At 38.6% G+C, this 59,118-nt stretch overlaps 3 protein-coding genes and 1 pseudogene across 7 annotated transcripts in view; all 4 read right to left on the minus strand.

Moving 5' to 3' along the window:
- The window catches only part of LOC112165133 (receptor-like protein 43), a 9,741-nt gene extending 9,444 nt beyond the window's left edge, over window positions 1-297 (minus strand). The window contains exon 1 of the mRNA XM_024301572.2: window positions 1-297. This exon is cut by the window's left edge and continues 492 nt beyond it. Coding sequence (XP_024157340.2) covers window positions 1-297 — 297 coding nt within the window.
- Window positions 298-16,861: 16,564 nt separating this feature from the next.
- LOC112193736 lies at window positions 16,862-46,254 on the minus strand (annotated as a pseudogene).
- LOC112193667 (receptor-like protein 6) lies at window positions 31,889-46,079 on the minus strand. Of its 5 annotated transcripts, XM_024333925.2 has the most exons (4): window positions 46,016-46,079; window positions 34,791-35,254; window positions 34,653-34,705; window positions 31,889-32,612 (listed from the first exon to the last, which is right to left on the minus strand). In XM_024333925.2, the coding sequence occupies exons 2-4, from the start codon at window positions 34,822-34,824 to the stop codon at window positions 32,373-32,375; spliced, it is 327 nt and encodes a 108-aa protein (XP_024189693.1). In that variant the 5' UTR covers window positions 34,825-35,254; window positions 46,016-46,079; the 3' UTR covers window positions 31,889-32,372. The 5 variants fall into 5 exon arrangements, with proteins under 5 accessions (XP_024189693.1, XP_024189665.2, XP_024189687.1 ...); XM_024333897.2 differs by lacking the exon at window positions 46,016-46,079 and having other exon boundaries at window positions 34,791-35,410; XM_024333919.2 differs by lacking the exons at window positions 34,653-34,705; window positions 34,791-35,254; window positions 46,016-46,079 and adding an exon at window positions 37,973-38,625 and having other exon boundaries at window positions 31,932-32,612.
- Window positions 46,255-46,326: 72 nt separating the features above from the next.
- On the minus strand, window positions 46,327-46,881 carry LOC112193775 (pentatricopeptide repeat-containing protein At5g16420, mitochondrial). The gene has a single exon (XM_024334005.2). The coding sequence runs from the start codon at window positions 46,832-46,834 to the stop codon at window positions 46,457-46,459; it is 378 nt and encodes a 125-aa protein (XP_024189773.1). The 5' UTR covers window positions 46,835-46,881; the 3' UTR covers window positions 46,327-46,456.
- Between the last annotated feature and the right edge of the window lie 12,237 nt (window positions 46,882-59,118).

Raw genomic sequence — 59,118 nt, forward strand, 5'->3', positions numbered from 1 at the left:
ACTAAGATCAAGCCCAATCACGTGACCCGTCTTCTCATCACACTCTACGCCATCCCATGAGCAACAACTGTTGCTTGATTTCCATGAAGAAATCTTTAGATAAGCACCCTCATAATCTGAAGCAAACTTTCTACTGACAAAGCTTTGCTTGAATTGAAGCAAGGCAGAGATCTCATCATCATGGCAAGTAGGAGTATTATATGACTGCAAAGAGTTGGCCACCACAAGATGGAACAACACAATTGTTGAAAGGATATAGATGGACACAGATATTAAGCATAGAGATGATAACCCCATGATTTATGTTTAATTTGATAAAATCCAGATTAAATGGAATGAGGTATTTATAGACTGAACCAATCGTCCTTGATCAAACAAGACAACAGTGTAAGAAACGCGTTCGTGCGCTTTTCTTTTGTGGGTGGACACATCAATGGATGACTTATAATTTACCTTTTGCCTTTTGTTGTATGAATCAAAAGGTTCAATTAATATTTGTACTCATTTGTCTTTTTGACGAAGGAAAAATAAACCAATTGCCTTTTGTCTTTCCCCTTACTACTTTTTGAGGGAAGACTTCAGACTTCAGACTTCAGAGTAGTGGGAAACTTGTGGTTGGTGGCCTGGTGGGAAACCACATATAATTCAGCTTGATTTTTTGTGCACGTTTATTTATTTATATTTCTAATTAGACTACGCAATGCAAAAAAGGAACAGTAAAGTATCCCCAAACCAACAGGCCATTTAGGAAACAGATCGCGATATATAATTATCATTTTTTTTTTTTGTAAAAGTAAAATTGGGATTGAAATTGGTCTCCTCATTTCATTTCATAGCCCCTTTATATAGGGAGAGAATTACAACGGAAATATCAATTACAATGATGACATTAACTACTGATTGGTCCTTGATCCATGCTGATTGATGGTGATTGTTAATTACTTGATTCCCTCTCCGTCAATCACTTTGACGAAGGCACATAATGTGTTTTTCCTTTAACACTCCCCCTTGTGCCAAGTCAAAGATGAAATGGTGCATGAGTTGTTGCCTCACTAAAAACCTTGCCAAGTAATAATAAAAACCCTGTGGGACAAAAAATACACCTTGGTCGAAGGAAAAGAGCACAACGCACCTTTTACATTTGAGAATGACATGTGCGTGTTAGACTCCCCTAACGTCTACACCTCCCCCTGATCCTTACATTAATCAAGGGAGCTTGGAAAGTCTTCACATTCTTATGCTTTTCACATGTTTCGGAAATATGGCCTTAGGCAATGATTTGGTGAACAAATCTGCCACAGTTTCCTCAGACCTTACTTGATTCACTTGAATCTTGAGGAGGGCCTGTTGTTGCTGATTGTAGAAAAACTTATATGTGTTTGTATTATCACCCTCGACATGCCCTAGCTTCATCTGTTCGATGCAAGCTGCATTATCTTTATTAATGCAAGTAGTCTCTTCAGTGGTAGAACTCAAACCACTAGTCCCTTGAATATGTGTGATGATAGCTCTTAACCATACACACTCACGAATCGCCTCATGTAGAGTAATGATCTCTGAGTGGTTCGAGGAGGTAGCCACAAGGGTTTGCTTGGTTGATCTCCAAGATATCGTCATGTTCCCACTGGTAAATACATAACCAGTTTGGGAACGACCTTTATGTGGGTCAAAGAGATACCCAGTATCAGCAAAACCAACCAAAACGTCTTTTGGCGTTTCTGTGTAGTGAGTGGCGCTTTCGCCATCAACATTTCCTTTAAGGATTGCAGTTCCATATGCAGTCCCTCTTGTCTCTCTGTAGGGAAAGAACAGTCCCAAGTCAATGGTTCCTTTTAGGTATCGAAAATGTTCTTGATACCATTCCAGTGACGCTGCGTTGGCGCTGAGCTAAATCTAGCTAACAAGTTCACTGAGAATGCAATGTCTGGTCGAGTACATTGGGCTAAGTACAATACTGTGCCTATTGCACTTAGATAGGGAATTTCAGCTCCCAACACCTCTTCATCATCTTCCTTTGGACGAAATGGATCTTTCCTTGCATCCAAGCTTCGACCGATCATGGGAGTGCTAGCAGGATGCGCTTTGTCTATGTTATATCACCTGACTTTTGGACATATGCAGACTGGTGGATTAGTATTACACAAACTCGGTGTTCTAGTTCAAAGCCTAGATAGAATCGAGTTTTCCCAAGATCCTTCATCTCAAATTCGGATTTCAAGTAGCTCGCGGTTTCTCTTATGTTCATATCATTGACATATCATCGATTATGTTCATATCATCGACATATACAGCTACAATTGCAAATCCGGAACTTGTTTTCTTTATAAATACGCAGGGGCATACTTCATCGTTCTTATATCCTTTCCCAATCAAGTAGTCACTTAGACGGGTCTACCACATCCGCCCGGATTGGTTCATTCAGTAAAGTGAGTGTTTCAACTTAATTGCAAACGCACTCCATGGTTTAGAGTCACTTGACTTCGGTAATGTAAGGCCATCAGGCACTTTTATATATATATATATATATATATATATCTGAATCTAGATCCTCATAGAGATATGTAGTAATCATATCCATGAGCTGCATTTCCAGTCCTTCGGAAATTACTAAGCTAACTAAGTAGCGGAACGTTATAACGTCCATTACGGGAGAGTATGTCTCCTTGTAGTCAATTCCAGGGCGTTGTGAGAAACCTTGCGCCACAAGGCGAGCCTTGTACCTCAGGACTTCATTCTTCTCATTACGCTTTCTGACAAAGACCCATTTATGTCCTACAGGCTTTACACTTTGTGGGGTTAGTACAACCGGACCAAATAACTGTCTCTTTGTCAGAGAATCTAATTCTGCCTGGATTGTTTCTTTCCATTTAGGCCAATCTGCTCTTTGTTGACATTTTGCAACAGAGCGTGGTTCAATATCATCGTGCTCTATGATTCCTTGAGCAACATTATATATCATCAATGTGTATGGAAGATCTTTCTATCAACTCATACGCACTCTCATAATCCTTTGAGATTTCTTTGTTCTCTGGAATCATTTTAAACATCGAAGCGTCCTCCAGTATTGATTCATGGACATAACTATAATCAGAGACAATCTCATGAGAGGGATTCTATACATTGATGATTGGTTTGTGACTTACTCACCCTCTTCTTCCTTGGGTGAGTGTCAATTGAACCAAGTGGCCTCCCCTTCTTCCTTTGGGGAGCCACGGCCTCAACCACACCTCCACTAAGTGTGGTTGCAGTGCCTCTATCTGCAGCACTGTGCCCCTTGTTGGGGACTTCTAACCTTGCAGGCACATTTGCAGCTGATATATGTGATCTCGTCACTTTTGCGATATCAGTAAACGCATCAGGCATCGAATCTGCTACGTTCTGAAGATCGATTATTCTTTTCACTTCACTTTCACATTGTGAAGTGCGGGGATCAAAATGAGACAGAGTGGGGACAAACCACAACAATTCATGTTGTTCCCTTGGAAAATCCTTTTTCCTATCTCCCCCTAACGACGGGAAGACTGTCTCATCAAAGTGACAGTCCGCAAATCTAGCGGTAAAGAGATCGCCTGTCAAGGGTTCCAAATAGCGAATAGATGTTGGGGATTCGTATCCAACATAAATACTTAATCGTCTCTGAGGACCCATTTTGGTGCGCTGTGGGGGCGCAATAGACACATATACTGCTCAACCAAATATGCGTAAGTGTGAAATGTTAGGCTCATATCCAGTTACCAACTGGTACGCAGAAAATGGTTGGCTAGCTGTGGGTCTGAAACGAATAAGTAAAGCTACATGCAATATTGCATAACCCCTTGCAGATATAGGCAGGTTGGTGCTCATAACCAATGCCCTAGCCACCATTTGCAGCCTTTTGATGGTGGCTTCTGCGAGACCATTTTGTGTATGCACATGGGGTACAGGATGCTCTACATTGATCCCGATAGACATGCAATAATCATCAAATGCTTTTGATGTAAACTCTAGCGTTATCAAGCCTTATAGACTTGATAAGGTGATCAGGGTGGTGAGTCCTTAAACATATAATCTGTGCTAGGAGTTTTGCAGCATTTCTTGTGGACAATAAAGCGACATGTGACCAGTGTGTCGAAGCATCCACCAGAACCATAAAGTACTTGAATGGTCCGCATTCTGGATGGATAGGTCCACAGATATCTCTTTGTATCTTTTGTAAGAATGAAATGTTTTGTTTTGTATCTTTAGCATAGGAAGGTCTTGATCCTGTTTTTGCTAAAGAGCAGGCTTTACAAAATGAGTGATTTGCCTTTGAAATAGTCAATAAGGCATAATGGGAGGGAGGTAGTGCTTCTGGTACTTCAGAAGGCAATGACTGCATTTAAGCAGTACTAGGACCGACACCTTGCAGTGTGACGGATTTTTGTCTCATTCTATTTTTCACTCGAAAGAAGGGATGTCCATATGGGTTCTTTAAAATACGGATCATCATGTCAAGACCGGGGTGCCCTAAGCGGTCATGCCAAAGCCTGTATGAGTCAGTGTCCCACATTTCATTGTTGGTGACAGCATAGGATTAATGATCCGAATCGTAGTGAGGTATATTCCACTAGATCGACTCATAAGTTTCTCTAAAATGCTTTTCCTTCCACATTTATTAGAGGGAATATAAATGTATTCAAGTTCATTCTCACAGTATGTTTTTACATGATAACCGTTGACACAAATATCTTTGAAACTTTAACAAGGTTCGATTAGCTCTCGGTGCATATAGAGCGTCTGTGACTTTAAATATATCTCATATTCTTTAGAGTATTTCTATTTTAGTAGAATGATAATCTTTTCATTCTAGTAATTTTTCCTCTAGATGTATTGCTTTACATCTTTATAGTGCAATTTCGAACCATGTAAATATGTGTAATAAATAAATTTGAATAAATTCAGTGCTTCAGAATAAAATTCAAAATTTATTAATAAGCCAACGATAATCAAATCAAGGTCTTTGTTCAGAAATCTAATTCATCAAACCATTCTTTAAGACCAAATAATAGTCTAATTAAAAAGGGTTAAATACTGTTTACTCCCTGAACTTTTGCCCGAAAAACACTTTAGTCCCTGGCCTTCTAATTTCACACGTTTAGTCCCTGTACTCTCAAATTTTGAACCAATAGGTCCAATCCGTTACTTTCCGTCCAAAACCTCAGTTAAATTGCTGACATGGCATTTTTTCTACATCAAAATGTCGATTATACCCTCACTCTTTTTTTTAATTAATTTTTTCTTTTTCTTTTTTCCCTTTTCTTTTTCTGTTTTTCTCTTCTTCTCTCTCACCTCCAGAAATCTCAACTCAACCCCAACCCCAACCCCCTCCATCATCTCTGCAACCTTTCCCTTCTCCTTCAAACCAACAAAAACCCGATGTCAAATTTTTCAGGAAGAAAACCCATCTTTAATTGTTTGGAAAAATCCCATCTTTAATTCCAACAAATCGGAGGCAGATTCTTGCTTGGCTTAGCCGGACGATGAGCACTCCCTTTTGGTCTCCGTCTGCAAATCTCCAACTCCCCCCCCCCCCCCCCCCCCAAAAAAAATCCCCAAACCCCTCTCAGTCAATTCTGCAGGAGAGAGAGAGAGAGAGAGAGAGAGAGAGAGAGAGAGAGAGAAGAGTTCGATCTCAGAAAACCCTTCAACGACTCCCTACTCACCCTCCACTACTGCCGGGTCCGAATCCATGCCCCAATCCCCACCGCCATCACCAATGCCGCTGCTCTGCAGCCCAAAACCTTGTTCCCCAAAACAAGATCAAATCTTGTCCCCCTATCACCCTTCCCAGACCCTCCGTCGCGCACTCGCGCTTCCCAGATTCTTCAATTGAGTTCGAAGGAGGTAAAGCAAGTGGGCGGCGGTGGCGGGTCGAGGGGGATGAGGCCTTAGGTGCAGGAGGGGAGGGAGACGATGTAGTGTCTCAAGGCGGAGACCTTGGTGCTTGAAGCTTTGGATTGGAAAACCGAAACTACGTTTTGGGTAATTTTGGCTGCTGAGAACAGTGAGAGAGAGAGGGGACCTTGGTGAAGTGAGGAGTGGAGGAGACGCAGCTTGAAGAAGAAGAACAAGAGGAGGAGAAAAGCTTAGGGTTCGGCAAAGGGCGGGAAGAAGAGATGGCCAAATGAGGCTCTGCACTCAAAGAAGACGAAGTAGCTTCTGGTAATTCAGATTCCAAACCCAAATCCTCATTCTTTATCAAATTGTTCCTAATTGATTGAATTTATTGCTGCTGATGTTGAATTTGAGACGCCTCTGAAAATTGTGGAGTATCCGAACCCTATTATGAGAGCAAAGAATAAGAGAATTGAATCGTTTGATGAAAATTTGAAGAAATTAGTGGAGGAAAAGTTTGATATAGTGTACAAATAAGTTGTGATCATTTGGTGTTTGGTGATCGGGATTAGAAAGATTCGAGCTTTGAGAAATGGTTGTTGTTATTGACAGGAGTTGTTGTTGTTGGCTTGGTTTTTTTTATTTACATAGAACTGATGGCATTGGGCAAGTTGGAATCAATGTGCAGTTGATGGTGTTCAATCCAGTTGGCGAGCGCGGTGAAGGGGTTGGAGATGGAGGGGATTGTGTTGAGATTTCTGGAAGTGAGAGAGAAGAAGAGATAAACAGAAAAAGAAAGGGAAAAAAAAGAAAGGAGAGAAGAAGAGATAAACAGAAAAAGAAAGGGAAAAAAAAGAAAGGAGAGAAAAAATTAATTAAAAGAAAAAGAGTGAGGGTATAATAGACATTTGATGCAGAAAAAATGCCACATCAGCAATTTAACGGAGGTTTTGGACGGAGAGTAACGGATTGGACCTATTGGTTCAAAATTTAAGAGTACAAGGACTAAACGTGTGAAATTAGAAGGCCAGGGACTGAAGTGTTTTTTGGGCAAAAGTTCAGGGAGTAAACAGTATTTAACCTAATTAAAAATGACGCATTATGCCTTCACAACTGTCTTTGGAAAATAGATAAAGCAGGTTAGTCAAAAACTAGTGCATCCATTGATTGAGCAAGTTTCTTGTTGCCATTGAGGTCTACAATTGTGAGGTTGACATTTGGATCATGGCCTCCTTCTTCCATATAGTGAGTTTCTTGTTCTTGCCTCCTTCTTCCATATAGTGAGTTTTTTGTTCTTTAGACTCCCTATATCTCTTGCAAGTGGCTACAACTATACTACTTGCTTGGCAGTTCTTGTACCAATGCCCAATGACTCCACACCTATAGCATGGTTCATTGCCAACTCTATCCTGTTTGACTGAAGAGTTCTTAGGTGCCTTTTTGCACCTTGCAAGTGGCTACAACTATACTACTTGCTTGGCAGTTCTTGTACCAATGCCCAATGACTCCACACCTATAGCATGGTTCATTGCCAACTCTATCCTGTTTGACTGAAGAGTTCTTAGGTGCCTTTTTGCACCTTGTTTCCACCACCTCCACGTCCCTTTCCACATGGTGCATTGTTGCCACGTGGGTAGGGATCAGCACGTCCAAACCCCTTTGCATTGGAGTTCTTTCCACCTTTCATTTTTCCATAATTAGCCTCAGGAATTTTCTTTGTCCCAGTAGGCGTAGCATTGTTGTTCAAGTGAACCTCATTATGTCTCTCAGCCACTTGCAGTAGGCTTATCAATTTATTGAAGGTTGTGATTCTTTTGTTGTCATACTCCAACTTATACTGGTTCGCTAGTATAAACGCTGAAGTAGGAAAGGTGGTAAGAGTCTTGTAGATCATACCATCTTCTGTGATTTCCCTTCCACAGAAATTGAGACGTGCCTTTAAGAGCAACATGTCCTTGTTGAAGTCATTGACATTTTTATAGTCAAGCAAGCGGATTCCATTCCACTGAATAGCCAGTTATCGTGAATGTTCTCAAAACGTCCCTTAAGGGCATCCCACAGTTCTTTGGGTTTATTCAACTGAAGGTACTCCCAGCGTAGGCTAGGATCAATATGTCGCCTCAGAAACATTAAGGGATCTGCTTTCACCTTATTAGATAGTTCATCATCTTTTGGGTCAGTAATGGTGGCGGTGTAGTCTTTTGCCACAAAGGCAGTTTATACATCGGAAACCCAACGGTGGTACTCAAGTCCTTCTGAGTCCAAAATGTCAAATTCAGGTCGAGTTGGATCAGCCATCTACATAAAACAAGAGAGGAGATATAAGTTACGCAGTCATAAAGACATCCAAGTAAATTATTTTCCGAAAATGTGAATTAGATTTCAAGACCAAGATTCGAAATGATCACATTTTTTTTCTTTCGATGCTATGTGAAAATGCTTTATCATAGTAAGTTTGTGTGTGGATAATGCGCATGAATTTTCATTATCATGGCAAAACGGAATTGATATGTTGCATTAAAATTAATCATAGCACATTTAAATATAGCATATATAAAAATAAACTACATGGCATGCTCAAATTTCACAAATATACAACAAATTATATACTACACATAATAATAGCAAGAATATGTCATGCATAAAATAAAATGTAAACAATAGCATAATACAAAGCATGCGTCGGCATAATTTATATAAGCGTAAATAAAATAAAAACATGCTCAAAATTTCATAATAAACCATAAACAATAAAATATATAATCATGCTTAAAGTTAATTATATAAAACATAAATAACAAGGCATGCTTTAAATGAACAAAATTATCTAACTAAACATGCTCAATAACAAAATATAATAAAAGCATAAACAATAAAGAATAAAGCTTAAAAATAGAAAATATAAAATGCTCATGCTTTAGGTTCCATGGATATATATAACACATATAAGAAAATATATGAAAAATGGAATATAAACAAGGCAGCCAAAAATATATAAAAAAAAAAAATACTTGGTTTCGAGAACGTTTATTATCCTAGCGCACGCGCGTGTTGATGCAGGCGTGCGTAGCGATGTTTTTGTGCTTGAGAAAAAACTGAGCCGCTTCCTCTCTCTTTGCAGCAATGGGCCACGAGGGCCTGCTTTTTTTTTTTTTTTTCCTTTTTTTGTTGGGCCGGGTCCTTTTCTTTGGGACGGGTCACACCCCTTTTTTTTTCCTTCCTTTGCGTCTTCTTCTTCTTTCTTTTCTCTGTTCTTCCTCCTCCTAATTTGCAGGTGGGTGGCTGGATATCGATCAGGCTTTGTCAGACCGTGAGTGAGTGCTGCAGCGAGGTTGGGTGGGCTGCGCGGATGCTAGGTGGGCGGCGCAGGTGCGGGGCCGTGGGTGCAGGTGCAGTAGCGCTTGAGGGCGGGCTGAGGTCGGCTGGCCGGTGAGGATGGCAGGTGCTAAGCCAGGCGGGGAGGGCTGCTGCAGTGTGCTGGGATCTGCAAGGGTGTAGGGCTGGGTGAGCAAACACAGTTAGCAGATGTGTTGAGCAGAAGCGGGTGGGTAGATCAATTAGTTGGGTGCGGAGAGCAAATTGCTCTTGGCTGGGCGAGGAGGCCGCGCGAGGTAGTGGGGCTGATGGAGGCTGGGCGCGGTGGAGGAAGACAAGCTGGAGAGGGAGACGAAGGTGGGTCACGGTGGAGGCTACGGGGGAAATTTTTTTTTTTTTTTTTTTTTCTGTTGTTGGCGGCAAAAAAGGAGAAAAAGTTCCTTTTTTTTTTTCTAGGGTTTTAGTTTTTTTTTTCGACCGAAAGAAACTAGAAAACTAGAATTTGTTTTCTTGGCAATGCTCTGAGCGTGCTGATAACGTGTAAAAGTAAAATTGGGATTGGAATTGGTCTCCTCATTTCATTTCATAGCCCCTTTATATAGGGAGAGAATTACAACGGAAATATCAATTACAATGATGACATTAACTACTGATTGGTCCTTGATCCATGCTGATTGATGGTGATTGCTAATTACTTGATTCCCTCTCCGTCAATCACTTTGACGAAGGCACATAATGTGTTTTTTCTTTAACATTTTTTAATTTTTTGTACTCATTAGCGGTTTATTTTCAGATCGTGGTTGACTTCTTGTAATTTCTACTTTGATGGTCAATAAAAGTGTACTTTTTCTCCTTAAAAAAAAAAAAGGTAAAAAGAGTAGTGCTCTGTTACCCAACCAACCAAATTTTGGTCGATTGACCTTGTTGGTAAAATAAAGGAGAACGCGCCTAGGAAAAAAGAAAAAACCCGACGATGTGTGTTCTCTCCAGGCCGAACACGGCCGGCGTTCCCACCACTGCGTTCCGGCCCGGGAGAGGATTGATGTTTCGGAGATGTAGTGGGCTTTCAGGGCGGCGGTGTGGTTCAGGGAGAGTGGATGTTTCTTCGGTTTCGGGCGGCACAGATCTATCTCGATATGTCCTTCTCAAATCTGGGGCGGAGGCAGTGGTGCAGTAGCGACCACTTTGGCTTTCCGGCGCCGGTTTCTGGCTTCATCATTCTTGCATGGGTTGTGGCTGTGGCGATTCAGATCAGATCGAGGCAGTGTAGATCTCGAAAGGGATCTGTCTCCGCTTTGGTCTGGGATCGTGTGGCCGTCTGCCTAGTGTAGGGGCTGACTCTGTCGTGATAAGGCGGTGGAGCAGCGGAGATATTCTGCGTTACGGGATATTGTTGCGTGGCGGCGGCATTGATAATACCCGGCCCGAATTTCACCCTGAAATCCGAGGTGGCCCTGTGGGGCCCACCTTAGGGATAGCTCTACCAAAAATTCGGCAGAGTTACCCCTAAAATGGACTACCCAAAAACGTGTAAAACACACAAAAACACTTCAAGCAAACCAACCTTATACTCCTGGAGCCACCCTGATCCCAATTACCAACAACTCCACTTTCACAAAACACAAAACACAAAACTCAACAATACTAATCCCAAAGGTTATCAGAGCAATACTACTAATACACAGGGATATAAAAAGAAGAGTAAAGGATCAAGGGATCCTACACTGCGGAAGTAGTGACAAATATGCCTCAAATGCCATGTACGCCCGACCTCCACTAATTCGCCTGCAAGTTGGGCATTTGAAACCGAAGGGCCCAGGGGAAAGTAATGTAAAACATGTTAGAGTGAGTGCACAAAAATAAATAAGTAAGATAATTCAAACGAAAGAAAAAGCTTTAATACTTTCCCACATTTATTCCTTTAAAAACTCGATGCACGCAACGTGGATAAAACATATTTCTCGCAACACGAAAATTCGTGAAAACATTCCAGCCCCGCTGGTCAAAAGAAATCGAGCTAGCCCCGCTAGCTGAAGGTATCAATCAAATGTGGGGAAGAAGTTCTCACCATACAAATAAGGGAGCCTCCCAGGCTCGGGTCGGAGTGTCCCACACTCTGGAGCATCCCAGGCTCTGCTCTACTCACCCACGAACACATAGTAAGCAGGGAGGAGTACTAATAGGCTAGCTAGCAATAAAAATGACGACCCATGTATGGTGGTTTAAAACCACACGAAAACTCGAAAATCAGTAAGGCTTCCCCAACATCTCACGAGAAAGTACATAATCCAACGACGTGACCCCGCACGCCAAAATATTCTCGAAATCATAAACCATTAGGCGAGAAATAATCGATAAATATAATTCCATCGAAAATCCCATTTTCGAAAAATATTACAGAAATTTCAATATCGACGAATAGAAATGTATTATAAATTTCCGAAAATCACCTCGGAAAATAATCCGTCAAAAATTATGATTTCCAAAAATAAATCATAAATCCAAACCTGAGCATAATAGATTCGTAACTGAAATTCATATAGAAAAACAATGTCAAAATTATAATCCAAGGCAAAATATTATTCTCGATAATAAAATGATAAATAAATTATTATTTTAGGAAAAAAATAAATGCATGCATCATTCTTTAACAATAAAAGTCCACTCACAGTACTATTGGGCGACCACGCAAACGAGTTCCTTCATTTAACCGTAGCTCGCGACATCGTCCTGTGCACAATTATATTTCCGTAAACGTCAATCCGATAAAATAAATACGAACCTAAACCCGAAAATCCCTATCTCTATTACTTCTCAAATTCCACCCAAATCTCTCCCACAACACCAATTCCTCAATTAACATATTCCACAAAGAAAACGAGGGAAATCCGACGGTCGGATTTCCCACAATTCAATCTCAAAACTCCAAACTTCAGAAAATCACAAACAATTCCAAACTCCTCCAAAATTCACCAAACTTCACATACAAGCTCTACAACATTTCTACAATTTAATGGGCTAAAAACTGAAATTAGAACACTGCCCTACACGACTCCACGCGCCACCAACAGTGGCAGCGCGTGGGCCCCACGCGCCCGCGGCCACCAAATTTTGGCAGCACCACCTACTCAACAGTCCAAGCATTTTTCACAACTACAACAAGTTCCAATTTTCCTCTAAGTGATCCAAATTGGCCGGTGAAATTTTTCCAGAAAAACCCAAGAACCCTAGAATTTGAAATCGTCGATTCGACCTCCACACTGCAAATCGTGGCTCAAGGCTAGGGGGGAAATGATCCTTGGTAAAAACCACACCTTCGACGCCTGTTTGGTGGCCAGAGACGGTCGGAATCGCTGGAAATCGATGGAAATCTCGATCTACTACAGTGAACTTCACAGCTCAAAATCGAGCTCCTCCAGCCGAATTACTGCAAAACACCACCACATACATGACAAGGATGAAGAGGCGAGCCTGCTGGTGCCCGGATTCCATCATGGGTCTGCCGGAGAAGGAAGAAATCGGAGGAGGAAGAATCGGACTGAAAAGGAGAAAAGATCGGGGAAGAAGAGAGAGAAAACTGGGTAAGTTTCCCAACATGGCAACTTACCACAGTAACTTTCTATATTTATAGAAACTTACCATGAACAGTAACGTTTACATTTTCACTTATAACTTTCGCATACGAACTCTGATTTTTATGTATCACATATGCACGCTCTCGGTTTAACGTCCTCTACGATTTTCATGAAGGAAGTTTCCTCAAATTTTGACCCGAACGAAAAGTCAACTTTTTAGGGCCACTAAAAGTATCGAAACAGAGTAAAAAGTGAAAGTAATTGTCGTTTACCGTCCAAATGATTAGTAAACCGATAAATTTAGGTTCGGGACGTAACAGGCATAGTGGCGAAGGGGCTCGCTGGCGGCGGGAATGGTTGCCTGCTGCGCTTGCTTTTTGCTGGGGGAGGTGGTGTTTGGGCCGGGCCTTTGTTCTTGGGTCTATCTGGTGGTCTTTTGTTTTCGGTTGCTTAGTTTTCTTTGTTTGTTTTTAGTTGTTGTCGTGTTGAAAATAAGTCCCTCCTCTTATGAGTAAGGGTTTGGGTTTGGGTGTTTATGTGTAGTGTCGATGCCATTGTTATGGTGTCATGGTTGTTCTGTTGTGTCATGGTCTGGTCTTTTGTCGGTGTTTTATGGTTATCAACGTGATGGTGAATCACCCTTACACGTGGTCTGGCTGTTTTGGGACACGGTGTTCGAACGGGTGAAAACAGTTCATCTTAATGTTGGTGGTTGGGTTGTATTGGTACAGATTTGGTTGTTACTCATTGTAGCTCGAGGATATGGGCGTAAAATTTGGTTAGGGATTGGGCCTTTTTGGCTCATGAATGCCATTCATGTTGACGGTCCCGTAACTATGGATCCAATGCTCTGTAATCTGTTTGGTTATTAATAGAATTTTCATCTTCTCAAAAAAAACAAAAAAAAGACGACCTTGTTGGTAAAACACTTTTTTTTTTTGGCAACGGATTATCTAAGTGGTCTAATAATAAACCTACTAAAAGTGGTCTTATATGCTGGCCCAAATTTTTATTCTTATTCATCACCTTCAAAAACTATTTTTAGAAAAAGCTGGTGGATGAGTAAAAATCAAATTATCTCACGACATTGCCAGCAGCAGAATATACAGATAAATACTAAATATCGGTTTACCAAAAGACGATATATATATATATATATAAAATATATATATACAGATCCTATCCAAAGCGAGGCATCGCTTTGAAATTTCACAGCGAGGTTAGGGTTTAGGGTCACTTTTCGGTCGCATATCCACATCTCAACCGTTCAGTTTCTAGGTACTAATGCATAGATCATCTCTGCAAAATTTCAGCCAAATTGATGGTCGTTAAGGCATTGATAACTGCCTTAAAGCTAGTACGGTTCAGGTTGGACAGATTCAGTTCGTCCATTGGTTTAAGCGAGTTAGATACCTTAAAGACCTTCAATTTCGTTGAAATTTTGCAGAGATGATCTATACATTAGTACCTAAAAACTGAACGGTTGAGATGTGGATATGCGACCGAAAAGTGACCCTAAACCCTAACCTCGCTCTGAAATTTCAAAGCGATGCCTCGCTCTGGATAGGATCTGTATATATATATATATATATATATATATATATATATATATATATATATATATATATATATATATATAAGATCCTATCCAGAGCAGAGTTCCGCTTTGAAATTAAAGTGTGAATTTCGAGTTTTGGGTCGTTTTTCGGTCGCATATCCACATCTCGACCATTCAGTTGTTAGGCACTAGTGTATAGATCATCTTTGCAAATTTTTAGACAAATTGATAATCGTTAAGGTATCTAACTCGCTTAAACCAATCGATGGACTGAATCTATCAACCTGAACCGTATTAGCTTTAAGGCAGTAATCAATGCCTTAATGATCATCAATTTGGCTGAAAATTTGCAGAGATGATTTATACACTAGTACCTAAAAACTGAATGGTTGAGATATGGATATGCGATCGAAAAGAGACCAAAAACTCGAAGTTCACACTTTAATTTCAAAGGGGACCTCCGCTCTGGATAATATATATATATATATATATATATATATATATATATATAAATCTTGTCTTTTTGAAGATTAACAATAGCTTTACTCACGCATTGTCAGTTTTATAATTTATGAAAATTAGAAATATGATGGCTTTTTAATATTTTGGTCACCTTATGACACGATATAATTGGCTCCAAAAAAAAAAAAAAACTCATCATATCGAAAACACCATTCAGATTGCAATAAACCAGCTCCAGTTGAGAGTTCAACAGTGATGTGTTATACTAGTATGAAAATCTAGCATCTTGTGCGTGCATGCTTCAAAACGCCCTCTAAAGACGGAAAGCAATGTGAAGCATCCGAGCCGCACAACCTCAACCTAGAGGGGTTTTATGGGTTAACCCTTCACGTTACTTTTATAGGTCAACCGTCAACATCCTGGTGACACACAAAAACAACTCTATTAGCAAACATACACCTCCATAATTTCCTTTGTCCAAACGCGCTCTCAGTTCTTCTCTAATGCTATGATCACAGCCCACATGGATATGCGCCAATTTGCTTTCTTTTTAACACTTGGTAATACCTTTACGAGTCAACGTCCTTGATTGTTTGTTTTAAATATTGGTTTGTGTAGTTAAGTTGTTCAATGAAATGTGAAAAATAAATTTGAGTGTGGTGTGACAAAGAATTAGCTTGTATTGGTGCTTGGATTAGCCTGACTTATGGCAAGTTATTGGATGAGGAAAATCTGCTCAAGGTGATCGAATCTGGGTGAAGAGTAATTCTCTCAAGGCGAATTTGAGTGAGGAGAAATCTCCTCATGGTGAATCTAGGTAACGAGTAATTCCCTTAAGGAGAATTTGGGTGAAGAAAAATCTTCTCAAGGCAAATTTGGGTGAGGAGTAATCCACTGAAGAGAGATCTGGGTGAGGAAATCTATGTCTATCATGTTCATCACTACAATTTGTACTATATAGATTTGTCTTGATCTAATTATCGTATTTTCGTAGACCAGCAAATGTCTTTTCAACTATCTATAGTCTATTTTTAGATGTAGATGAAGTTGACATTTATATCTATTTATATGTAAATTCAATAAATTAATTATTTCAAAAAAAAAATTTCTTTTCCAGGATATCTCCAATGTGTTTCTCGATATTTTTGATATCTCCATTTTTCAAAGTCCTATAGATATGTATGACCGACATTTTAATCCTTAATGGTAACTTCTATCATTGTGATATAAAAGCCAATATATCACTGCCCAAGCATAGAGAACCAGTAGCTATTCATGAAACAAAGAATTTCCAAAAACTACTGAAATTAGTTCATGAAATCAGTCAATTACATCTTCAAAGTGGGTGTATACATTGCTTGCACAGAGTATACCGGGCAAATTATCAATGCATTTTCGCATTGTTGATGGACCACTATGACAAGGCCTCTAAAGAAGGGAAATGTAGAGGAGTTCCATAGCTGCCAACTTAAGAAATTGATTTAGAGTTATTTAGCAATAGGGTAAAGATTACAGCTCAAAGTACCATGCGCAGAGACAACTATAGTCGGCACCATACGGACCACTAACCTATATGACATGCTAAAATAAAAATAAAAATTATAAATAATTACAAGATCACCACTACTTCAAATGGTCTTAAAATACAGTGCAACCACACATCTTCTATCACACTAAACTTATATAGTAAGCGATTATTCAAACTAACCACTTAAACAAATTGGCCTATAAAAATTCAAAACTATATCCCCGTATTTTTGCCCACCAATAACAATCCACCAAAAGTATCCAACAATAATATTTGCATTTTTATTTCTATAAATACTTTTCAAACTACATTATAAATACTTTTGTCTTGTACCATGTAGCTGGTCAAATGGCCTTTAATGCTTTTTGAAAAGCAAGTAAATTGTTACATATCATTTACAAATCCAACTCAAAATAATCCAAATCTAAGGATCTTAAGCTTCTCAACAGCAACCCTTCATCACTGTAGATAAAACTTCTTTTGCAGCAAGAATCTACATATTACTAGTCTTCAATAATAAATAGTCAGACAATTTTTTTTCAAATCAATCTAAAGCGGAAAGGCCTGCAAAACAACATAATAAGGCAACTGTCAGTGACAACAAATATGAAAACAATGCTCTTGACACTGATTAGCAAACAAATGCTACTGAGGCTTAACAACAAATAATACTACTGAAGTTCAATAGCAAATAATGATATGTGAATCAATAGCAATTTACTTTCTCAAAACACAATAACTCAAAGCAAATACATCATTGTGTCTTTTTTTTATTTGAGGAGTGAAACTAACACTCCTTTTTTTTGCAAACCAGATCTCCCTCCCTCTTTGCTTTTGCAAACCACATCTCCCCTTCTCTTTTGCATGAGTGTTTTTACAATGTACATGTTCAAAATAAAAGAATCACGCTACTGGTGATAACAATACTGCAAAATTGCAAATAATGCTACTGAGCTTCAATAGCAAATCATGATGTGTGAGTAGATAAAAAATTTACTTTCTCAAAACACAGGAACTCAAAGCAAATACAAAATTGTCTTTTTTATTTATTTATTTATTTATTTATTATTATTATTATTATTTTTGGACAATCGATAAGAATCACACAACTATGCCTAATAGGATTACAACAAGTATGCTAGTGTTATAATTAGACAAATAATATATGATGCAATTGATAGTCAGTAGCAAATATTGCTATTGGTGATAGCTAGTGCTGCTGGTGATAGTAAAAATGGCTACTAACAGTCAGCAGCAAATAAATGTATTGCTACTATACCGCCAACAGTAAATAGAAATTTTGTCACTAACTGTCAATAGCAAAAAAGATTGTGTTACACTATCATCAATCTAAAATAGGACAGTGTTACTGAATGTCGATAACAATATGATAGTGCTTATGACACAATATCAATTAGGATAGCGTTACCGACAGTCAATAGCAAATGCATATATAATTATGAATAGCATACGCAATTCGACTATTGATGGTTAATAATAAATACAAATATTTCTAATGACAGAGATAACAAAGAAAATATAATTTTACAAACCCCAGAAATTGAGAACAAATAGCATTTGAAAACTTGATTTACTACATACAATAATGTATAACAATCAAGTTCTTAAAATAGAGAATGCATTAGACAAAAGCAACAAAGGTCTTGCTCACAGTACAACCACAACATCAATATGATACCTGTATTGCTTTAATTTTCTGCATAAGCATCTAAGTTGCTTGATGTACTCAATGAAACTTGGAATGATTGCAGTAATTCCCCTGCATATGAAAGCAAATAATATGGGAAAACTTCTCTCACCAAACCACAAAGTAGCTAGATAGGAGAGAAATTAAGAAACATAAGACAAATATATCTTTTCAATCTTCTAAATTTCACAAATGTCTCATCATCCCTAGACGCAAAACTGATAGGATGAGTTTGATAATACCATGGACAAAATCAAAGACTCAAAGCCAATTTAGATAAGAAAAAATGCAAAAATTAAAAAATAAGTCTACATACAGAATAATCATGATCAAAGGTGAATCAAATTAGACACCATGATCGAAGGTGAATCAAAGCCCTTTTGATCCATGCAACAATAATAGAATCCACATAAGTAATAAACAACATAAAACTAATGGATTGTATGGTACATGCAGACCAGGTGAGACTAAAACGACATATTTCTATTACAGAAAAGTCAAAAAGCTGCTCGGCTGCTCCCTACATCAACTCATCCCTTTCGTAGCCTTGCATGCAAAACCATGCAAAATCTTGTGGCCAGTTATCGGGCATTCAAAGCTTTCAAGATCTTTATACTCTATAGTCTAATCTACAACTTGTCTCGGTGCTCAAACATAAACAAAGGGACACTCTGATAACCTTTTACATTTCAATGTTATGGTAAATTACGTATCAGCTTCATTTACTGCATCCATGTTTGTGCGTGTGATCATTTCCTGCAACTAATATCGCAAAAATTCTTTGTTTATGGACGAATGTTCAAAACCACAAATTGAAACGATAACAGGAGTACAAGACTGGTATTCGTATTGAAAGCACAGAATTGTAGACTCAAATACTTGGATGAAGGATGACCACATGTTTAATTTTGAAACTTTTGATTTTTGTACACCCAAATACTTGGATGAAGGATGCAAGCGATTCAAATTCTTGAGCCAATCAATACATATCGCAAAGATTCTTTGTATCTGGAACTCTTCCATATACATGTATGAACAATAAGTTATTTTTTTTTTATTAACAATAAGTTAATAATTTTTTTTTTTTAGTTTTTTGATGAAAGAAACAAAATAAGAAAATAGACTACAGAGAGAAACCAATAGGCACTCCCCATAAGTTAATTTTGTTGGAATTCAAGTCCTCCAACAATATTGTTCAAAGTCGACTACTCCTTTCATTGAAGTCAATAAATAAGACTTTGATTTGGAAGCTGGAACCACTAATGACATGCAACCAAAATTGCAACCTCTAATCCTCTTATCTCATTGCAACTTCACAAGCCTCCGTCAGACTATCATTATAAGTTTACATCGTTTTACTTGGTCTTGGTCTGAATCATCTTTTCGCGTTGTGACTTCCTTTTCTTGTATTGCCTAGGAAATCGCCATCTCTAAACCAGTGGGTCTAGTTTTACAACTTTTTTCTATGCAAGTGAGTGCTTTTGAATTCAACTCAAGGACGAGTAGCTATTGTGTAATTTAATTTATAAAAAATATAATATTTAGTGACAACTTTTTTATTTTCTTTATGTTTTTTGAAGAAAATTTCACTAAAACTCGAACAAAATAGATCTACTACACAAGCAGCTGACCAGGAGTTCACACTGGAAGAAGAAAAAGTATAACAGATATCAAACATTACAAATCCAAACTCAGAACTAGAAGATCCCAAGTAATAGAAGCCTTCCAGTCTAAAATATATTAGACAGTTTACAATTATGTCGTAAACTACAGTTTCACAAACCTGGATGCTTCGAACTTAATTGTTCACAATGGACTCTACTAAAGGCTTTTGTACAACCCGTCTCGTATGACGCTTTCTCCTGAAGAATGTTCAGGGCACTGCATATAAACATAAACAAAGAATTTAAAAAATGGTGCTGCAGCCACAAGAGACAGAACATAAACAGAGTAGACTACAACAGACTAGCCTATAAAAGACTTCTAGTCCACAGCTTTTGTTTCTTGTTTATTGTTCCCTATTCCAATAGAAAGTTCAATTCTTATAGAAACAGATGGTGCTTCAGCCACTTTTTTTTTTTTCACAAGTTGAAGACAACCTCTTTGGACACTATATGAACCTGAAATTTTTTTCCCAGGATTAAAACAGCATTGATGATCCAGGGTAGGTAGAAACCAATTGATTAAAACAAGTTGTGGCATTTGTATACATGAAATATCTGCATGGAGTTAATATATTATATAAAGAGATAATCATTAATATGCAATAGGATTGAAGATCTAATTTGATCAAGAAACCTTACACATTACTAAGACCTAGCTCTTTAGCCCAGACATCAGCATGCTTGAACATCTACATCAGGAAAAGAAAAACATTACTATATTTAACAGATGTAATATTGAAACAAGGTATGAGGATCAATTGATTATACAATAACTTAATCAGAAGAACTTTCGAGTGTATCAAAATTAGCCCAAGAGTTTTTCTGTCATATTTCCAGTCCCAAATAATATCTCACAATTAATTGTATTGTAAGGTACTGCCCTCCCTCCCTCCCTCCCTCACACACACACAATGATGATAATAAACACCTTAAAACATGAAGGACAATTTGAAATACTGTCCCAATAAAATGAGCAATAGTTATGATAATACTAACGAATACTGACGCCTCTACCTTAGGAGGTAGTTTAGCCTTCCGCATTACAGAAGAGGAAGAGGAATTGTCCATTAAATGTAACACCAAAACACAAGCTGAGTGCGTGTGTGTGAGTAAGTAAGGTAAGCAGCCATCCCATTGCATAAATTAGTAGATATAGCAATTTTCTAAGATCGCTAAGAATAAAGTCAGATAGCTCAGTATACCCAAAGTGTTAAAAAGAGGCAATAGGGCTCCAACAGATCTGTTAATATCATTCATAATATGTTTAACAAAGAGCTGTGGATCAAGAAACCTTACACATTCTTTGAATCTGGAACTCTTCCATATACTTGTATGAACAATAAGTTAATTTTGTTGGAATTCAAGTCCTCCAACAATGTTGTTCAATGTTGACTACTCCTTTCATTGAAGTCAATAAATAAGACATTGATTTGGAAGTTGGAACCACTAATGACATGCAACTAAATTGCAACCTCTAAACCTCTTATCTCATTGCAACTTCACAAGCCTCCGTCAGACTGTCATCATAAGTTTACATCGTTTTACTTGGTCTTGGTCTGAATCATCGTTTCGTGCTGTGACTTCTTTTTCTTGTATTGCCTAGGAAATTGCCATCTCTAAACCAGTCGGTCTAGTTTTACAACTTTTTTCTATGCAAGTGGGTGCTCTTGAATTCAACTCAAGGACGAGTAGCTACTGTGTAATTTAATTTATTAAAAATATAATATTTAGTGCGTAAATTGTCTAAATTCCAGAAATTATTATACTGTTGTTTGTCCCCAATTCTATTAATAAATGCAATATTTTGTTTGTCTTCAGTAAATGTAATCAGTTCAATTATAGTTTTGAAGGATAGAGCGTCAAAATTAATTCCAATTTTAAGCACTTGGGGTTATCTCAATTCTCAAGTGGTGGGGGGGGTTTTTGGTACTAAGCTTTTAAGATCTTTATACTCTATAGTCTAATCTACAACTTGTCTCAGTGCTCAAACATAAACTAAGGGACATCCTAATAACCTTTTACCTGTCAATGTTATGGCCTTTCATGTTTTTATTTTCTTTATGTTTTTTGAAGAAAATTTCACTAAAACAAAATAGATCTACTACACAAGCAGCTGACCAGGAGTTCACACTAAAGAAGAAAAAGTATAACAGATATCGAACATTACAAATCCAAACTCAGAACTAGAAGATCCCAAGTAATAGAAGCCTTCCAGATTAAAATATACTAGACAGTTTACAATTATGTCGTAAACTACAGTTTCACAAACCTGGATGATTCGAACTTAATTTTTCACAATGGACTCTACTAAAGGTTTCTGTACAACCCGTCTCTTATGATGCTTTCTCTGAAGTATGGTCTGGGTACTGCATATAAACATAAAAAAAGAATTTAAAAAATGGTGCTGCAGCCACAAGAGACAAAACATAAACAGAGTAGACTACAACAGACTAGCCTATAAAAGACTTCTAGTCCACAGCTTTTGTTTCTTGTTTATTGTTCCCTATTCCAATAGAAAGTTCATTTCTTATAAAAACAGATGGTGCTTCAGCCACTTTTTTTTTTTCACAAGTTGAAGACAACCTCTTTGGACACTATATGAACCTGAAAATTTTTTAGTGTACCAGGATTAAAACAGCATCGATGATCCAGGGTAGGTAGAAACCAATTGATTAAAACAAGTTGTGGCATTTGTATACATGAAATATCTGCATGGAGTTAATATATTATATAAAGAGATAATCAATAATATGCAATAGGATTGAAGACCTAATTTGATCAAGAAACCTTACACATTACTAAGACCTAGCTCTTTAGCCCAGACATCAACATGCTTGACCATCTGCATCAGGAAAAGAAAAACAATACTATATTTAACAGACGTAAAATTGAAACGAGGAATGAGGATCAATTGATTACACAATAACTTAATCAGAAGAACTTTCGAGTGTATCAAAATTAGCCCAAGAGTTTTTCTGTTGTATTTCCAGTCCCAAATAATATCTCACAATTAATTGTATTGTATGGTACTGCCCTCCCTCCCTCCCTCCCTCACACACACACACACACACAACGATGATGATAAACACCTTAAAACATGAAGGACAATTTGAAATATTGTCCCAAAAAAATGAGCAATGGTTATGATAATACTAACGAATACTAACGCCTCTACCTTAGGAGGTAGTTTAACCTTCCGCATTACAGAAGAGGGAGACGAATTGTCCATTAAATGTAATACCAAAAAACAAGCTGAATGTGTGTGTGCGAGAGTAAGTAATAAGTAAGGTAAGCAGCCATCCCGTAGCATAAATGAGTAGATACAGCAATTTTCTAAGATCACTAAGAATAAAGTCAGATAGCTCAGTACACCCAAAGTGTTAAAAAGAGGCAATAGGGCTCCAACAGATCTGTTAATATCATTCATAATATGTTTAACAAAGAGCTGTGGATATGGGCATCCCTAGAGCAAGGGCTATGATAATATTCACAGAAGATGCAAAACTGATGCAGGACCTTTGCTTAGTTGCAAGTGCATGAGCCCCAAAAATCAATAACATTATGGAAAATTGTTAAATTTTGTAAAACTAATCATGCTACATGCTAACTTCACCATGTGAATATCTCTATTTTTGAGATAAGAGACCACACAGACCTATGGCCATATTTATCCTTTGGCAATATGCCCCTTGATATATAAGCATAGTACATGTATCAATATATAAGCTTTTCTTTATCTGTATGTGAATGAAGCATCTATTGTTAAGAAATAAGAACTACCTTGCATGTTGACATAATTAACTATTGTCCACAAAAACATTCTTACTCCATGATCATGATGTATTGATGTGCGTGCTAATTGCTAAATGGTTTGCCAGAGAGTTTTGTGCTACTTGTGATATATCACAGGATGGGAGAGAGTGAGCAGTGATGTCCTAGGACAAAAGGTTTATGGAAAAGTTTGGTCTAAAACTAACACTCCCTAAACAACTTCCTGTTTTGTATCTATGAGGTTGTACAGCTCTATGACTAAAGTCAAGTAGCTCGATAAACATTCCATAAATGCTAAATATTAAAAAGGAAGCGTGCAACAGATCTGTAGTTATAAATTCATAAGACGGGTTAATCAAGAGCTGTTGATCATGATAAGATTTCTATTAGAATCATCATCCATATTGAGTCATACATTAAACATAACAGATAAAAAGATTTAACCAAACCCCAACTTCTTCTTTACCTAAATTAAAATTATTGTTCTTGGCATCGAATTGAAGAACCGAAATCTGGAGTAAATGCTAATTGCTTATAATTGAGAATCACTCCGACTACAATTATCAATGGACATGAGAGAGAGTTCATTAGTAAAGGAATAAGAATGGTACCCCTTCCAATATCCACCACCAGTGCCCATCGATCTTGGGTCCCTGAAGACTTGATTCCAATAAGGTACTTCTACTGGCACCTACCCCATTGGAAAAAAGGAAAACAGATTATTAAGCATCAGGATGTAACAATTGTGATGACAACTTTTATCATGTGCAGCTAACAAACTCTATTGTAAATCTAAGAGTGAAAAAGAAGAACACCCTTAGAGTTCACATAAAGCTAAAGAGGTGCTAAGAGGGTTAACATATGCCTAATTTTGACATGATCCAGTATGAGCTTACATCAAACATACAAATTCTTTTTGAACAAAAAAATACAGAAACATAACTCCTTCAATAATATAATCTACTACAGTAAATTATTGGCAGAAATTTATTAATAAACAAACTGTAAACAACATTTATTTCTTCCCAAAATGAAAAAGAATGGATGGAATAACAAAATACCGACCTGAGAAACATTGTGGGTGAGATCAAGGTCAGCATATTCCAAGGCCACTAGATCTGGGGCTCTAATCAGCATTCTCCAGTAGTATTCTGTTTAGAACACTTTCCCCAGTATCCAAATCACCAACAACCTTAGTAAGGAAAAGATCCCAGGAATCACTGTCAATGTCTCCACTTGACATTGCCATAGATATTACTCTAGTGATTTCAGCTTCCTCTCCTGAGTCACAGAGCCCCTCGATCAACATAGCATAAGTAGACTTGTTTGGCAAACAGCCTTTTTCGAACATCTCGTCCAAAATCCTAATTCCCTCCTTTAGGGCAACGCATTCAAGGACCTCACGGATCGCTGGGCGCCGAATTTCGGTATGGTGATAAATGTCTTGAAGGCGAGTTTAGGGCGTGAAACGACGCCGTAATTGCGGATTAGGGAGATGAAGAGGTCTTCGCTGCATCGGAGATTGGAGGCGCGGAGGTCGGAGAGGAGGGGGTCGATGAGGTGAAAAGCGCGGGAGCGGAGGAGGCGGCGGATGATGGCGTGGTAGGTGTGGTAATTATGGTGAAATCCGGGGTGGTATTTGGAGGCGTGGTGGAAGATTTGGAGGGCGAGCTCGCGGGTGATGAGGGAGATGAGGCGCTTTGGGTGGAGGTGGTGGGGCCAGTCTTGGATTGGAGGGGTGACGGTGTAGGAGGGGAGGAAATCAACGGCGGCGGAGGTAGAGGTGGAGGTGGAGAAGGGGACGGCGGTGATTGAGTGGAGGAGAGAGAAGGGTTTGGGGGAGAGGTTCCGGCGAAGCAGCATGGTGTGTACTAGTGTTGAAGACGATGGGAAAGGCCTTAACGGTCAAGTGCGACAGAAATATGAATAGATAGAAAAGTGAAATTACTTGATTGCCCCAGTAACTTTCCAACTTTTATAACTTTCACCCTAGTTATTGTTCTTTAATTACACTAGTTCTTAAAAAAAAAAAAATTCAATTTCTTCAGATTTATAAGAAAATCGTCAAAATTGCTGGTTTTCTATTAAACTCAGCGCAGTAGATGTGTCATGGTATTGATGTGTTGTTTGGATAGATTGAATATCTGGAAATATAAAAATATCGTGTTGGAATGAAAGTTATAAACTTATCGAAATATTGTGAATGAGATTACTAAAAATTGATGAGAAAAGTTTTTTTTTTTTTTTAAAGGGGTTTGGAACCCAGCCTAACTGGGAGGCTCAGCCCCACGCCCGACAGACGTTATTATATTAATAAAATAGTTTTGCAACGGGTGGGACATAAGACCTGAACCCCGTGCTATAGAGGGGCCATCACACTTATCCTCATAGAGAACATCCTGAATGATAGCAGGAGTCTCATCTAACCAAACATCATTCAGAGCAAAACAACTAGCAAGGTGAGCCAGCCTATCTGCTACACCATTTGCTTCACGGAAAATATGTCTAATCCTAACTGACTGAAAAGCTATAAAATATTCCTTACAATCATCTAGAACCCGACATACATCCGAAAAATTCTTCTCCTAGCTAGTAAGAGCAGCAATTAGAATGGTAGAGTCACTTTCAATATCAATGTCAGACCAACCTTGGTGAATCCCAAGTAGAAGACCAGCTCTACATGCTTCCGCTTCCATATTAAGGACCGAGTATGCATGTACAAAAGGTCTAGCCAATGCAGCAATACCCATACCCGAATCATTTCTAACCACAACTCCAATGCCTCCACATCCATTATCTACTTTAAAAGCCCCATCCACATTTATTTTGAGTCTACCAGGAGGAGGTCTTTCCCACTTAACAATAGGCCTCTTCTTTTTCCGTACGGCCTTTGGGTGATACAACTGAAACTCCTCAAGCAGCTTAACAGCCCACTGAATCATATTCATAGGTGCAAACCCCTTCTCCCTCCAATATACATTATTCCTTTCCACCCAAATAACCCACATTCCCATGAGAAAAAAATCACGCTGTTCAGCTTTTAGAACCTCCAGCATATCCAACACCCAACCAGTTAAAGACTGTGACGGGTGCTCACTGACATTTAAATTTAGTGGCCCAAATAACCAAAAGCAACTCAAGGAAGGACAAGATTTAAAAGTATGCAAACCTGTTTCCAACGCATCCATGCAGAAAAGACAACGGAAGTCATCTAATTGTACATGACGGCGTAACAAGGTTGCCCGCGTAGGGACAATGTCCTTCAACAACCGCCAAATAAACAACTTCACCTTTGGAGGCACTCTAGCTTTTCATATCATCTTCCAATACTTACTCCCAACCCCACCATACTCTCCCAAAGACGAGGAAGCTCTATCCATCCCACCCACCAAGGCATTGTAAGCATGGTACCCACTGCGGACTGAATATAGCCCTGACTTGGTGTAGTGCCAAATCAACCTATCATGGGCCCCACGTAAACTCAAAGGAATACAAGCCATCTTCTCTACCTCACCTGCCGTAAACAACTCCCCCATGAAATCTACTAGCCAATCTTTTGTAATTGGATCAATCAAATCAGCCACTCTTAATTCCTCCAGACCCTCCATGACTGGTGAATATGGACGAAAAGAGTATGGCACTGGGACCCAGGGATCATCCCACACCCTTATGCTCTCCCCATCACCTACTTGAAATCTCATTCCCTTTTCCAACACTTTCCTCCCGAGTAAAATACTTCGCCAAGTATAGGACTCGCCACCTTTCAGCTCAGCCTCCAAGAAAGAACAACGCGGAAAATATTTGGCTTTAAGAAGCTTAGCAATAATGGAATCCGGTTGCTGAATCAGTCGCCACCCTTGCTTAGTGAGTAACGCCAAATTGAAAATATGCATATTTCGGAAACCCAAGCCTCCTTGACATTTAGGATAGCACAATTTCTCCCAGGCAATCCAATGTATCTTTCGAGCATCCCCTTCATCACCCCACCAAAACTGAGCTATCACACGGTGCATCTCATCACACAAATATCTTGGTACTTCAAAACAGCTCATAACATAAGAAGGAATTGCCTGAGCCACCGCTTTTATTAAAACTTCCTTACCCGCCGTACTGAGTGTTTTCTCCCTCCAACCCTGAGTCCTATTCCGAATTTTTTCGTTTAAAAAACCAAAAGCTTCTACCTTTGAGTAACTTAACTCTATCGGGAGCCCCAAGTACTTGTCATGCTTATCAACTCTGATCACTCCAAGAATTGTTGCAATCCCTTCTTGCATCAATATATCCACATTCTTACTAAAAGAAATACAACTCTTTTGGTAGTTCACCTGTTGACCCGAAGCTCTTTCATACGCAAGCAGAAGTGACTTAACCACCTCACAATCATCCCTCCCTGCCCTGAAAAAGATGAACGAATCATCTGCAAAGAACAAGTGACTGATACTAGGAGCACCCATGCAAATCCGAACTCCATACAATGATCCAATCCTTTCGGCATTCAAGATACTACGGGAAAGCACCTCAGAACAAAGTAAAAAGAGGTAAGGCGAAATGGAGTCCCCCTGACGAAGGCCTCGTGAAGGAATAACCCTCCCCCGGGGTTCCCCATTAATGATGAAGGAATACGAAACCGTACTAACACAATCCATAATCCACCGTATCCACTCCTCCCCAAACCCCATCTTCCTCATCACCGCCTCCAAAAACACCCATTCAACCCTATCATATGCCTTACTCATGTCCAATTTCAATGCACAATAGCCCACCTTCCCACTCCTACGGCGCTTCAAACAATGAGAAACTTCAAAGGCCATTAGAGAATTATCAGAGATTAGCCTACCTGGGACAAAAGCACTTTGGAAAGGAGAGATCAAAGAATCAAGGAGGGGCTTTAAACGATTGGCAAGAACTTTCGACCCAATTTTATACACCACATTACAAAGACTTATCGGACGGAGTTGGTGCATATACTGGGGAACTTCCACCTTAGGTATCAATGCCACATACGTACTATTCACAGCCCTCAGACTTTCCTTAGAGACAAAAAATTCTCGCACTGCCCCAACTATATCATCCCCCACGAGCTCCCAAAAGGTCTGGAAAAAACATTGAGAGAAGCCGTCTGGACCCGGGGACTTTGAAGGATGCATATTTTTAATGGCAGCAAAAACTTCCTCCTTGTCAATCCGTCTTGTGAGAGCCCGATTATCCACTTCCGAAACCCCATGCAGTACCCCTTCTAGAATATTCTGGAAATCTTCCGGGTAGGATGAAGTGAACAGATCATTAAAATAATGAAGCACAATATCTTCAAGTTCCTCCACCTCGGTGGACCACACCCCATCGTTATTAAATAAACCAGTAAGTGTATTCTTCTTTTTTCGGTTCTTGACTCGCTGATGGAAAAATTTAGTATTAAGATCCCCATCCTTTAACCAAAATACCTTTGCACGTTGTCTCCAAAACACCTGTTCTTGATGTAACAGATCATTTAACTTCAATTGAAGAGCAACTCTGTCCTCCTCCAACGGGGCCGAAAGAGACGAGTCATAGAAAACAGAAAGTTGGTTCCTTATTTTAGCTATTTCCTTCCGTATACAACCAAAACTCTTCTCACTCCAAGATTCAAGGGCAGCACGTGTGGACTGCATTCTATTCCACAATAGTTGGGTCGGACCCACCCCAGAGACACTCTCCCAACTTGACTTGACCACCTCTTTACACGTTTCATCCAACAGCCAACACTCCTCAAACTTAAATCTCTTCTTCTTCCTCTTTTTCCTTCTTTTCTTCTGGATGCGTACTTCAAGTAAGATAGGTACATGGTCCGACGTGCTTGGATCAAGGTGGCGGACCCTAGATGCTGGAAACAAATCTCTCCAAGGCAAAGAGCAGGTAAATCTATCTAACCGGACCCTAACCTCCTCCCCTCCTCTTATACCTCTCCAAGTAAACCTAGGGCCCACGAACTGTATGTCATCCAACTCACAAAAAACCAAAGCCTCTTTCATGTCATTCATCAACCTAACACTCCTCAGTACACCCCCCATCTTATCAGAGCGTTCACAAATTTCGTTGTAATCCCCTCCAACAACCCAAGGCAGATTACCATGCATACTCAACTGCTTTAACAGATTCCACGTACGAGATCGCTCCCCAGCCTTTGGAAAACCATACACACCAGTAAAACGCCAACAGCGAGGATCACCCTCCTCCCCAATCACTACATCAATATGATTATTCGAGTAGGATTGGAGAGACACCTTAGTATCGTCGTTCCACAACAAGCAAAGACCCCCAGACCTACTAACACCTTTGCCTTTCTTTTTCTTCACAAAACTACAATTGACAGAGAACGCATGCTTCCACCCTAGTCGTTCTCGAACTCCCTTCATCTCATCCGCTGTACACCTTGTTTTGCTAAGAAAGATAACACTGGGAAGGTTGAGGGAAACAATCCCTTTAAGTCCAGACACTGTCCAGGGGTTCCCAATCCCCTGACAGTTCCAACACAAGACATTCATTTCTCGTGATGGGTCGACCCCGGACCCATCACGGATGAACGTTCAAGAGCACGTCCATTGCTCACAGCTGCTTTTAAGTTCGACTTCGAACTCCTACCCTCTGCTGTCCTCCTGCGTCCCCAACTACGAAACCACGTTTGAACAGCACCTGTTGACAACCACCACGAGGCCTTATGTGGATGGGGCCCAACCCGGCCTGCAGTGGACCCCGTACTGGACTACTTGGCCCACCCACAATAGATGGCCCACTCTTTGCAGCACACAAACCAGATGGCTTATCCTCCTCGGACCCAACCTTGGAGTTTGGATCACAAGCCACAGAAACATGCCCCAACTGAGTAGATTGACAAAGCCCACCCGCCAGCCCAGGCTCCAATGCCGCCGCAGAATCCTGAAACTCCCCCTCTGTGCAAGAGTGCGAAATTGGTGGGCTAGATTTCAAGTCAGCAACCAAATCCAGATCTTGTGTCCTTCCATAACTAATACCCTGCCCATTCGGTACCACTGGGACAAATAAGGAAACAGAAGCAATCGGCGCCATGGATTGTGCTGAAGCAATAATACTATCATTATTACGAGACAAAACCCCTTCCAAATCTAGCTCCTCCCCATCCTTCGCCGCCAACCGCCTCCGCTTCCCCACTCTGACATCCTCTTCCGTCACCACCCCGGCACCACTATCAACCAACATAGCATTGTCATCAAACCTCTTACTTTCACCTTCCGACTCCCATTCAGACCTATTCCTAATCATGCCAGACACCGGAAACTCTGGTACCATCATCCTCCACCCCCCACGTCCTTTGTCCAGTAGGCCATATCGCCGGCCATTCCGTCTCAGGTTGTCCACCGCCTCCTCCTGTTCTTTCAACTCTTTCTCTAACAGCCACCTGTCCTTCTTTTCAGCACAAAGCATGAAATCAAACTGCTTCTCCGGGATAACACCAGTATTGTGCAGAGCACAGTGATTAGAGTCGTGATGTAGTAAACCACAGAAATAGCAGAATGATGGCAGTTTCACATAATCCAATTCAAAACAGGACCCCCTGCTATGTCCGGGTAGTCGAATATGTGCCACTCTCCTCAACGGTTTATCTATATCAATGAGAACTCTAACCTTCAGGCTTGAACCCAAATAAAGCCCCTTAATTGATTCCTCCATCCTGCCATAACGCCCAACAGCATTGCCGATTCGGACTCCTGTGTCTTCAGTCATGTAAAGTGGTGGAATACCCCACGCCCGGATCCAAAAGAACTGCCAGTTGAGCGGAACCCTACGCAGATCCTCCCTACCATCGCTTGCCGCCACCGCAAACAATACCTTATTAAAGTGCCACGGACTACCATGTAGAACTCGATTTCGGTCATACTCATGAGTAAAAGAAAACACGACTCTGTCACTCCCTTCAAGAGCGATCGCAGCCACCCTTGACTTATCCCCATGATATGTCTTCGGCGTCCAGAGCGCCGTCAACGTTCCCAATAGCGCCTCCTTATTGTATGGCTTATTAGTCAATAGTTGCCCTACAATAAGAAACCTCCTAGGTTGCCATTGGTTTGGATAATCAGGGATAATAATCTCTTGTGCCTCCTCCTCCGAAAGAACAAGACGCCGGACCAAGCCTCCTAACTCTTCCTCCATCCTACAGAACAAAATCCCCACCGTACAGATCCACTCCCAGATCTTCGCGGGCAAAGTAACCATACGCTGAAGAACAACGTAGACAAGGGAAACCTACTGTAACCTCTGCAAAGGATTAGCCAATGCAAAGGGAACCCTAACCCTCACACGCCAGAGAGAGAGCGAGCGAGAGAAGAGACTGCCTAAAAGTTGATTTGGATATTTTGTTCCGCCTGATGAGAAAAGTTAAATCAACCGAAATTAGACAAAAAAAAAAAAGGGCATGATTTGTCAAAACTGAACAGTTAAGGGGTAAAAATCAACAAACGTGAGAAATGTCATGAGTTCAGTGAGGACATTTTCTTCAATGGCCGGTTACCGATGAAATCTGCTGTTTTGGCTCCAATCGGAGAGTAATGGAAGTAATCCAAAAACTCAGCTCATGTTGAGGATTTTGGAAGCTTAATTTCCCCTAAAGAAGTCGATATCACTTTGACTCATGAATAAGACTAGTAGCTGGATATTTTTCTGCGTACATGTATTTCACAAGAATTGTATTTTCAGTCAGAAGATGCCTGTGCCTCACTTGAGTCTGATTATGATGTACCTCTTTGAGTTTGAATACTGCTACAGTAATCGAACCGAAAAAAGAGGGCTAGATATGGATTTGTCACACTAGGGTCTGATTATATGCTACTTCCTCATAAAACTTGATGTGAACAACTCTACAAATGATGATCACATTTCACAATACAAAAATCTCTATCAAAAACCATTCACTTGATTCTGCAATACTTCATCCAAGAGCCTTCTGTGCTTGCTTCTGGTATACTCTCCTGTAAATTTTTGCCCCTTCAAATTCAGCATGAATTTCTCTTTCCGTCCTTTTGCCCATTGGATTGTTCAACAACCATCCCTCACTGTCACACAACATGCTGGATTCGATTTCATCTATGTGCTTCAGAACATGGGGCAGAGAATCAAATTGGTTTCTCATCTCAAGTGCGACGTCAAGTACATCGGACTGTATAAACACCTGCGCAGACATAATATTAGATATATCACTGAAGCCTGCAGGTAAGTTAATGACATAAAGAATCATTTTTTCAACACAACACTCCCTTATTGATGAGAAACCAAAATCATTGAAACTTTGAAAGAGATCCCCTAAAAGGCATGCACTTTTACAAGCATGAGTTTGAGGTTTAGTTTGTTTTTGTGAGAAATAGAGCTTGAATGTTCTCTGATCAAGAAACAAAATCGGCCACCAGGACATGCTCATAACATTGAAAGGATTAGTAATTAAAGAAGCTACTCATTGTAATCCCTTATATAAGGGAAAATAACACAAACAAAGTTAACGAGACTCAATACACGCGCAGTCATGCACCACCCAAAAACAAACAAGTTTGACACCACAACATCCCATTGAAATCCTTGCACTTACCCACCATGATAAAACTTCTAGTCCTTGTTAGGGGATAAAGTTAGCACGTACTTCCGTGCAGATACACCAGTATTTGCATTAGCTTTGATGACATTTCACATGATCTAGGAAATGACTAGTCACTAATGGCGTCCCTAGAAATGAATATAGAAATGAAACTCAAGTTGCATACAACCATGTCAGTGAGCTGTAACCTATTGGTAAGTTATAAATTCAACATTGTAAAGGTCATGGATTTGGTTCTCAATGGCATATGTAAGGATGGGTGGGCTAGGGTTTTTTTTTTTTTTTTTTTAAATAAATAAATGCATACAACCATGTAAGACTCAGTATACAACAGAATTAATGAGATATGTGGCCTAATATTCTCATGTGAGCTCAGAGGTACTACAACAGAATTAAGTTTGGATATGACAAGCATGTCAGGTATTTGGCAGTCCTAATGAGGATGCCAAAAATTTAAACAATATTGTGATTCTCAAGTTTTGTTTATGTGGATAGGGTAAGCATGAATTGAGTTACACATCAATCATGAAAAGATTCAATACTCACTATAGAGGACTTAAATGATAGAACCGACAATTCTGTTCCTCTCACTTCTAAATGTTCAATTTTATTTGCTTTCCATTTGTTTGTGGGTTGGGGAGATTCAGTCCTATAGACCTATGCCGACCCAGCCTAACACTTGCACCTCAGCCATATAATTGTGCCCACTTTAGATTCATTTATCCATAGGAAGAAAAGGTTTTAATTTTTTAGGAAGAAAAGGTATTTATTCCTAAACACTTGCACCTCAGCCATATAATTGTGCCCACTTTAGATTCATTTATCCATAGGAAGAAAAGGTTTTAATTTTTTGACCATTTGGTTTATGCATGACAAATAGGATCCACCTACAGTATTTTTATAGCAGCATAGAAAAAAGTACTAAAGTAGCTCGGCTGCTCCCTACATCATTAACTCTCCCTACCCTTATATCCAAAACCATGCAAACATTTGGCCAATTTATGGGACATCTCCTTTCAAACCTTTGAGCAAAATGCGGCAAAAGGAAAAAAAATCCATGGACCAGCCCCGTCGTCTTCCAAAGATGGGACTTTCAACATTTAAATACTAAAAAAATCTATAATTTGTATAACTCTCGTCCTCAAGCATAAATAAAACTTGACACCTTTTTAACTATTGATGTTATGGTCTTTTTTTCCTCCTTTGAAGAAAGAAACTTCCATTAACACTCAAAAAAAAAAAAAGTACAACTACACAAACAGCGGACCAGGAGTCGACTCTAAAAAAGCAATAGTACAACAGAGATAGAGCACTACATGACCAAACTCAGAACTAGAAGAGTCCGAAGTAATAGAAACATTCCCGACTAACAAAAGTAATGAACCTAATGGTCACTTTTCATAAAATTGTTAGATGCTTCATTATTTGCCCGTCTCTTGTGATGCTTTCTCTTAAAATACGGATCTGGGCACTGCATATAAACATGAGCAAAGAATTCATTTAAATAATGTTACTGCAGCTACTTTTTTTTTTCTTTTCACAAATTGAAAAGACGTAAAGAACCTTTTTGGACTACATAAATAGGTATATCCTTAACTGTTTCAGTGCAATAGGTGAACTCACCAGGATTGAAACAAGCATTAAATGAAGTAGTGGCATTTGCATACATGAAATGTCTGCATGGAGTTAAATATAACATATCAGTTGCCAACAAATAACATACAACAGGTTTCAACACCTAATATGATCAAGGGAACTCACATGTTACTAGGACCCAGCTCTTTAACCCAGACATCAGCACGTTTGACAAGCATCACACAACTCCCGCACTTCACACATCCCAGAAATAAGCACGTTGTAAGTCATGACATCTGGAGGCTCACTCGTCTCAAACTGATCAAACAATTTCCTGGCTTCCCACACTTTCTCCCTTCTTACAAATTAAGCCAGTATATGAGAGTGCCCAATACGGCATTATCCGGCGTGCAATTCTTCTTCAAAAGCCTCTTCCACAGTTCACAAGCATCCTCCACCTTCCCCTCGCAACACAACACATCAATCACCTAACAACAGAGCTTTGTGCTCGGTATGTACCTCTCCTCCACCATATCATTAAGCAAATTAACCGCTTCGCCCGACTTCTTCTCCTTACAATAAGCTTCAATCATAACCCCATAAGTAACCTCATTGGCGCCAACCCCATTATCCTCCATCTCATCCATAACCTTAATAGCCTCAACAAGCTTCCCCTGCTTCACATACCCATCACATACCCCATTATCCTGAAAGTTACTGATACTCAACATTACAAATCCTCCCTACCTAAGAATGCATACATATAAGAAATTGGAAACACAACTTAAAAACAAAGAGCAACATGATCCAACACTCAATTTCTTATCCTTTTTGAAAACACGATCAGTACTGCAACAATCTCAATGAACCACACATTCCACTTGGTAATCACAAAGTCTGCAACAACCACTCCCACCAACAAGCCACTCGCTGACCCTGCCACAACAAATTTCCAATCCAATTCAATTCCAGAGCCCGAGTCATTATCTTCTGATGTTGAAGGTGGAAGTTGACTGCCCTCAGAATTTCCACATTTCTTTGGCAAGAAATCTCCGCACAATCCTTGGTTTTCTAGATATGAAGTGCTGTCAAATGTAGTGAAGTGGATTCCTCGTGGTACAGGGCCTGTGAGATTGTTGTGAGAGACATTAAACTTTGAGAGAGAATCAAGCTGTGCCAGTTGCTGAGGAATCTCACCAGAGAGCTTGTTATGTGAAAGGTCCAATGATTCAAGCCTTGATAAGTTGCTCAAGGATGATGGGATGCGACCGGTGAGAATGTTATTGGAGAGATTGAGTGACCAAGTCCCCTGAAGTTTCCCAATGTATTCAGGAATCTGCCCTTCAAAATTGTTGCTTGAGATGTCAATGAGTATCAAGTCCCCTCGAACTCTTGGGTAGTATCTCTCCACACCTTTACAAATTATCGTGATTGAGTAATACCCAACACTAGAAAATGAATAAATGCGGTAATACTCCAAATCATGTGTGATACTTGTTGTCCCATTTCCAGAAAAAATGTATTCAAATGGAAACTGACCTGAGAAATCATTGTAAGACAAATCAAGAATACGCAGCACCGGGAATTGAAGATTCTTCTTATCATGTTTCAGAATCACTCCATAGAACACATTGTGGTCCATTTTCAAAATTTTCAACTCAGGGAGAGCCCCCAACCAAACGGGGAAGGTATCATTAAATTTATTGTGTGAAAGGATTAAACTTTCAAGACTTGCACAATTCGCCAGTGACCTTGGTAGTTGCCCATGGAAATTGTTGTGACTGATATCCATCATCCTTAAATTGCTTCCATTGGTGTATGATTGAGGAAGATTTCCATGAAATGAATTGTTTCCAAGTTTCAGATATTCCAGACTCGCACTAAAGTTTCCCCCACACTGCGGTAAGTTGCCAATCAACTTGTTGTTTGACAAATCAAGGTATTCAAGAAAAGTCATATTGCAAATCATTGGTGAAACTTGTCCGGTCAAGTTGTTGTTTGCAATGTTATAGTACAGGAAGGATGTTAAATAAGGTAAAAAAAATAATTCACGAAACATGTTGAATGACAGGTCTAAGTATCGTAGGTGAATCCTGGGAAGGACAGCTGCAGTTTTCTCAAAGCCTGACAGGAAGTTATGAGAAATGTTAATGTATAGCACTTGGGTGCTTATGTTCCACATCCATTTTGGTACTTGGCCTTGCAATTTGTTTCCAGAGAGATCTAACTCATTCAATGCTTCTTGAGATCTTAGGAAATCTGGGAACTCCCTTATGTTGCACCCACCCAATCCTAGATACTCAAACTTTGGAAGTACAGTAGTTGCATTATTCAAAAATCTAGATTCTGCGAGCAATTCCAGATTATTATATGATAGACCTAGAGAGGTGAGTTTTTGTAGGTTAAGAAACATGTGAAACTCTACTACACCGCTCAAATTATTATATCCTAGATAAAGGTTCTGAAGATTAATGAGATTGAACAAGGACTGGGGGACTGAGCCATGAAAATAATTATTAGAAAGTGATAGATATGTAAGTTGGGTAAGGTTTCCCAACATAGTAGGGATTTGACCATTAAACTTATTATTTGAAAGGTCCAAGTAGATGAGATCTCTAAGATTACCAAGTGACAATGGTACTGGACCTTCTGAAATATTGCATGAGCTCACATCCAACTCTTTCAGTGAAGGAAACCTTTCTATCAAAGAAGGGAGGTTTATGAAAAAATTAGTGGACGTGAGTGTGAGTGACATGAGATCAGGACTACTTCCACTATAGTCATCAGGAAAATACCCCGTGAGAGCATGGTTGTAGCTCACACTAAGAACCTTCAAATTCTGTAATTTAAAGATTCTTTTTGGTAATTTGCCAGACAGCCCGCTGTTATCAAGGATGAGGGATGTCAAAAGAAACAAATTTGTCAGGGTGTCGGGTACTGTGGATGATATATTAATATAAGAAAGATCAAGTGTTTCTAGGCTAGTTAAATTTTGAGCTAGGCTTCTTAACAATTCTTCATTGGAAAATATCCCCGTGAGAGCTAAGTTGTAGCTCACACTGAGAACCTTCAAATTTTGCAATTTAAAGATTCTTCCTGGTAATTTGCCAAAGAGGACGCATCTATTAAGGGTGAGGGATGTCAAAAGAGACAAATTTGCCAAGGTGTCGGGAACTGTGGACGATATATTAATGGAAGAAAGATCAAGTGTTTGTAGGCCAGTTAAATTTTGAGCTAGGCTTCTTAACAATTCTTCATTGGAAAACATATCATAATTGCTTGATAGATCGAGGGAAGACAACTTAGACAATTGTGAAACTTCAGATGGGACATGACCAGAAAAGACAGACAAAGAGAGGTTGAGATACCTGAGCCTGGGAAAGTTCCGAATACTCGTAGGAATTTGAGAGAAATTGAAGTGGTTATCAGCGAGGTTCAGATGTTGAAGATGAACAAGACTGAATAAGGTGTTGTTGGAGCTGAAAGACCCATAGAGACAGCTGCTACTAAGATCAAGCCCAATTACGTGACCTGTCTTCTCATCACACTCTACGCCATCCCATGAGCAACAATTGCTTTTTGGATCCCTTGTAGATTTCCATGAAGAAATCTTTGGATAAGAACCATCAACTGAAGCACTTTTGTTAATGACAAAGCTTTGCTTGAATTGCAGCAAGGCATAGATCTCGTCATCATGGCAAGTAGAAGTATTATATGACTGTAAAGAGCTGGCCACCATAAGATGGAACAATACAATTGTTGAAAGGACATAGATGGACACAGTTACTAAGCAGAGAGATGATAACCCCATGATTTATGTTTATCAAATCCAGATTAAATGGAATGAGGTATTTATAGACTGAACCAATTGTCCTTGATCAAACAAGACACCAGTGTAAGAAACGCGTTTGTGCCTTTTGCCCTTTTCTTTTGTGAGTGGACACATCAATGGGTGACTTATAATCTACCTTTTGCCTTTGTGAATGAATGAAAACTTGAAAAAGGTTCAATTAATATTTGTACTCATTTGTCTTTTTGACGAAGAAAAAATAAACCAATTAGCAAACGTACCTTTTCTCATTGGATAGATGATAGATCCTTGCAGTTTCTTGTCCCCTTAATACTTTTTGAGGGACGACTTCAGAGTAGTGGGAAGCTTGTGGTTGGTGGCCTGGTGGGAAGCTTGTGCTTGATTTTCTGTACACGTTTATTATTTAAACCATCTTTATTTATTTATTTTTATATTTCTAGTTAAACCATCTTTAAACCACATTCGAAGTGGGTATATACATTGCTTGCACAGAGTATACCTATATACATTGCTTGCACAGAGTATACCGGGCAAATTATCAATGCATTTTCGCATTGTTGATGGACCACTATGACAAGGCATCTAAAGAACGGAAATGTAGAGGAGTTCCATAGCTGCTAACTTAAGAAATTGATTTAGAGTTATTTACCAATAGGGTAAAGATTACAGCTCAAAGTACCATGCGCAGAGACAAACCGTAGTCGGCACCATACAGACCACTAGCCTATATGACATGCTAAAATAAACATTGAAATTATAAATAATTACAAGATCACCACTACTTCAAATGGTCTTAAAATACAGTGCAACCACACATCTTCTATCACACTAAACTTATATAGTAAGCGATTATTCAAACTAACCATTTAAACAAATTGGCCTATAAAAATTCAAAACTATATCCCCGTATTTTTGCCCACCAATAACAATCCACCAAAAGTATCCAACAATAATATTTGCATTTTTATTTCTATAAATACTTCTCAAACTACATTTGGCCGAATTGTGACATTCTACAGCCACAAGTACTTTTGTCTTGTACCATGTAGCTGGTCAAATGGCCTTTAATGCTTTTTGAAAAGCAAGTAAAGTGTTGCATATCATTTACAAATCCAACTCAAAATAATCCAAATCTAAGGATCTTAAGCTTCTCAACAGCTACCCTTCATCACGGTAGATAAAACTTCTTTTGCAGCAAGAATCTACATATTACTAGTCTTCAATAATAAATAGTCAGACAATTTTTTTCAAATCAATCTAAAGCGGAAAGGCCTGCAAAACAACATAATAAGGCAACTGTCAGTGACAACAAATATGAAAACAATGCTCTTGACACTGATTAGCAAACAAATGCTACTGAGGCTTAACAACAAATAATACTACTGAAGTTCAATAGCAAATAATGATATGTGAATCAATAGCAATTTACTTTCTCAAAACACAATAACTCAAAGCAAATACATAATTGTGTCTTTTTTTATTTGAGGAGTGAAACTAACACTCCTTTAAGGGAAAACTTCTCTCACCAAACCACAAAATAGCTAGATAGGAGAGAAATTAAGAAACATAAGACAAATATATCTTTTCAATCTTCTAAATTTAACAAATGTCTCATCATCCCTAGACGCAAAACTGATAGGATGAGTTTGATAATGCCATGGACAAAATCAAAGACTCAAAGCCAACTTAGATAAGAAAAAATGCAAAAATTAAAAAATAAGTCTACATACAGAATAATCATGATCGAAGGTGAATCAAAGCCGTTTTGATCCATGCAACAATAATAGAATCCACATAAGTAATAAACAACATAAAACTAATGGATTGTATGGTACATGCAGACCAGGTGAGACCAAAACGACATATTTCTATTACAGAAAAGTCAAAAAGCTGCTCGGCTGCTCCCTACATCAACTCATCCCTTTCGTAGCCTTGCATGCAAAACCATGCAAAATCTTGAGGCCAGTTATCGGGCATTCAAAGCTTTCAAGATCTTTATACTCTATAGTCTAATCTACAACTTGTCTCGGTGCTCAAACATAAACAAAGGGACACTCTGATAACCTTTTACATTTCAATGTTAGGGTAAATTACACATCAGCTTCATTTACTGCATCCATGTTTGTGCGTGTGATCATTTCCTGCAACTAATATCGCAAAAATTCTTTGTTTATGGACGAATGTTCAAAACTACAAATTGAAACGATAACAGGAGTACAAGACTGGTATTCGTATTGAAAGCACACAATTGTAGACTCAAATACTTGGATGAAGGATGACCACATGTTTAATTTTGAAACTTTTGATTTTTGTACACCCAAATACTTGGATGAAGGATGCAAGCGATTCAAATTCTTGAGCCAATCAATAAATATCGCAAAGATTCTTTGTATCTGGAACTCTTCCATATACATGTATGAACAATAAGTTGATTTTTTTTTATTAACAATAAGTTAATAATTTTTTTTTGTTTTGTTTTTTGATGAAGGAAACAAAACAAGAAAATAGATTACAGAGAGAAACCTTTAGGCACTCCCCATAAGTTAATTTTGTTGGAATTCAAGTCCTCCAACAATATTGTTCAAAGTTGACTACTCCTATCATTGAAGTCAATAAATAAGACATTGATTTGGAAGTTGGAACCACTAATGACATGCAACCAAATTGCAACCTCTAATCCTCTTATCTCATTGCAACTTCACAAGCCTCCGTCAGACTATCATTATAAGTTTACATCGTTTTACTTGGTCTTGGTCTGAATCATCTTTTCGCGTTGTGACATCTTTTTCTTGTATTGCCTAGGAAATTGCCATCTCTAAACCAGTGGGTCTAGTTTTACAACTTTTTTCTATGCAAGTGGGTGCTTTTGAATTCAACTCAAGGACGAGTAGCTATTGTGTAATTTAATTTATAAAAAATATAATATTTAGTGACAATTTTTTTATTTTCTTTATGTTTTTTGAAGAAAATTTCACAAGAGACAAAACAAATAATTTAAAAAATAGTGCTGCAGCCACAAGAGACAAAACATAAACAGAGTAGACTACAACAGACTAGCCTATAAAAGACTTCTAGTCCACACCTTTTGTTTCTTGTTTATTGTTCCCTATTCCAATAGAAAGTTCAATTCTTATAGAAACAGATGGTGCTTCAGCCACTTTTTTTTTTTCACAAGTTGAAGACAACCTCTTTGGACACTATATGAACCTGAATTGTTTTTACCAGGATTAAAACAGCATTGATGATCCAGAGTAGGTAGAAACCAATTGATTAAAACAAGTTGTGGCATTTGTATATATGAAATATCTGCATGGATTTAATATATTATATAAAGAGATAATCATTAATATGCAATAGGATTGAAGATATAATTTGATCAAGATACCTTACACATTACTAAGACCTAGCTCTTTAGCCCAGACATCAGCATGCTTGACCATCTACATCAGGAAAAGAAAAACATTACTATATGTAACAGATGTAATATTGAAACAAGGTATGAGGATCAATTGATTATACAATAAATTAATCAGAAGATCTTTCGAGTGTATCAAAATTAGCCCAAGAGTTTTTCTGTCATATTTCCAGTCCCAAATAATATCTCACAATTAATTGTATTGTAAGGTACTGCCCTCCCTCCCTCCCTCCCTCACACACACACAATGATGATAATAAACACCTTAAAACATGAAGGACAATTTGAAATACTGTCCCAATAAAATGAGCAATGGTTATGATAATACTAACGAATACTGACGCCTCTACCTTAGGAGGTAATTTTCTAAGATCGCTAAGAATAAAGTCAGATAGCTCAGTATACCTAAAGTGTTAAAAAGAGGCAATAGGGCTCCAACAGATCTGTTAATATCATTCATAATATGTTTAACAAAGAGCTGTGGATCAAGAAACCTTACACATTCTTTGTATCTGGAACTCGTCCATATACTTGTATGAACAATAAGTTAATTTTGTTGAAATTCAAGTCCTCCAACAATGTTGTTCAAAGTTGACTACTCCTTTCATTGAAGTCAATAAATAAGACATTGATTTGGAAGTTGGAACCACTAATGACATGCAACTAAATTGCAACCTCTAATCCTCTTATCTCATTGCAACTTCACAAGCCTCCGTCAGACTGTCATCATAAGTTTACATCGTTTTACTTGGTCTTGGTCTGAATCATCGTTTCGTGCTGTGACTTCTTTTTCTTGTATTGCCTAGGAAATTGCCATCTCTAAACCAGTGGGTCTAGTTTTACAACTTTTTTCTATGCAAGTGGGTGCTCTTGAACTCAACTCAAGGACGAGTAGCTATTGTGTAATTTAATTTATTAAAAATATAATATTTAGTGCGTAAATTGTCTAAATTCCAGAAATTATTGTACTGTTGTTTGTCCCCAATTCTATTAATAAATGCAATATTTTGTTTGTCTTCAGTAAATGTAATCAATTCAATTATAGTTTTGAAGGATAGAGAGTCAAAATTAATTCCAATTTTAAGCACTTGGGGTTATCTCAATTCTCAAGTGATGGGGGGGTTTTTGGTACTAAGCTTTCAAGATCTTTATACTCTATAGTCTAATCTACAACTTGTCTCAGTGCTCAAACATAAACTAAGGGACATCCTAATAACCTTTTACCTGTCAATGTTATGGCCTTTCAAGTTTTTATTTTCTTTATGTTTTTTGAAGAAAATTTCACTAAAACTCAAACAAAATAGATCTACTACACAAGCAGCTGACCAGGAGTTCACACTAAAGAAGAAAAAGTATAATAGATATCGAACATTACAAATCCAAACTCAGAACTAGAAGATCCCAAGTAATAAAAGCCTTCCAGATTAAAATATACTAGACAGTTTACAATTATGTCGTAAACTACAGTTTCACAAACCTGGATGATTCGAACTTAATTGTTCACAATGGACTCTACTAAAGGCTTCTGTACAACCCGTCTATTATGATGCTTTCTCTGAAGTATGGTCTGGGCACTGCATATAAACATAAAAAAAAGAATTTAAAAAAAGGTGCTACAGCCACAAGAGACAAAACATAAACAGAGTAGACTACAACAGACTAGCCTATAAAAGACTTCTAGTCCACAGCTTTTGTTTCTTGTTTATTTTTCCCTATTCCAATAGAAAGTTCATTTCTTATAAAAACAGATGGTGCTTCAGCCACTTTTTTTTTCACAAGTTGAAGACAACCTCTTTGGACTCTATATGAACCTGAAATTTTTTTAGTGTACCAGGATTAAAACAGCATCGATGATCCAGGGTAGGTAGAAACCAATTGATTAAAACAAGTTGTGACATTTGCATACATGAAATATCTGCATGGAGTTAATATATTATATAAAGAGATAATCAATAATATGCAATAGGATTGAAGACCTAATTTGATCAAGAAACCTTACACATTACTAAGACCTAGCTCTTTAGCCCAGACATCAACATGCTTGACCATCTGCATCAGGAAAAGAAAAACATTACTATATTTAACAGATGTAATATTGAAACGAGGAATGAGGATCAATTGATTACACAATAACTTAATCAGAAGAAGTTTCGAGTGTATCAAAATTAGCCCAAGAGTTTTTCTGTCGTATTTCCAGTCCCAAATAATATCTCACAATTAATTGTCTTGTATGGTACTTCCCTCCCTCCCTCCCTCCCTCCCTCCCTCCCTCCCTCACACACACACACAATGATGATGATAAACACCTTAAAACATGAAGGACAATTTGAAATATTGTCCCAATAAAATGAGCAATGGTTATGATAATACTAACGAATACTAACTCCTCTACCTTAGGAGGTAGTTTAGCCTTCCGCATTACAGAAGAGGTAGAGGAATTGTCCAGTAAATGTAGTACCAAAAAACAAGCTGAATGTGTGTGTGTGTGTGTGTGTGTGTGTGTGTGAGTAAGTAATAAGTAAGGTAAGCAGCCATCCCGTAGCATAAATTAGTAGATACAGCAATTTTCTAGGATCAGTAAGAATAAAGTCAGATAGCTCAGTACACCCAAAGTGTTAAAAAGAGGCAATAGGGCTCCAACAGATCTGTTAATATCATTCATAATATGTTTAACAAGCAGCTGTGGATATGGGAATCCCTAAAGCAAGGGCTATGATAATATTCACAGAAGATGCAAAACTGATGCAGGACCTTTGCTTAGTTGCAAGTGCATGAGCCCCAAAAATCAATAACATTATGGAAAATGGTTAAATTTTGTAAAACTAATCATGCTACATGCTAACTTCACCATGTGAATATCTCTATTTTTGAGATAAGAGACCACACAGACCTATGGCCATATTTATCCTTTGGCAATATGCCCCTTGATATATAAGCATAGTACATGTATAAATATACAAGCTTTTCTTTATCTGTATGTTAATGAAGCATCTACTGTTAAGAAATAAGAACTACCTTGCATGTTGACATAATTAACTATTGTCCACAAAAACTTTTGTGATGACAACTTTTATATGTGCAGCTAACAAACTCTATTGTAAATCTAAGAGTGAAAAAGAAGAACACCCTTAGAGTCACATAAAGCTAAAGAGGTGATAAGAGGGTTGACAAATGCCTAATTTTGACATGATCCAGTATGAGCTTACATCAAACATACAAATTCTTTTTGAACAAAAAAAATACAGAAACATAACCCCTTCAATAATATAATCTACTACAGTAAATTATTGGCAAAAATTAATTTATAAACTGTAAATAACATTTATTTCTTCCCAAAACGAAAAAGAATGGATGGAATAACAAAATACCGACCTGAGAAACATTGTGGGTGAGATCATGGTCAGCATATTCCAAGGCCACAAGGTCTGGGGCTCTAATCAGCATTCTCCAGTAGTATTCTGTCTAGAACACTTTCCCCAGTATCCAAATCACCAACAACTTTAGTAAAGAAAAGATCCCAGGAATCACTGTTAATGTCTCCACTTGATATTGACATAGATATTACTCTATCCATTTCAGCATCCTCTACCGAGTCACAGAGCCCCTCAATCAACATAGCATAAGTAGACTTGTTTGGCGAATAGCCTTTTTCGAACATCTCGTCCAAAATCCTAATTCCCTCCTTCGCTTTTCCAATCTTACAGAATCCTTTGATCAATACATTATATGTAAAAGAATTCGGAGAATATCCTTTCTCCACCATGTCATCCCACAACCTCCCCACAACCTCCCCACTTCACACATTCCAGAAATAAGCACGTTGTAAGTCATGACATCCGGAGGCTCACTCGTCTCAAACTGATCAAACAAACTCCTGGCTTCCCACACTTCTCCCTTCTTACAAAGCCAGTATATGAGTGTGCCCAATACCGCATTATCCGGCGTGCAATTCTTCTTCAAAAGCCTCTTCCACAGTACACAAGCATCCTCCACCTTCCCTTCGCAACACAAAACATCAATCACCTTACAACAGAGCGCCGAGCTCGGTATATACCTCTTCTCTACCATATCATCAAGCAAATTAACCGCTTCGCCCGACTTCTTTTCCTTACAATAAGCTTTAATCATAACCCCATAAGTAACCTCATTGGCGCCAACTCCATTATCCTCCATCTCATCCATGACCTTAATAGCCTCAACCAGCTTCCCCTGCTTCACATACCCATCCATCAATATAGTATAAGTAGTGTAGAAATTGAAATTGATTTCCCTTTGATATTGAGCTATTACATTCTATGCATTATATAGTTGTGAGTATTGACCGTTATAAGTAGTCACATCAGGAAACCACCCTCTGTCCAAAATCTCACCAAACACCCTCTTGGCACCAACCATACTGCGTCGAGCATAACCACCCATAACCACCCAAAAGTCACCATATTGGGCACAAATCCCATCGCAGGCATTTCGTCGAGCACCTGGTGTGATCAATATATTACAACTAAACACATTCGGCGCCACCCCGAACCAAAGCGTTCAGCAAAGCAATCAAGGACCTCTCCGTTTGTAATCCGTTTGTAACTTATTTTTATAAATTGTCTCCTGAAGCGACGCCGTAGTTGCGGATTAGGGAGATGAAGAGGTCTTCGCTGCATCGGAGATTGGAGCTGCGGAGGTCGGAGAGGAGGGGTCGACGAGGTGAAAAGTGCGGGAGCGGAGGAGGCGGCGGATGATGGCGTGGTAGGTGTGGTAATTATGGTGAAATCCGGGGTGGTATTTGGAGGCGTGGTGGAAGATTTGGAGGGAGAGGTCGAGTTTGGGCTCGCGGGTGATGAGGGAGATGAGGAGCTTTGGGTGGAGGTGGTGGGGCCAGTCTTGGATCGGAGGGGTGACGGTGTAGGAGTGGAGGAAATCGACGGCGGAGGTGGAAGTGGAGAAGGGGACGGCGGTGATTGAGTGGAGGAGAGAGAAGGGTTTGGGGGAGAGGTTCCGGCGCAGCAGCATGGTGTGAACTAGCGTTGAAGACGATGGGAAAGGCCTTAACGGTCTAGTGTAACAGAAATATGAACTGTGGGAAAAGTGAAATTACCTGATTGCCCCAGTAACTTTCCAACTTTTATAAATTTCACCCTATTTGTTTATTTATTTATTTTTTTCAATTTCTGCAAATTTGTTAGACGTCTCGTCAATTTTCAGCAATTCAACTTGGAATGGAAAATAATCATGAATCGGATACAAGTGGAATGGGAGAAGAAAGGAATCGGTATTGATTCCGGAGGAATGATTCCTAAACCCATCTCCCCCCTTCGTAATCGAATTCCTGAGTATTCAGGAATCGATTCCTGATAAATAGGTGGGACCTACACCAATTCTGATTCCTTCATGTGTTAGTAAACACAGGAATTATTTTACCTGGAATCATTCCGATTCCTTTATATGTTAGTAAACACATGGGTGTTTTTATTTCGTAATCATTCCATTACATTCCATTCCATTCCAAGTAAGTAAACGTGCCCTTAGTTTTGTATTAAACTCACATGGTGCGGTAGATTTGTCACATGTTATGGTATTGATGTGTTGTTTGGAGAGACTGGATAGCTAGAAATACAAAAATATAGTGTTGTAATGAAAAATATAAAATTATTGAAATATTTTGAATAAAGTTACTGAAAATTGATGACAAAAGGTAAATTAGTCGAAATTATAAAAGATCGGTATAATTTGTAAGAACTGAAAAGTTAAGGGGTTAATAAACAAACGTGAGAAATGTTATGAAAATTCATTTAGAATCTTTTCTTCAATGGCAAGTTCCCAGTGAAATCTGCTGTTTTGGCTGCAACCAGAGAGTAATGGAAGTAATCCAAAAACTCAGCCATCTTGTGATCTGGACTACTAGAGTTAAGAGGTGAGTAAAGCAAAATCAACTGAGAGAGAATTTGATAATTGTGCTTACAACTCAGACATCAAGACATGGCTATCTCCAGCAAGTCCAAGAGTTGAGACCCTCAAAAAATTTGCTCACCACCTTATAATGCTGCATATCAAAAAACAAGGCAGAAAGAGGAGACATTGTTAGAATCAAATATGGACTTGTCACACATTAACATTAAGTATATTGATAATTAGCTAAATGTCAAATCTAGTTTAAGATGGACACAAACTCAAATCAATACTTGTAACTTAATGAAAGAGTGTATCAATTCATTAAGGTAAGTAATCCAGTTCTTGGTCTGCAAGAAAGACAACAATAAAGTGTTACATTAGGAATCTAACTAGGAAACCTAATCCGATAAGTAATGCTTTAATGGGAAGCTTCTTGAGGGTTAAGTCATCTATATATATATATAGATGAATTGGTCCCTGATTACTACCACGACTATTGCATAAGTTCTGTCCATTGAGAAGCAAGTTGGTAAGTAACAAAATACCATATTCAGTGATCGAGTTTAGTAGCTGCATAAGATGGAATCCATGCCAGTGATTGCTGAAGGTAAGCCTTGATTCTTATGTGATTATTGTCATACTTGTATGCATATGTTGTGAGCATGTATATGGTTTTACAATTGGTATCAGAGCATGGCTCACAAATATGAATTAAGTTTTTGCTTGGCCTCAAAATCGTTTTAGGGTTTTGCAAAACAAACAAAAAAAAAAAAAAGGGAGGGTTTTTGCTTTACGAGTCAATTAACTGACCAAGTAACTGGTCAGGTAACTGATCAGGTATCTAACCAAGTAAGTAACTGACCAGGTAACTGACCAAGTAACTGGTCAGGTACATGATCAAAGTAAGTTACTGAATCTCTTGAACCAGTCGCAGCAAACATAAGAGCCACGCCCAAAACCCGACCCGAAGCCTTAAGAACAAAGGAACATTGTTCTACAACGGTCAGTTTCGATCAAGAAGAGGGTATGGGACTGCATTCGGAAGTGTTTGAGGTGTTTTCATCTAAGAATGGATTCAAACCCCAATTGCTGTGAATCAAGATACCAAGAGAATTGTTTTGCTGCATCTGGTTATCAAATTCACGCTTCCGCTGAGAATTTTTGCAGCAAATTGGGGAAAAAGCAAAAACAGGTTTTTCAGTGAAAATTGTTTTCGATTCACAGCATGATAATTAAGTTTTTGATTGTGCTCAAGAACCCTAGTTGCATTCCCGACGTGCGTTAGGCTAGAGTAGATCGTGACCGGATGAAATTTACAATTTCTTGATTGTTTTGTGGTTTCTTGGAATCGAAACAATTGTGTTTGAATGTGTATTTGTGATTTGATATGCATGTTCAATTGATTGATGATATTGCATTGTATCTGTGATTGTGTAAAACTATATGAAGAACAAAAATCTCCCAGAAATTGTTTACGCATTGTTAAAGTTGACGAATACAAGAGCTTATTTTCTTACAAGGATGAATCTGGATAGAATATAAAGTAAAAGAGCTCATATGTTTTGTGGTTTTCTATTGGCATACGTGATTATGATGCACAAAGCATTCTTCATTGATGTTGGCAGAAAACACTGATCAGGTAACTGACCAAGTAACTGGTCAGCTAACTGACCAAGTAACTGGTCAGCTAACTGACCAAGTAACTGGTCAGGTAACTGATCAAGTACCTGATCAAGTAACAAAACTGAAATTGTGTTTTGTGTTTTAAAACTATGCTTTAGTTTTATCTCCCAAAGAAGTGGTCAAGTATGGTTTTAGAATACAAAACAGCAGTATGCATGCTTGATGAAAATAAATACGGATACTTAGAATTTTTTCTTCTGTCTATAGATGTGGATAAATTTCTTTGAATAACTTGTTTTCATTGAACATGGTATATTGATAAAGAACTCCAGGATGTTATGCTTCTGCTCAAAAGTGTTGCTTAACATTGTTTTTATTATGGACTGACATGAATGCAAGTATGGATTGTTTAGGTTTTCTGTATGTTCTTGTTTTAGTTGCTTAAAGCTAAATAAAACATAGAAAACTTAAAGTTTTTTCTTTACAAAACTGAGAACTCACATGAATTTTATTTTTCTCCTTAGGTAACTCTTACATGAACTTGAACAGTGTCTTGATGCTAACTGGAACCAACTATAGAGCTTGGCTAGATTCTGTAGAGAACTATATGGGAATGCATGAGAATATAGACTATTGCTTTACTAAGGATAAGCCTACAGAGTTGAATGAAAAGAGCACCAAGAAAGAAACTGATCTTTACAAGAAGTGGCATAGATCTAATAGAATGGCTAAAAACCTTATTCGTACCTCCATGTCTAAAACTGTCAGGGGAAGTATAGAAGAGCCTAAGCTAGCATCAGACTTTTTGGAACTCATAGGTGCTAAGTTTAAAGAAAGTGAAAAAGCAGAAGCAGCTAGGCTAACCAAGGAGTTTCATGATTTGAAGTACATGGGTTCAAGGGGAGTTAGAGAGCATATTATGAAGATGATCAATATAAATGGCAGACTCAGGGAGCTCTTGATGGGGGTTAGGGATGAGCAGGTGGTGCATTATGCACTGCATTCCTTGCCTAACAGTTTTAGTCATCTTAGGACCAGTTACAACTCTCAGAAGGGAAACTGGACTCTAGATGAACCTATATCCATCTGTGTGAATGAGGAAGCTAGGATCAAGGAAGAGAAAGAACCTGCTACAGCAATAAACCTTATAGAGAAGCCTAAAAAGAAAAAGCCCCAGAATAAGCTCAAGCCTATCAGAGACATAACTAAGAGTTCAACAGCTGCAGTAGCCAAGGAAAACAGGCCATTTAGGTTCAAGTGCTACTTTTGCAAAAGAGTAGGACACATGAAAAAGGACTGCACTGGCTATAAGAACTGGTTAGCAAAAAAGGGTAAGATTTTTTCTACTACAGTTTTTTCCTTAGAAATTAATCTTATAAATGTTGAACCACAGTCTTGGTGGATAGATTCAGGCTCACCTATTCACATTACTAATTCTTTGCAGGGATTCATAAGGAGGAGAATCTCAAAAAGTGATGAAGTGAACCTGTGTGTAGGCAATGGCATGAGAGTGGCAGTCAAGGCTATTGGAACCTTAAAGCTCGATTTAGGATTAGGAAAGTTGTTAGTTTTGGACAATGTTTTTTATGTTCCCTCCATGAGAAGGAATTTGGTTTCAGTTTCTCTTTTAGTAAAATCTGGTTGTAGACTTGTTATGGATAGTAATGGAATTCTTATTTCTAAAAATTCTGTTCAAATTGGTTATGGTGTTATCTCGAATGATTATTTACAGTTAAGTTGTTCAATGGCTCAACAAGAAATTTTACTTGTTGAAGATAACACAAACAGTACTAGCACTTTAACAGGTGTTTAAAGAACCAAGCTAAATGAAAAGTCCGCATTTTTATGGCATAGAAGACTCGGCCATGTTTCAAAAGAGAGACTGAAAATTTTGGTGAAAAACAAAATCCTAAATGAACTTGATTTTTCTGATCTAACAGACTGTGTGGAATGCTTTAAGGGAAAAATAACCAATACTAGAAAGAAGACTGCATATAGAAGCCAAAATTTACTAGAACTCATACACACTAATATATGTGGTCCACTTAGGCACCAAACTATCTATGGGAATGTGTATTTTATCACATTCATTGATGACTTTTCTAGATACAGTTATATTTATCTACTTTCAGAAAAGGCACAAGCATTGAAAGCCTTTCAAATCTTTAAGTCTGAGGTAGAAAATCAACTAGAAAAGAAAATCAAAACAGTGAGGTCAGATAGAGGGGGAGAGTTCTATGGAAAGTACACTGAATCCGGCCAACAAAAGGGTCCATTTGCCTTGTTTTTGCAAGACAATGGAATTAAAGCTCAATACACAACACCCTATAATCCACAACAGAATGGTGTTGCAGAGAGAAAGAATAGGACTCTTTTGAACATGGTTAGATGTATGATGTGTACAACTGGTTTGCCTAAATTTCTGTGGGGTGAGGCTTTAAAAACTGCAAATTATATTTGCAACAGGACACCTAGTAAAGCCATAGAAAAGACTGCTTTTGAGCTTTGGTGTGGCAGGAAACCTAGTCTTCATCACTGCCATGTTTGGGGATGTCATGCAGAAGCTAGGATTTATAATCCAAGCTTGAATAAACTTGACCCCAAAACTGTTAGTTGCTATTTTATAGGTTATCCAGATAAATCTAAAGGATATAAATTATATTCTGCTCATCATTCACCTAGAATTTTTGAAACACATTAAGTAAATTTTCTAAGTGAAAAAGTTCACAATACAAACCTTGAGGATTTAACCTCAGATTTTGAGGAAATTGTGTCAAATGAGAATATAAGTGCAGTATTGCCTTTAGAACAAGATGTAACTGATCAAGTCACTGGTCGAGTAACTGATCAAGTAGCTGTATCTGGTCAAGTAACTGACCAAGTAACTGATCAAGTACCTGTAACTGGTCAAGTAACTGTAACTGGTCAAGTAATTGACCACGTAACTAATCAAGTACCTGTAGCTCAACCTAATCTTGAACATCCTCAGCCTAGAAGATCACAGAGAGCAAGAAAACCAGCTTATGGGGGGAGGGGGGGGGAAAGAGAGTGACTACATTGTTTATCTGCAAGAAGCAGAAATTGAAATGGATTGTGCAGAGGACAATGATCCAACTACATTTAATCAGACCATTGAAAGTAGTGAATCTCATCAATGGCAGCTAGCAATAGAAGCAGAAATTAATTCCATGAGTCAAAATGCAGTTTGGGAATTAGTTGAACCTGACCTCAACCAGAAGCCTATAGGTTGGCTAACAGTAACCTAAAACTGCTCAAAGACACTAAGAATTTTCTGTCAAAGAATTTTGACATGAAAGACTTAGGAGAAGCATCCTCTGTAATAGGTATTGAAATTAAAAGAGATAGGGCACATAGACTACTTGGTTTGTCTCAACAGAATTATGTTACCAAAATTTTAAAGGGATTTGGTATGGAGAAGTGTGCAGCTGGAGAAGTTTCCATGTCCAAAGGAGATAAATTAACCAAGAAGCAAAATTCTAAAAGTGATGTCGAGAAGGAAAATATAGAGTCAAAGCCTTATGCCAGACTTGTAGGAAGTCTCATGTATGCACAAGTCTGCACTAGGCCAGACTTGTCTTTTGCAGAAGGGATTTTGTTAAGATTCCAGTCTAATCCAGACCATGAGCATTGGGTAGCTGGGAAGAAAGTGTTGAGGTACCTGCAGAGAATCAAGAATTACATGCTAGTGTATAGGCAAGTGAAGGATCTGAAACTCATTGGATTTTCAGATTCTAATTTTGCAGGGAATTATCCAGACTCCAAGAAGTCGACTTGTGGATATGTATTCATGCTTGCAGGAGGTGCTATTGCTTGGAAAACCATGAAGCAAACTCTTGTTTCAACTTCTACTATGCAAGCTGAATTTATTGCAGTATATGAGACTGTGTGTGAAGGACTTTGGATCAGAAATTTCTCATGCAGACCAAAGTATTGAGTCACATTGTGGGAGACACACTTGTGATTTATTGTGATAATGAAGCAGCAGTTTTCTTTAGCAAGAACAGTAAAAGATCAAATAATTCTAAACACATTGATTTGCCAAGGCATTGTCAGTGGCTGCATTCCAGAAGCATACAACAAGCATTGGATTTTAGCTAATTTAGATGCTTAGGTTCAGTAGAGAGTTAGTCCAGTTGGAGCAATTTAAATTTCTAAGGTTTTTGAGTTCTTGTATTTTTAGTTGTGATCTTTTAGTTTTGTTTATCACAACTTATTTGTAATGGCAGTTTATTATTATCAATAAAATTTTTGAGGTATTTTCAGACTTTGGTTATTGCTGCCGCTTTTATTAAATGTTCTGAAAATTGTCAATTTTGTACTTAAAGTTATACTTGCTATCAGATGGGTTAAATCATGTATAGCATGATGTTAAGGTTCAAGCAATAATTTTAAGCCATTAGTGTTCAGTAAATTTGCTTAAGTTTCTGGTTCTAGAAACATAAAGTAGGACCTAATATATGTTTAGTTGTTGATACACATGCATTAACATATATTGTATCACTTCTGGTTTGACATTTGTGGATTGCAGGAGCTTATGTTGTGGTTTTGAAACTCTGCATTTTTGTTAAAATGTATATTCTTTTTTGCTCTGCATAAGTAACTGTGATCTGACCATGTTGGAATGGAATTCTGGTTTGAATTATTGTCTGGCTCGCACTTTAGTAAGTTAAATAGATTATGACAGTTTTTGGTGCAAGTTATCAAGGTTAATATGTGTCAGTCCAAGGGGGAGATTGTTAGAATCAAATATGGACTTATCACACATTAACATTAAGTATATTGATAATTAGCTAAATGTTAAATCTAGTTTAACATGGACACAAACTCAGATCAATACTTGTAACTTAATGAAAGAGTGTATCAATTCATTAAGGTAAGTAATACTGTTCTTGGTCTGCAAGAAAGACTACAATGAAGTGTTACATTAGGAATCTAACTAGGAAACCTAATCCGATAAGTAATGCTTTAATGGGAAGCTTCTTGAGGGTTAAGTCACCTATATATATATATATATATACACACACACACACACACAGATGAATTGGGCCCTGATTACTACCACGACTATTGCATAAGTTCTGTCCATTGAGAAGCAAGTTGGTAAGTAACAGAAGACCATATTCAGTGATCGAGTTTAGCAGCTACATAAGATGGAATCCATGCCAGTGATTGCTGAAGGTAAGCCTTGATTCTTATGTGATTATTGTCAAGCTTGTATGCATATGTTGTGAGCATGTATATGGTTTTACAGACATTACCCAGCTTTTCTAAGTATCAATTGACAACGACATGTAAAAATGGGAAGGGCAAAGACCTGAAATTGGCAAGTGCAACAAACCTAGGAAGTGCGACATATCCAAATCTCATCAATCCGGAGGTGGGGGATGTGAGAAATCTTGGGCCAATCTTCACCCGTCTTTGTTTGGCACCGTTTCTTAAGCAAAGGACATCCATGGATACGTAGATGAGATAGAGAAGTGGGTAGCCCACTTTCTGGCAAGCACCAGAGCGCAAGGCAATTCCATATCAACAATTGTTCAAGAGAGTTGAGATGGCCAAACCACTTGGTGTCGTCGATGGTCTCACAATTCAGACGGTAGATGTGGAGATATATGAGTGTGCTGGGCAATTGCCCCTCCTTCGCAAACCAATCTACTTCATCGTCGCAGTCAAAGTCAAATGCCAAGTCTCCAAGTGTCAAGTCAAAGTTTATCAGATTCTGCACACTCTTTGCATTCAGTTTTTTACACTCCCTGATGACAAGTGAGTTTAACTTCGACGGGAATCCCCCACCTTCTGGAAAACATTCCAATTCTCGGCAATTTTCTACCCACAAAAACACAAGAGTAGGAAAAACCCCACATTCATTATGGTCACCTCCACCATAAGACCAATCTTTCCATCCACTCATATATTGTTGAATTTTAAAGATTGGAGAGATCTAAGGGATTGTCTACAGTACATTAATGTACCGATACATCAAGTAGACTACGTTCAATACAGAGGTAGACTAGCTCAGTACATGGGTAGACATGCATGGAGTTAGTCTACTCTTGTACCGAGCTAGTCTACGTCTATATTGAACTTAGTCTACTTGATGTATCGGTACATTAATGTACTGAAGTATTTTCCGAGATCTAAATGGTTTATTGACTTATTCACACTAGAAGTAGTATTGCCGTCACCATAATAGAATTCAGAACCTATAGACACCACTCCATGTAAACCAGAAATATAAAGCTCTCTGAGGGAAGGTAGCTGTCCCAGTGGTGGCAAGGAGATGCAATTCTCACAATTGACAAGATGAAGATTAACCAGAGCAGAGGAATATAATATTCTGACCAACCTGGAAACATTTTGCCTCCATAACCTCTAATTCTAAGCTTTTCCAGGTTCAAGTGAGGTTGGAGCTTCTCTTTCTTCACTTCTGTTTCCGCCCCAATCCAAAACTTGTTCATTGAGCTCTTCTATTTCTTCCCTTATGATTCCTTCCCAATTCAAATCTACTAAATTATTCAAATTATCATACTCTGCTTTTTCTTCACTTACATCCCATTATGCTCAATTCAGAACTAGTTCATTAAGAAACTTCTTGTCCCTCAGATTGTAGGCCTCCAAACCGCTGCTATGCACAAGCCCTGAAATACAAAGTCTTCCATGCAAATTTTGAAGCTTCAACTCCGGCAAATTATCCCCAGCAGTGTGTTTGTCTAGCACAAACTCCGGTAACATCTGGAGGTCTTTCAAATTACCCATATATGGTGGCATCTTTTTTATCTTTGTAACTATAATATTCAGATGACTCAAGTTGATCAATCTTCCCAAGTAGTGTGGCAGCTCAGTAAGGTGCCAACAGTGTGACAACAACAATGCTTGCAAGTTATACAAATTACAAATTGTATCAGGTTAACTTTTTGATGGGACTGTAAAACAAGTCCAAGTGCTTAAGATGTTTCAAGTTGTTAATTGAATCAGGCAATTCCTTAATATTGTACCATGATAACTTGAGCATTCTTGAACATTGAAACTTTGGCAATGCCTCGTACAGTCCTTTGCCCCACAACTTCCACCGCACATAATATGCCTCGTAGAAAGGTGTGTAAACATTCAGCCTCATCATGAAATTCTGGCATAAATGAAAAGTGACGGGTCTTGCTCAAATTCTTGGGTGAATCACTGCCCTCAAATTGTTGGGTGAATCACTGCCCTCCCACCTAAAACAAAATTCTCCTGATACAAAGGTTGCTAACTCATTGATAAGGTCATGCATGAAATATCGATTGGAACTTGATGAAACTTGAAAAAATGACATTGAGATTAGATCATTGAAGTAATCTTGTCACGCCCCTGATTTTACACACATGAAAATCGATATATATAATCCCATAATTATACATGCGTGAATGTTCAGTCATCAATACAAATACCTGGAACATCTTTCCTTATAACGAGTACATACTGATGCCCTGAAACCATCCGAGTTAATATACACTCGCTCCATAGAGTTATATATTACACAAATTTCCGAATTAAATTGTCATCACAAAATAAAGCGTAAATGCTCCTCAGAGCTTACTACATAGCGGAAGTCATAACAATGGCAAACCCAACAAAATTTGCTTCCTACCCGTTCAGCTGCCAACAAGCTACCTCACCTTCAGCCACGATTTTCCTGACCTGCAGGATTAACCCCTACACCAAAAGAATGGTGCACCGGGTTTCCACACAACAAAACCTGGTAAGCTTATGAAAGCTCGTATGAGTAACTCATGAACATCAATCAACAACTCACACACATCAGCTAAAGGAAACCATGCAACCATGATTCCTTCTAACACTCCAAAATCTTTCCATCTAAAGGGAAACATAAATCACCGCTGTGACAATGTTCTATTTGCTAACTTAACCATCAAGAAGCAAATCAAGTCTCATCTAGACAATAAAAGAAGAATACTTAAGGAATTCTCCTTTAACTACATACTTATGAGTCTCCAGCAACCTCGACCGTTACTCCCATAATCTATAATGGCAGACAGACTATCACTCTATTGAAATCGTAACCACTCATCCAACTACGGACGTGATTACCTATTTCCTGCCTTGGTCACCATCTGCGACCTGTCACCATCTGTGACATGCGGTTTCAGACCCCGTCTGGTCTCAAAATCAACATTTAGGTCACCACCTATGCTCTATCACCATCTGTGCTCTGTCACCATCTGTGAGACATGATCTTCAAACCCCGTCTGGTCATGAAATCAAACGTCAAGGTCACCATCTGCAACCTGTCACCATCTGTGCTCTGTCACCATCTGTGATATGTAATCTTCTTAGACCATATCTGGTCTTAAAGCTAAACGTTAAGTAAGTCGCAACCGACCTAAAAACGTTACAACATCTAGCTTCGGCTTTCCTAACCCTTGCTCACCATCTGTGACTCTTGGTACAAGGACCAATACATTTAAAATGAGTCACGCTTGACTCAAAAATGTAACATCAAGCTCAATACTTTTCAAACAATAGAAAACATCTTTTTCCACAATATTGTTCCTGAAAAGTCACATTCAACAATAATATGAACACCATCATGCATATTATTATTCATCACAATCATCCACAAGGATATATATATTTAACGTAAATATATATATACGTAGACATTCGCTCAGGAATGCCTACTAATACCAACTATTGGTTGCAGTTAAATGATTAACGCCGAAACAATAATGGTAATTCTGTTCATAAAGAACCTTGTGAGATTACTCACCTCGAACTCCTGCTGCGTCTTCAACAAAACACAAAGCCGCCAATTCACAAATAATCGTCCACTGTACTTCGTCAAGTACCTATTCACATACGTTTCTAATTTAGTGACGATTCACATTTGATTTAAGTTCGAAACCCCCTGTTTTGAACTAAAACCCCCAAAGTGGCGCCAATCGAGGCAAAACCACATCCGAGACCTCCCAAAGTCTCCGGAATACGCCCACGATCGATGTGACCAAACCACAAGTCGATCGGACGCTCGAATCCTCACGGATCGAATAAATCGATCGGTATGAAACTGTAAAAATCATAACAATTTCATATGAACTCCAAAATTTGCATATTATATATCGAAACGCTCGTATCAACGACTAGAACATATATAATACCACAAACAGTCCCATACATGGCCGGAATACCGCCGGAACGCCGCCACAGGCGGTGGCGCACTGCCGCCGGCCAAAACTCAATATTTCACAAAACTCCCAACATCAAAAAGCTTCATCTAAGCATGCTTGTGAACTTTCATAACTGGATCGAAGTCAGAAAACAAGCTTAAGGGATCGAAAACTACCTCACAAGCTTTGAATAGTAATCCCAACTGAGTTGAACCGATTTCCACGTAAATCGATCGAAACAAACACCATAGATCGACTCAGACGACCACCACGAAGCCAAAGAAGGAAACTTGAAGCCTTGACGTCGCCGGAACTGTGTTTTCCTGTCGGGTCCGAAAACTCCAAGCTGCACCGCCTTGCTGCGCCGTGCACGGTAGTTTTGGTCACAAGAGGATGCCACAGAGACGACCAGAAGGAGGAGACGAGTCGTTCTGTGCAGGTTTCATGGCTAGAGGTCGCCGGAGATCGTCGGAAAAGCCGGGTCGGATCGACCGGGTCCGGGTCGGGTCAGTCTGAAAATTTCGTTTCTGAAGGAGTCGACCGAGAGAGAAGAGAGAGAGAAGAAAGAGCTTCTGGAAAAGGAAAGGGAAAAATGAA

Source organism: Rosa chinensis, chromosome 1, assembly GCF_002994745.2.
Source record: "Rosa chinensis cultivar Old Blush chromosome 1, RchiOBHm-V2, whole genome shotgun sequence".
Taxonomy (NCBI): Eukaryota; Viridiplantae; Streptophyta; class Magnoliopsida; order Rosales; family Rosaceae; genus Rosa; species Rosa chinensis.

Bases quoted from the DNA above. Each gene is read 5' to 3' on its own strand.
- LOC112193667 (XM_024333904.2), bottom strand. From the start codon at position 38,415: ATGGGGTTATCATCTCTCTGCTTAGTAACTGTGTCCATCTATGTCCTT. The intron at 35,730-35,801 runs GTGAGATTCCTC...ACAATCTCACAG, and splicing joins TTCACATAACAAGCTCTCTG to GCCCTGTACCACGAGGAATC.
- LOC112193775 (XM_024334005.2), bottom strand. From the start codon at position 46,834: ATGCTGCTGCGCCGGAACCTCTCCCCCAAACCCTTCTCTCTCCTCCAC.